Below are 72,089 nucleotides of genomic sequence, written 5' to 3'. Positions count from 1 at the left end.
ATGAGCCTTGTTGGGAGGTGGGTGCGGTAACAGAGATAGAGTGAATTTGAGGTATCAGAGAGATGATGATGACACCTACACTGGTGAAATGAAGAAGATCATTGACCTTCCTCCTGTAGTCCTGGGCATTCCTCTAGATTCTGAGGCCGCAGTGATCTGGGTGGCAACATTGGCCCAGGCTGGCAGGGTCAGGTGTCATGGCCTCCTCTGGCTCTCCTGTATGAGGACGATGTCCCTCTTCTGCTCCAGTCCATCCACCAGGACCTCCAGTCCCTGTTTGCAAAGCAGGGAGCCAGTTACCCCTTGTCTGCCACACCTGTGGCAAATGTCATGAACAGGGGAGTGCAGCTACAGACTGACCATGCTTGACCGGGTGTGCAACAGGCTTTTAAATATTCCAGGATGTTCCGGGGGGGTCCTTCCAGTGACCGTGAATGGGACAATCCTGCTCACATTGGATGAAAGGGGAGCCATAGGGTGTGACAGGGAGTTAATGAGGCAAATCAGGTTCATAGTGTGAGAAAATTTTCTAGGCCTTGCAGAGAAAACATGAAACAGAAAAACAGAAAACAGAAAGAGAAAACATGAAACTCAACACAAAAGTCATTTTGCTAAAATATGGTTAAATTCAGCCCTAAAAATGTTTATTTGTAGACTATAACAAGCTGAAGCACACCCGGCAGTCTGTGAAACACACAGACTAAAGTTTAAAACAGGAAGGTTGAATCACCTCTGACAGCTGCTTCTTTAAGTGCAGCAATCATGAAGACAGTAACAGTATTTACTTTACAGTCATCACCTTCTCACTCTTAATTCTTTCCTCTATAAACTCCATTCACCAAGGTTCCTCCGACAGCACCTTTCAAACCCATGCTCTCTGCCATCTCAAAGGACAAGGGCAGCAGGAATACCACCAACACCAAGTTCCTCTCCAAGCCACTCACATCCTGACTTGGAATTATATATCACCGCTCCTTCAGGGTTGCTGGGCTAACATCCTGGAATTCCCTCTGTAATATAACTTTAGATGTAGCCATACTTCATGAACTGTAGCTGTTGCCAGGTATGGATGGTTTGATCCAGAAAGAAAAGCAGGATTGGCTGGGACTTTTTTCACTGGAGCATAGGAGGTTGCAAGGCAACGTTACGGAAATTTATAAAGTAATGAGGTTATAGACCCCTAATAGTTAATGGTAGTTGTCCTTTACCTAGGATAGGGGATTTCAAGACTGGAGCACATTTTTAAGATCAGAGAAGAGAGATTTTAAAGAAGACATACGAGGTACATTTTTTTTTACACAGAGGGTGGTTCGCGTGTGGAAAAAACTTCCTGAGGAAGTGGTGGATGTGGACACAATTACAATGTTTAAAAGACATTTGTATAAGCATACGAATAGGAACGTCTGGAGGGATATGGGTCAGGAGCAGGCAGGTGGGACTAGTTTAGTTTGGGATTATGGACAGCATGGGTTGGTTGGACTGAAGGGTCTGTTTCCATGCTGTATGATTTTATGACTCCACAACTGCTCATCACCATCTTCTCAACAACAATAAGGGACTGAATGCTGGTCTAGCCAGTAATGCCCACATCTTGTGAACAGATGTAAAGAAAGTTCCCTGCCTTTTGTTGTGTTCTGGTTTGGTCAGTCATTACTGATGCTACCTTTAGTTAAGAACATAGAACAGTACAGCACAGTACAGGCCCTTTGGCCCACGATGTTGTGCCAACCTATTATCCTCCTCTAAGATCAAACTGCCCTCCGTACCTTACATTTTACTATCATCCATGTGCCTATCCAAGAGTCGCTTAAATGGCCCTAATGTATCTGATTCCACTACCACCACCAGCAGCACATTCCACACACCCACCACTCTCTGTGTAAAGAACCTACCTCTGACATCTCCCTTATACCTTCCTCCATTCACCTTAAAATTATGCCCCCTCGTAATAGTCATTTCCGCCCTGCAAAAAAGTCTCTGGTTATTTAGTTGTCATGGGTTAGGTAGTCATGAAGCTTAGGACTTGGGTTTTTGACATGGACTGGTGAAAGAACGCTCCTTTAGACTGTACTGTATTCTGTTAAGGAAACAAAACAGAAATTGCTGGAAAAGCTCATCAGGTCTGGCAGCATCTGTGAAGGAATAAACAGAGTTAATGTTTCGGGTCCAGTGACCCTTCCTCAGAACTTTACACCTTGTGGGCCTTAATGCCTGAAAGGAAAAGGAAAAGTTTCTTGTTAGCACGACGAATGAGCCGGAGGATGAAGTGGAACTGCGGAGTGGTGCAACCTTGAGCCAGTGTGTTGCGATGCTGTTGGAGACAAAGGTCAAGAGTGTGCATGTGGCACCTCGTGGCACTGAGTGTGGATCTCAGGATGCGGCGAGAGCAGCTGTCTGTTGAGCATTGAACATCACGGAGATACCTGTGATCCTGGGAGGATTCAAAACATGAATGATGAAACTTCAGTTGGAATCACGTGGGGTGAGTCTGAGCTGGAGGCAGTCACTGAGGAATGTGATATGGCTGTGGAAACGAGTTTTAGTAAATACTTGGTCAAACACCAGAAGTGACAGTGAAATTAATGTCAGTGGGCAAGAAGAAAGATTGGAACAGAAATCCCGTTGGAGAAAGGAGCAGAACTTCTTCAAGGTGGGCATGCCTAGAAGAGATGTGGCAGTGAATTAAATACTAAGTAAAAAAATGAAAGAACTGCGGATGCTGTAAATCAGGAAACAAAACAGAAATTGCTGGAAAAGCTTGGCAGGTCTGGCAGCATCTGTGAAGGAAAAAACAGAGTTAACGTTTCGGGTCCGGTAACCCTTCCTCAGAACTCTGTTTTTCCCTTCACAGATGCTGCCCGACCTGCTGAGCTTTTCCAGCAATTACTGTATCCTTTTAATGCTGTACAAGGCTTTTCCTAAGACTGACAATTGTCCGACTCTCACAATTTCCAATAAACTTTTTTACTTAAATAAAATCCGAAAGAACTGTGGATGCGGTAAATTTTGAGCAAAAACAAAGTTGCTGGAAAAGCTCAGCAGGTCTGATAGCAACTGTGATGAAAAAATCAGAGTTAACGTTTCCGGTCCAGTGACCCTTCCTCTGAGTTCTGACCTTTTCCAGGAACTTTGTTTTTGCTCCGAACTTTTTTACTTATGTGAGAGAGAGACATCCTTAATGTCCCAGTCCTAATCATGACAGAAGGCCTTGAAATTATTGGAAAGAGTTGGAATGAAATAGAGGGGTAGAGGGAACAGTGGGGATAAAGAAAACACAAATCACTAAATTAGCTGCATAGTTGATCCAACTTGATATGAGGTGCTTTAACAGAGAGCAGACAAACTGATCATCGACTCAGACATTCACAGTCAGTTCTTCAGATAAAATCAGGCAACAGGAAACTGAATGGAGCCAGGTGAAAAGTGTCCTTTTAACTACAAATAGAAAATATTTCAGTGTTACACTTGAAATTCCTTTCAAATGAGTTAAGGGTTTCATCCTCAACCATCAACTGGACAACAACGTCCAAACACCGACCTCCCTCCGGTTGAAGAAGCTTTTCCTCGCGGACCCTCTTTCCTTCTACTGATCACCTTAAATCTGTGTTCCTTCATAACTGACCTCTCCACAAGGGAAAACAAGTCTTCATTGTCCACCCTATCCAAGCTCCCATCATTTCGCACAATCTGCCTAAAGTGACACTTCAATCTCCTCTGTTTGAAGGAAAACACTCCTAACCTATCCAGTCTTTCATCACACCTGCAATATTTCAAAAACCTGGCAACGTTCTTGTAAATCTCCTCTGACCACTCTCTTGACGGCAATTATATCATTCCAATAATGTGGTGAGCAGAACTGAACAAAAACTCCAGCTCTGGGTTAGCCAGTGTTTATATAGTTCCAGCATTATATCCCTGCTTGTGTGTTCAATACCTTCCCAATGAGACAAAGCATTCCGTATACCTTCTTTACCATCTTATTTACCTGTTCTACCACCTTCAGGGACGTGCATACATTCACTCCAAGGTCTCTGATCTCCTCTATCCTGCTCAATATCCACATTTTTATTGTGTGTGATACTATGATTGGTATGTTGATCAATTAGGTTTTTGAATGCTTAGCCAAAGGGATTTTGCATTGTTACTGAGAGTTTCTCAGCACCAAAGTCTTTTAATGTGCTTTATTTTTTCTTCCCATTACAGCCAGAGCCTTTTGCCCTCACTGTAATTATATTTTTTTGGATCCCTATATTGCTCATGTATCTTGCTGTTTTTGGAATTTTTGCGTTTTCGAAGGATCTAAAGAGGAATGCAGCCATGCCTGCATCTCTTCCTGGTGGAGCTACTCTTTCTAGTCGGAATCAACCGAACCAAAAACCGGGTAAGGGAACCCTGCACAGCCAGGTGAAGTCCTTGTCATCCGTGTCTGATCTGTTCTGGATGTGATTCCAATCCAACAACAAAATGGTGGATGCTGAACTGGTATGCACGGTCAATAAATACCAGCAACTCCAACATCTCAACAAGGAATAAGGGAAATACAATGGGACTCATGATTGAAATATTGACGGGCCATGCCTAAATAGTAGGGTATTTTCTTAGATGAGGATGTGGCAGAACAGCAGAGCTTAATCCACACCTGAGCATGGGGCATTGAAATATGAGGATGCCATTTAGTCCCTCAAACCTTAAATCAACACTAGTATAGATTGATTTGTATTTTAATTCCATTGACCCATCTGGGCTCTGCAACTCTTAATTTGCCATCCATACACAAATCTATCAATCTCAGAACCGCAAGGTTGAATTGAACTTATCACAACAGCTCTTGGGGAAGATTCCATCACGCTTTTGTCTGAAGAAGTGCTTCTGAACATCAACCATGAATGCCCAGACTCAATGTTATAGTCTCCAAGGTTTTAGAGTAGATTTGTAGCTCAGGTTGTGGATGTTGTGGTTGGTTGGCTCGCTGAGCTGATTTGTTGTTCCTTAGACCTTTTGTTACCCTGCTGGGTAACATCATCAGTACAGCCTCCAATGAAGCGCTGTTGTGTTTTCCCGCCTGTCATTTAAGCTCTGGTGTCTGTTGAGCTGGATTACATCACTTCCGGTTTTCCTTCGCAATGGAGCGTATACGGGGTCTAGCTCTATGTGTCTATTGATGGCTTTCTTAGCAGAGTATCAGGCTTCTAGGAATTCCCGTGCTTGTCTCTGCTTTGCCTGTCCCAGGATCCTGGTGTTGTCCCAATCGAATCGGCGGTTTTCCTTATCCATGTGGATGGAGATGAGTGAGTATTGGTCGTGTCTTTTTGTTGCCAGTTGACTTTCATGCACCCTTGTGGTTAATTTCCTCCCTGTTTGTTCAATGTAATGTTTGTCGCAGTCTTTGCAGGGAATCTTTGTATGACATTGGTCCTGTCCATAGTGGGTAGTGGGTCTTTGGTCCGGGTGAAGGGTTGATGTGGGTTTGTGTGCTACTCTGATGCCCAGTGGTCATAGGAGTCTTGTGGTCAGTTCAGCTATGTTCCTGATGTAAGGTAGCGTGATGAGTGTGTCGGGCATGTAGTATCTTCCTGGTGTCGTTCATGTGATAGGCATCTTCTGACCCAGTTTTCCGGGTATCCATTGTCTTTGAATATTTGGAAGAGGTATTCTTCTTCTTTTTCACGTCGTTCTGTGCTGCTGCAGTGTGTTGTTGCCCGTTTAAACAATGTTCTCACGCAACTTCATTTGTATGTATTAGGGTGGTTGCTGTTGAAATTCAGTACTTGGTCAGTGTGTGTGGTTTTCCTGTGTACCTTTGTTAGGAATTCCCCATTGGTCCTGCGTTCCATCATGATGTCCAGGAATTGGAGCTGTTTGTTCTTCTCCTCTTCTCTGGTGAATCTGATCCTGGTGAGGGTGTTGTTTATTAGTTCGTGTGTCTCCTCTAGTTTGGTCCATTTAATAATGACGGGGGAGGTGTTGTCCACATAGTGTATCCATAGTTTTGGTTGGATTAGCGGAAGGGCCATACTTTCAAGTCTCTGCATCACCACTTCAGCTATTAGTCTGGAGATAAGTGATCCAAGGGGTTTCCCATTGATCTGTTCATATATTTGGCAGTTAAAGGTGAAGTGGGCGGTGAGGCATAGGTCTAGTAGCTTCAGCATGTTGTCTGTGGAGATGGTGTCACTAGGGTCTTGTTCTTGTTTTAGTAGTGTTGTCAGCGTTTCTCTTGCTAGTGGTATGTCTATCGATGTGAATAGGGCAGTAACATCAAATGATACCATGGTCTTGTCGTCATCCATTCTTATGTCCGTGATGGAATTGAGGAACTTTTGGGCTGAGTGGATTGAGTGGGGTGACTTGCTGACGAGGTGCTTTAGTCTCCTTTGTAGATCCTTGGCTAATCTATGTGATGGGGTGCCTGGCAGGGAGACTATGGATCTGGGGGGGTGGGTATGTTATAGTTTGTGGGGTAAAAGTTTAATGTGAGTATGTCAATGAGGTAGTCTACGTCATCATTTGGAAGTGACATAAGATCATATGTCTGGGAGACGTGAAGTCTTGCCCCGTACATATTTAATATTTATCCTGTTTGAAGAATAGATAATGTTTGGCAACAATCAAGACTCTTGCAATTTTTATCAGCCCCTTACACAAGGAGATCAGAAAGGTCATGCTCCCATGCTCTGGAATGTCACATCAGAGGCCATAGCTTCTTTTTCCCCATTCTGTAACAAATTATTTAACCATCTTTAACACCTCAATTAAATCATGCTTAAGGAAACAAATCTAGTTGATGAAAATGTGTTTCTGTTGCAAGTGTATGTATTGCAGTCTCTGGTGATCCATAGAACGGACCAAATGAGAACCCTGGTCTTTAATGCTAAGATCCTCGTTGGTTAATCTCAGTGAGCCATGAGTTTTTACTAAATAATCCTAAAAGGACTGGAAGCATTTTAAATTCAGGATCATAAGGATCTGCATCTTGACAAACATATCTGATGATATCCCAAGGATTATGAGCTTACTTAATATTTCAAAACTAGATACTGGGTGTTATTTCAAGATCAGTCATATGATTCCTTGTGTGATGCTCACAGCTGACTCAAGAAAGTATATTCCACATAACACCTCTTGTTGAACTTACTGGTACTTTCAGTTGATATCATTCTGTTTCCCTGATCTGATAAATTCAGACCGGCAACAATGGCAGCATTTCCCATAGTTTTCAGGAATCTGGAGTGTGTAAAGAGCTGTTGTTCCTTTTCCACAAGGAATAATTTCTTAAAATATCACTTGAGTTTGAAATGATTTCCTGTGGAGGAAAAAAAACCTTTCATTCCCATCCAAGTGAACACAAGTAATTTCTCAAGACCCATTTATTTGAAGGTTGTCATTGCTCCTTTTAATGGCTCTGCTCATTGACCCAATGGTGATCAGCTGTGGCTCAGAGGGTAACCTTCCTGTCTCTAGGTCAGGAGGTTGTTGCTTCAAGTCCTGCTCCAGCAGACATCAGTAGACTAGACAGGTTTTAACAGTTGTTTGAAGGTTGACCTGACATAAGAAATGGTCAATAGTGATAGATGGTTTCCATTTATTGGGTTTGTTACTTCCTGGACGTTTGCCTCATGCCACAAAGGCAGTCATAACTCCTTGTGTACTCATCCATACCATACCCCTATAAGGGCATCATTAAAATAAAACCCACCCAAATGCCACATGGCAATGGGAATTCCATTGTCTTCATCCACAGGCAAGGTGCTGATTTGTCCACAGGAGGTCAGGAGTGAATTACTGGGCACCAGACAAGAAAACTCTACTGGGTACAAACACGGGACTTACAGTGGCTGCAAGATCATAGTAATTAACAAAAGAAGCAAAAGTGAATTGAGGAATAGGTCTTTTGCACAGTGAATGGCTAAGGTCTGGAAATTGCTGCCTGGGATGTAGTGGTGGCAGGTTTGATTGAGGCATTCCAAATGGAATTGGATGCTTATTTGTAAAGGAATAATATGTAGGTTAACATGGAGAAAGCAGAATGGCAGTGAGTGAGATGCTCATTAGAGAGGGGCTGAGGGGATGCAGAGTTGATGGACAGAATAGCTCCTTTTGCACTGTACAATTTTGTGATGGCGGGAGGACAGGAAACTTCTGTCAGCTTCAGCTAGATGAAGATTGTAGGTCTGTGGAAGATGAGTTCAACAATTAATGTTGAAGCAGCATCCATTAACAGCGTGAACACAGATGTGTGAAGAGGAGGGGAATTTAAAACATCAAGGGTGGGAATAGTTGGAGGAAATTGATCTCAGACAACGTTCCTCTTGTGGAGTTAAACAGCAGTGTCAGAGTTTGCTTTATCTTTTTATCAGGCCTTTATAGAACCAAAGTAGGTTGCGTAAGGGCCTGATAAAAATTGCAGGAGCCCTGGCTGTTGCCAAACATTACCTATTCTGAAAACATAGCAAATATTCAACATGTACAGGGCAAGACTTCACCTCTCCCCATCATATGCTCTTACATCACTTCCCAATGACGACGTAGACTACTTTATTGACATATTCACATGAACCGTTTAACACACAAATTATAACATTGAGTCTATTCCTGGGTCTCCTTTATCTTTTTATTTTATACACAGAAGTGTTGTCACACAAAACTGAGCAACTTTGCCACCACCATGCCTTTTCTTCCTCTGTTTTTTTTAATTTAAACCATCACCAATAAAACGCCAATTGAATATTTACATGTCAATGCTCATTATGACCAATGCAAACCATCAAAAGGGAGAGGGAGGCAGGGAGAGAGGGTAGGGACTAAATCAAATGGACTTGGAGGGGGAAATAAAGTACTGTATCCCCCGCGTTGCCCATCTCTGTCTCTAAAGGCATTGAGAGTATTGGTAGACATTGCATGCTCCCTCTCCAAGGACAACTGGGCATGAACGTAACCGCGGGAGAGGGGCAAACAGTCGGCTGAGAAGACCCCCCCCCTCCCATCTACAGCCCACTGCCCAGACTGGTTTATAGCCAGCCTGGCCAGGCCCAGGAGCTGTCCTACAAGTAGGTCCTTCGATCTTCCGAGACCCCTCCACACCAGGTGCCCAAAGATCTGGGCCCTGGAGTTGAACACGACAAAAAGACTTTTCAAATAACTGAAAAGTATATGAAATCACCCGCAACCAATATATACATTGTCCACAATTCCACAACGCCATAGGGGTCTGCTTTATAAAGGATTTAGGTCATAACTTCTAGTTGGGCAGGCCATTGCCTGTTACCAAGGGAAAACATACTCATGATACTCATGAGCTCCTTGAGGACATTAATTCGTGATTCTCCAAGGGCTTTCAAGGGGTTATCAGAAGAAGGATAAATTGAATGGGCTAAATGGTCTGTTTCTGTGCTAGAACATCATGGTGCAATTCCTCATTGAGGTCTCTAGGTGCTTCTTCACTTTTACCTGACCATTATGTCTGTGTTGAAGATTGACATTCCCTATCAATCATTTTAGAAGCTGTGGATTTCAGAGCTCTTAATTATTGTACCTACTTACCACGGCCAATAACTGAAGCCGAATTTTTCACTTAAAGGAGAAATGAAAAGTCGAGAGAAATGGATCACATTCAGGTTGGTAAACTGTAACTGTGGGAATATCTGAGGAATTAGTGTTGTTTGTCTGTAGTCTGTATGCATGACTTGATATAAAAGATAGAATGTATTGTAGCCAAATTTGCAAAGTAAAGTTATTGTTCATATATTTCAAAGTAATCTTCAATTTTGAGAATTGAATCTTTAAGTGTAAGACAAATTAGAAAAACCTGAGCTTGGGAAAATCAGAAATACCGCCAAGATAATTATATTTCAGAAAATCAGAAGAGTTTAGAGTTAGAGGCCTATTAGCTTTGTAATGGAGTTCATTTGTCAAATAACACTACAGTTGCCCCTATTAGAGCAAAGGTTTGTTATCCAGTGGTTAAGATGAATTTTTCATTACAGTTGCAACAGAAACTGCCAACCTCATTGATGCATTTTGCACTTGGACCACATGGGTCTGTCTCACACACGTGAATATCTGAAATACCAAATAACCACGAAACTCCCTGAACGCCTTCATGTACTGATCATCTGCTGTAAGCTTCTGTCTAAACGTTTGTTTGACCTCTAACGCCCCTGTGTCCTGTAAATTTCCTTTAAAGTGACTGTTTTACCTGATGTGGCAATCTTGCTATCTCCCACAGCAGAAAAGCTGGGCATGGATGCTGTGGTACTGAAGAATCCAACATTTATTTATTACAACTAATGATCATGCGCAAACATTACATTGCTCAGTCACAGAAGTGTCTGGGCCAAAGTTATGCCATTTCATTACAACAGAGGAGAATGGTTCCGGAGGAGTGTCATGCTTCAAATGATCTGAGCTAAGTATGAGATGTTTATACTGTCAAATCACATGCTATGAAGCATTAATGATATCAAAAGCATTTCTCTGAATTTTACTGACTGGTAAAACATAACACAAGAGTCATTCAATTTTGTGAGAAGAAAATCTCCGAAGTTGAACACCAGTCTGCACCATGTGCAACAAGTATTGTGCTAGGATGAGAAACTAATGTTCCACAGCAGTGACTCTGTAACATTATAGCAGCTCAATAAACTCATCCAATGCCAAGACTAGGATTAATCATATCCAAATAGAATGCTTGGCTTCCCACCACCAAAGACATTTATCCCTCCCCATCCTTATCTGCTTTCAGGAGGGACCACTCTCTCCATGACTCCCTTGTCCGCTCCACACTCCCCTCCAGCTCCACCACACCCGGCACTTTTCCCTGCAACCGCAGGAAGTGCTACACCTGCCCCCATACCTCCTCCCTCACCGCCATCCCAGGCCCCAAGAAGACTTTCCACATCAAGCAGTTGTTCACCTGCACATCTGCTAATGTGGTATACTGCATCCGCTGTTCCCGCTGGGGCCTCCTCTACATCGGGAAAACCAAGCAGAGGCTTGGGGACCGCTTTGCAGAACACCTACGCTCGGTTCGCACTAAACAACTGCACCTCCCAGTCGCGAAATATTTCAACTCCCCCTCCCATTCCTCAGACGATATGTCCATCCTGGGCCTCCTGCAGTGCCACAACGATGCTACCCGAAGGTTGCAGGAACAGCAACTCATATTCCGCTTGGGAACCCTGCAGCCCAATGGTATCAATGTGGACCTCACAAGCTTCATAATCTCCCCTCCCCGTACCGCATCCCAAAACCAGCCCAGCTCCTCCCCGCCTCGCTAGCCTGTCCTTCCTCCCACCTATCCCCTCCTCCCCCCTCAAGCCCCACCCCCACCCCCTATCTACTAACCTCATCCCGCCCCCTTGACATGTCCGTCCTCCCTGGACTGACCTATCTCCTCTCTACCTCCCCACCTACACTCACCTTTACTGGCTCCATCCCCGCCTCTTTGACCTGTCTGTCTCCTCTCCCCCTATCTTCTCCTCTATCCATCTTCTATCTGCCTCCCCCCTCTCCCTATTTATTTCAGAACCCCCTTCCCCTCCCCCATTTCTGAAGAAGGGTCTAGGCCCGAAACGTCAGCCTTCCTGCTCCTCTGATGCTGCTTGGCCTGCTGTGTTCATCCAGCTCTACGCCTTGTTATCTCAGATTCTCCAGCATCTGCAGTTCCTACTATCTCTTACTACAAATGTGGTTGCTATGAACCACAATGGGGTCCACCAACACAAACATCGTACATTAACAACACATCACCTGGCCCAGCATCTCTATTTTAATTACTTTGTACTTAGTGGTTAATTTGATGTTTAAAAGTTTCGTACTGCTCTTTTAGTTTGTAACCTGTAAGTTTTTCCCCTATTTACCTTCCATCTGAAAGTAACCTTTAATAGTTGGAAGGTCCCAGATACTGGGCTTCAATTTATCCTGTTCAAACAAATCCCTACAAACTATGAGTCAAAAAAGATAAACAAAAAGCGCCTCTTTACCTCTGTACCAAATTCCCACGCTGCCTCCAATCTTCCCAAACTATATTCTCACTCAGGTTCCTATATTGGCATTCCAAGACCAAATTGCAAAACCAGAGAATAAGAAAGAGAGTGAACTGACACCAATGAGTAAGGCAATGATTTCACTGCAGGTTGGGTCTAACATCAGTCTATAGAAACAAGTCACTATGTGTGACAGCAAACAGAATCTATTTTACGCGAACATTGGCGATCATCTCCATTGTAGCCAGGTCTCATGTTGTCTCTATATGTAGCATAAAGTGAAACTCATTTGGTCACAAATATTACTCAATACACCTAAAAGAGTAAAAACAGTAAAAAAAAGTTTATTCTATTAAAATGCAATTGGTGAAGAATTGCAATTAACCATTAAACAGTCCAGAAAATTTCAAGAACATGTTCTTTTGCAAACATAGTTTCACAATAATTTTAAATCCTGTTAATTGACATGTCCATTTCAAACATCAATCTTAGAAAAACATGCTTGATGTTAAACAAATCCAGAAAGCAGGTTGTGAGACCAATGTCTACAATACAACTTGTCATCGTTCAGCTTGCAAAGGGACAATGGGGCTAAAGCAAGCAAGTTAGAAAACCAAATGTAGTTGCCATTTGCACCGAATCAACCAGGGTAGGGGGGAAACGTGAGGATTATTCTCAATACTTTCAATGTGTACGTATGGGTGTCCTGTGTGTATCTGTTATATCTATGTCTCTGATGGCTGCGTATGTGGTTTTTTTTTACATATGTGACTGTGTGTGTGTGTGTGTGTGTGTGTGTGTGTGTGTGTGTCGGTATCATCTATGTATATACATATTGAGGTTGGTTGCCTTGCCGAGCTGGTTTGTTGTTTTGCAAACGTTTCGTTACCATGCTGGGTAACATCCTCAGTGCAGCCTCCGATGAAGCGTCAGTGTGTTTTCCCGCCCAGTGTATATGGGGTCGAGTTCAATGTGTTTATTAATAATATACACTCCACTACGAAGGAAAACTGGAAGTGAGGCAATCCAGCTCAACGGACTCCAGAGTTTAAAAACCAGGCGGGAAAACATACCGACGCTTCATCGGAGGCTGCACTGAGGACGTTACCCAGCATGGTAACGAAACGTCTGTGAAACAACAAACCAGCTCGGCGAGCCAACCAACCTCAACACCCACAACCCGAGCTATAAATCTACTCCAAAACCTTAGAATGTATATACGTATGCCTGTATGACTACATGTGTGCATGCATCTGTGTGTGTCTGTCTGTGGGACCTTACCAGTGAAGCCTACGTCCCATGACAGAATAAAGAAAAAGCACCAGCTTGTGTGATGAAACAAACAGGCTTGTCTGGCAAAGCTTGAAAAGCCAACAAAACAGAAATCTTATTTTTTAAACAATGCACATGCTGTATTCACAGACAAAGACAGACAGACTGACAAACCGTGGACACTCTTGTCACAGTCACCTCTTGAGTCTCAGGAGAGCTATGTTGTCTTAGTCTAGTTGAGAAAATAAATGAGGATCTCTCATTACTTGCCCCTGTCCGATTCGGAGACACAATTATCCTGAAACCCCTCGGGTGGCAATGATGACTGATGCACAGGCACATGGTGCCCAATAACGCCTGCTGGGGTTTGTAGGGTCAATGGAAGACCATAAGATGTTGGAGCACAGGTTGGCCAATCAGCCCCTTGAGACATCTCAGCAGTAGAGGTAGGGTGGGCACTGACAGTTTTTGGCAGGGGAGCACCAAAGCACATGTGCCTAGGCCTGTTGGAAAAGTTGGCACCCAGTTGGTATGTGAAGATGAAGGGCCCAAGACCTCTGTACCAAACCATGCTTCTCTCTAACTCCTGAGCAAGAGGTTTATCTTGCATTAACATGTAGCCCATTCCATCACTGAAAAGGAGAGGAAGGAGGTGTGGTAAGGCATAAATACCCTTGTGGAGGAAGATAACACTCCCATTTACTTAGGGAACAGTCACCGTGTCAAATGTGGGACCTCCCAAGCTGGTCTAGGAGCAGGAGATAAGAAGAGTGGAGTCTACACTGCAGCAGAGGGAGAGGGGCTGAGTGTAAGAAAATCAAGGAAAAAATTGAGAATGAGAGGGAGCTAGATAAATACAATCTTCAGGAATCACCCACAACCCTCTCCACCTCTGCCCTCCGCACCGCATGACAACCCCTCCCCACTTCCTCCAGGTCCCATCCTTCTCTTGCCCATTTAGGAAACAGTGGAGTCCCAAGAGCAGTGTTTGGTTTTGAGATGGGATTGTACAGGAATTCGGTGGCGTTCCCACACAAATTTGTTCCTAACTCGACAGGATCAGGCAAAGGGTTAGCAGCATTCTTTCGTACTTTGTTGCACTTCATTGTCTCTCCATCTTGACTTCACTCCTGTCCCAACTTGTTTGGAGGCGATACTAGTGTCATGGGAATGCCATTAGACCCAAATTTTCCAGGGACAAGGGTTTCAATCCCACCATGCCATCTCTGAGAATGGGGCATGAGGAACCAGGATATGCTGCTGTGGGCACTGGGACGCAAAGTGAAAGCATGCCATTCTGAATGTGAGCATGGACATCACTTGATCATTCCACAAGAGAAGGTGGACAACCTTCACCTCACAGTAATCGATCTGCACATATCCCCATGAATACAGACACATCCTGAGCTCAGACAGAAGGCTGGGAACTCGGATTAAACAGTCCGAGGTATTTGAGGTTTCTGCAAAGGTGCCATCCTGAAAAGACCACAGGTCAGTGCTTCCCACTAGCATCCTGTGGTGGGTGAGTGGGGTGTGGAGATGGGATGGTGGGCTGGTCCAAATTGCAATTCACTAACACACATTATCATAGGCAAGATCAAATGAGGGATCAAACCCAAACCTATCCCCAACACTCCCGCAACATTGCATAACCAGATGAGCTCCCACACACATGATGTCATTGTCACTTCGGGAATGATGTCCCTTTAAGAGTTCACCATGCAAAATGAGCCAAACAGTGGGATGTTAATACATGATCATAGATCCCCGGCTTTCTGTACAGCAGCATTCAAGGCACAGGCTATGTCTTGGGATTACCCTCTGTTTTATATTTTAGTCTAGAAATTAGACTCATTAGAGATTTTCAAGTAAACGGGATCCACTTAGCTCATTTGTGTCACATTTACATAACACAGTAATATTACTCCAGCCATAAGCAATGTTATTTTATGAGCTCAATACATGTTACTGTTGATATTGTTTGATGAATACAGATGCAAGATGAATGTTAGTTTCTCAGAGTTTAAGGCTGCCTTATGAGGAAGGATTGAGCACATTGGACCTGCACAATTGGAGTTGAAAAGGACAATGTTTGTACTCTCATTAAAACATAAGGTTCTGAGGGACTGTTGACAGGGTAAACACAGTGAAGATGTTTCCCCTCGTGGGATAATCTAAAATGAGACAGCAGAGATTCAGAAAAAAAGTCTTCCATTCAAGACAGAGATGAGAAGCAGTTTTTTCTCTCAGATGGTCATTGCTGCTTGAAATTCCCTCCCCACAGGGGGCAGAGGAGGCTGGGCCATGGAATGCTTTCAAAGCTGGATTCGACTGATTTTTGATGGACAAAGGAGCAAGGATTATGGGGGACAGGAGAGAAAGTGGAATTCAGACCAGGATCAGAAGATGGAGAAGCCTATTTCTGCAGACTCTTATACTCATGTTAAAGACTGTGATGATTTTATAACACAGATTAAAATGTTTTAAATAAACACTTTATCTTCTGGTATTAATGTTTATCATAAGAATAATGTCTGCTCTTATGTTTCTGGCTGAAGTCAATTTACATATGATATTTAATTAAATATTGATTGCACATGTATTCACTCCATTCAGTGGGGAAAAGCAGGAAACTTTACACATTCTCCATTTTCCCTTTAATTCTGATTTTTTTTGAGAGAGATAAGTCGGTGGAATAGGATTGGTGGGTGGGGAGGGGCGGGTATAGTATTGGTGGGATAAGGTGCCTAGGGTCCATGGCATCTTTCTGCCCTGCCTAAAGTATTCCATAGTTGGAAGGTTTGTCAACTGCTGATGAGCCAACATCATTGCATGTCACTTGCCTTTTGGTGCCTCACTTCTTACCTCAAGAGAACTCATCTGAACATTTGAGGTGTTGCTGGTTGAGTGTGTGCTTGTCTTGATGAACCATTTCCGAACTTCATCCCTCACCTTCAACAAAATGAGGATAATTAAGTCAATCACAAAAAGTTGCGCTAAGTCTGTGGAAAACCCTGGTTGCACCCAGCTCACACGGCTGTGAATATTTTTGGTCTCCATGGTGTCAAAAGAACACACAAACCATGGTGAAGGGGCAAAGATGAAGATTGACTAGGATGGTATTAGAACTGTGGGGCTAAGCAGGAAATATTGATGAGTTTGAGTCTGGTTTCCCCAGAATAGAGCAGGTTGAAGGGTGACTGTTGAGTCAAGGGAATTGTACTTTTATTTGTGAATTACCTACAGAGCACGTGCCCAAGGAGCTATGTCATTGTCATGTTAGGTCACATGGGATTGGAACCTGACTGTGTAAAGTTCTGCAAGATTCTTCTCTTCTGTTGTATACAGCTATCTTTAATGAGGCCTTTTAAAGTTGACTTGCAAGATTGCAGACATGATCTTACTACAATGACTGGAAATCTGTTTCCAGTGAGGATCCACAGGGCTCTTGTTTTGGTTCAGTATTGATTTGGACTTAAATGCAGGAGGCATGACCAAAAAATTGTGGAGATGACGTGGAAATTGGTGTCGTGGTAAGTAATGAGGGGGCTAACTGTAAACTGCAGGAGGCTATCAATGGACTGGACAGCTGGGCAGAGCAGTGGCAAAAGGAACTTAACCCAGAAACGTGAGAGGTAGAACACTGGGGGAGGGCTAACAAGGTAAGGGATTATAAATAGTAGGATCCTGGAAAGTGCTGAAAATCAAAGGGAACAAACACAGAAAATGTTGGAGAAACTCAACAGCTCCAGCAATATCTGTGGAGACAGAATCAGAGTTAATGTTTCAATGCCCAGCCTGACTCTTCTTCAGAACATCAGAAGATGAGAGAGACCTTGTTGTGGGTCAGCGCCGGTCTCAGAATATAGCAGGGCAGGTAAATAAGGTGTTTAAGAAGGCATGTGGGATACATGCTTTTATTAGCCAAGACAGAATACAAGATCAAGGAGGTTCAGTTGGAACTGTATAAAACACTGGTTAGATCAGAAAGAGAGTATTGCATGTCATTCTGGTTTTCACATTGTAGGAAGGATGTGATTGCACTAAAGAGGGACGGGAGGAGACGCACAACGATGTTGCCTCACCTGAGCTTTGAGGAAAGACTGGAGATACTGGGCTTCTTTTCCTTGGAGCAGCAAAGGTTGAGAGGGAACCTGATAGAGGTGCATCAGATTATGTGGGGCGTGGATAAGGTGGATAGGAAAGTGCTTCTTCCCATTAGTAGAGAGGTCAATTACCAGGGCGTGTAGATTTAAGGTTAAGAAGTAGCAGGCTAACAGGAGAGTTGAGGAGAAATGTTTTTTGCCCAGAGGGTGGTGGGAGTCCGGAACTTACTGCCTGAATGAGTGGTTGAGTCAGAAACTCTTGTAACATTGAAGCAGTATTTAATATTCACTTGCATTGCTGTAGCCACCATGGCATTGGGCCAACAAGAGCTGGAAAATGGGATTAATGTAGTCAGAATGTTTGTGACTGGGAGGACACGATGGGGTGGATGGCTCCTTCTGTGCTATAAGTCTCTATGAGACTATGATCTATGATGAACAGGGTTGATGGAAAATAAATAGCAGTACAGACTAGCTGGGTTAAATGATCTTTATGTGCACTGAACTTTGTATTTAATTCTACATGACATGTTGGACCTTTGTGTCTTTTACTGAAATTAAATAGATCCAGGTTGCTAACTACTGTTAACTCTTCATCAGACTGTTGGCAGTGAGAGTTACTGGACAATCACTTTGCCACAAAGTTAATATCTGACCCACATCCAGTTCCACTGATAAACCTATCCTTTCCTGTTCGACAACAGCAGGGTTTGGAGAGTCTCCAGTTGCTCCACCTGTAAATGAGTCAGTCTTACCTGGCGATTGGAAATACAGTAGACCATGAAAATGAAGAGGCCCTGGAGAGTGTTGATGATAGTGAATAGGTAGGAGAGGAAATTGGTGCTCTCGTTGAAATGAAATATTCCAAAGATCCAAGTGATTCCCAGGACAAACAACCGTGCAGCTGCCTTAAGGGTCAGGGTCCTGACAAAAGGCACAAAATAAAAGAACATTCATGTTAATCCACATCATCATAATTAAGAAAAAGGCACCCATTTGTACACTGCCTTTCACTACCTCAGGAGGTCCTAAATGCCATAGCAGCCAGTGAAAAACATTTGTAATGTTGGCAATGTTGTGATATAGGAAACGTTGCAGCCAATTTGCATGCAGGAAGCTCCTACCATTCGCATTGTGATAATTTATATTTGCTGCTAGCACCAGAGAGATAATTATTGACTAGGATGTGAGGGAAATGATTTGTTGTAATTGTGCGCTGGGATGTTTCAGTTTGATGCTTCCTCTGAAAGAGGGTACCTCTGATAGTGAAGCGCTCCCTCTGTGTGCACTGGCGTCTAACCCCAGCCCTGCACCATCGAACTCTCAAGAGAAAGGTAGAATGGACCATTGCAGGGTGATCTCATTTCAGCCACTGCTACTGGGTGGGAGTGAATCACTCTGTGACCTGAAGGCAGTGGGCCATGAATTTTCTGCTGGATACTTACGTGGTGTCTTTAATCTTTGACACATTCACGTCACGTGTGGACAAATGACGTCTCAGTAAGCAGAGTGTCCAGACGTACAACATCACATTCACCTGGACAGGAAGAGAGACAAAGTTTGGGAAGCAAAGGCTGAACGATGTCTTCGAAAGTCTCAGTGCACAGAATGCTCTCTGTCTAACCATCCCAGTTCTTTGTCGTCCAATCTTTCTCCTTCTACTTATTGGTTGTTAGTTTTTGGGATGTGGGCACATCTGGCCTGGCCAGCACTTGTTGCTGATCCCGAATTTCCCCTAAGAAGGCAGTGGTGAGCTATCTTCTTGGTCCGCTGCAGTCCATGTGGTGTGTTGAACACGAGAGTTCAATGTTTGCTTAGACAGAGTCCAGCCAAAAACCTTTCTGATTTAATTTGGCTGATACATTCAAACCACATTGCTATATTCATCCCTGTAACACAGCCAGCCAGAAGGGGAGGTGGTGGCATACTGGCATTGTCGCTCAGTCGGTAATCCAGAGCCGGAGAAAATGGCTTGGGGCCTTGGGTCAAATACCACCAAAGTAGACAGTGAATTTGGTTGAATGTCATCACAGGTGTGTCATAATTTGCCTAGACAGGTTGATTAAAATACCTACACCCAGTCAAGCTCTCGTCCAATTATCCTTTAATTAACATAGGTAACCTGTTTCATTTGGTTTAATGTGTCCCTACCAACAATGATAACATTGTATTGCTGCCCTGAAAGAGCTTTTTTTCTGTTTGACACAACTAAATGTGTGCTGGGGTGACTTAGCTCAGTTGGGGACAGCTGGATTGAGGTACAGAGTAACACCAATAGTGTGAATTGAATTTCCACACCAGCTGAGGTTACTGTGAAGGTCCTGCCTTATCAACCTTTTCTCCTCTCCCCTGAGATGTGGTCATCCTCAGATTAAACCTGCACCAGTCATCTCTCCTGATATGTGAGAGCAGCTCTCTGGTTACCTTTATAACTAAGTATGTTGCCTCGGTGGTTAAGAGTTAATATCATCAGCAGTACCTAGAGTCAAGTGTAGGCCTGACCAGGTAAGGTTGGCAGCTTTGCACATTGATGGACATTCGTGAACAGGACAATACAACAGTTTTGTGATTGTTATGACTGAAACAATGATTTTATTCCAGATTTACTAATTGGTTTAGTTTAGGTTCCCCCAACAGCCTTGGTAAGATTTGAACTTTAGTTTCTCTCACACCTTCCTTGCTCTGTGGCTTTGCCTATGACTCCTTTTCTATCTTCTTTTGTCTAAAACTCCTCTTGTCTCTGCATCCTGTGCCTGTAAATTTTACTTGATAGCCTGATCTCTCTCTCTGTCTTTCTCTCTCTCTTCTGAACCAAGGTTACGGGGTAAGGAAACATCAGAAAGACACGTACCACAATCAGAAGGCAGACTGGCCCTTGGAAACTCCATCGAAAGCCCCGCTTTAGGCTCAGCCAGCAGCTGTGAGAACCAAAGAATTCATTACTGTATGTCATCTAGCCATTGAAGTACCTTTGCAATGTTGTCACTGTTGTCATGTAGAAAACACAGAGACTAGTTTGTGCACAGCAAGCTCCCACGAGATAGTAGCATGTGAGGGGTTTACTGTATGATATAAAATGAAACACAGTATACATCATCTCAGGAAGTGATAGAATTTCACATGATATGACCACGGCCTTGCCCTTGACTACAGCTTGGTGGCAGGATACAGTCCCCATTATTTATTGTTACTTTCGGTTATGTTCTTAAAATATTAATCTCTTTCACCCGGCCTCAGCAGACATTGTAGATATTTGTTAAGGCAACAAGATCAAAAATATTATAAAGTAGGAACAGCCGACAATGTTACAACAATGACCAAGTATTAATGATTCAAATGTTTTAATGAGATTGGTTCAGAGGATATCCCAGTCCTCGGACTTCAGGGAGACCTACCCCACACCTTCTCCAGTCTCTCATTTGGAGTCAGTGAAAATAAAATCAAAGAGATGTGTCGGGGCTGCCGACTTTTTTTATATTTATGACAGAAAGTTAGGGCCCACCTATCAACGGGGTCACTAGACAGTGAGGGGTAATGAGATTTTTGATACTGAAAATGCAGCCCCCAAAAATCTGGCTAACAGTAAATTCCAAAAATTTCGAGTCAAACCTATGACATAACTACAGCTGGAGCACTCCTGTGCAGTTTTGATCTCCTTATCTAAGGAAGGATGTATATTTCCAATATGTATAATCAACCTGTTCAGAGATGTTATTACACATGTCTGGAACAGATGGGTCTTGAGTTCCTTAACACAGAGGTCTATGGAAGATTATAGGATGCAGCACAGCAACTGATGATGTGTAAGCGAAGCCTTGTAATGTGAGGAAAAATAATTTCACAAAGCATCTCATGCACACAACATGCTTATACAGTGACACTCTGCACTATAGGGAAGGCTGCAATCCTGGGGACAGGGTCAACTGAGGCAAACAACAGGGCATTGGATGATTTGTTGATGGTCAATAATGGTGTGAACAGCTATAGGGTAAAGGCAGGAGACTGGCTGTATGTAAAAGAGCCGGACTAGATAACCAAACCGGACTTGATAATGGAGCCGGACTAGCTAACAGAACCAGATAGAATAGTGGAACTGGATCAGATAACAGTGCCAGGCTAAATAACAGAGCCAGATTAGAGAGTCAGAACAGATAAAACAGTCAGATGAGATAAGAGAGCTGGACTGGATAGCACAGCTGGACTGGATAACACAGACGGACTGGATAATAGAACTGGATCAGATTATAGAAATGGACAAAGTAACAGAGCTGGACTAGATAACACAGATGGACTGGATAATAGAACTGGATCAGATCACAGAAATGGATAAGGTAACAGGGCCGGACTAGATAACGCAGACGGACTGGATAATAGAACTGGATCAGATAACAGAAATGGATAAGGTAACAGAGCTGGACTAGATAACACAGACGGACTGGATAATAGAACTGGATCAGACAACAGAAATGAATAAGGTAACAGAGCCGGACTAGATAAACGAGCCAGAGCAGGCAGTACGTGCTGAATGGCCTCCTTCTGCACTGCAATCACTCTGTGATTCTGTGAATTGGTTTCTGAGATGAGAGGGTTATCCTATGATGAGGCTGAGTATGTTTTTTAAAAAAAGTATTCAAAGAAAATGCTAGTCCAGTAGTGACCTGCTGTCAATTGTCGTAAAAACTCACCTGATTCATTAATGCTCCTTTAGGGAAGAAAATCTGTCATCCTCACACGGTCTAATCTACACATGACTCCAGATCCACAGGAACATGGTTGACTCTTAACTGCCCTCTAGGCAATTAGGGATGGACAATAAATGCTGGCATTGCCAGCAATGCCTACACCCCATGAAAAATAAAAATTAAGAATGAAAGATTGGAACATGCAAGATTCTGAAGGAGCCCTTCAGAGTATAGACAGTACCTTGATACAGCAAATTACCTTGTTCTGTGCTGTTGATTCTGTGATGTCAAATAAACATAAAATTACTCACTTTTTTTCTGATCCATAGCCATAGGGATAGATTGCTGCTGATATAATTACAATCAGCGCAGAGACAGCGTAGCCAGAAGGATACAGGTACCTCCGTCTGATGATATATGTGTGAGTAAACTTTGTGACTGTGAGGTGTCTGCACACAATGAAGATCTGCAAAGCATCCAGGAACATCCAGGCAAAGACAGTTAGAAAGAAGTAATGGAGGCACCCCGCAACCAGGGCACAAACCACCTGGAGGGAAGATCAGAATAAGTGGTTAGGCTTCAGCTGTGAGTAAAAACACACAGTGACAAAGGCAGATAGAGAGAAACACAGCAGACACACAAACACGGTAAACACAAAGGCAAACACTGTGAAGGCAGACGTAACACACAGATACAGAGACACACAGAGAAAGAAACATGTCTGGAAAGACACACAGAGATCACATAGACAGATATACAGGCAAACTCACTAAGCGATAAACACACAGCCACAGGAGACACACAGGTAGAGACACACAGAGGCACACATAGATAATACCAACAGAGATAAACATACAGATAGTACAACCAGAGAGACACAGCGATAAAGAGACAGACATGGGTAGAGATATAAATACAGACAATTGTAGATACTGGCAGAGACAGACACAAGCAGAGACAGACAGAAAACTATATAATACAGTCACAGCTGCAAGCAGGCACACAAAGATGAGCAGAGACACAGAGAGAAACTTTTTTTCTGATCCATAGCCAGGGTAATAAATAGGGGGTTTTGTGAAATCTCTAACTCCATGGTTTGATGTGTAATTTCGATTATAATGATGGGGCAGAGTCTGTGGACTTTAAAGATCATAGGACTTTCAGCAGGGTCACGACCTACTATTAAATTGCCAGTAGACAGAGGAGGATGGAGTAATGGAAAGTTATATTGGTGAGCAGTAGGTGCTCTCCTGTAGAATAGTAAACAGTGAGGAGAAGAGCCGTAAATTAAAGAAGGATATAGATGGGCTGATCAGATGGATGGATCAGTGGCAAATGGAATTCAATCTGCATAAATGTGAGATGATGCACTTGGGCAGGCGAAATAGAGCAAGGGAATACATTTTAATTTTTTTTAATTTAATTTACTGTTGTCACATGTCCTGAGATACAGTGAAAAGTTTTGTTTTGCATGCAGTACAGGCAGATCATGATATACATAGACACAAAGATCATAGGGTGATTGAACAGAGCGAGGACGACAAAGTTACGTCAGTAAAGAAGGTGTACAAAAAGCAAAATCAACATTAGACTTGAAATTTGAGAGGTCCATTCAGAAGTCTAATATCAGTGGGGAAGAAACTGTTCATAAGGTCGTTGGTCCATGCATTTAAGCTTTTGATGAACTGTAGGACCCCAGGAAGCACCAAGGATCAGAGAGACCTTGGTAAGCAAATTCACTAGTCCCTTAAGGTAGCGGGAAAGGTAAATAAGAGCAATTAAGAAAGCATAAGGGATACTGCCTTTAGTTGTTGAGGCACAGAGTTTACGAGCAGCGAGATTATGCTGGAACTGTACAAACTTAGTTAGGCCACAGCTAAAGTATTGTGTACAGTTCCGGAAACCACATTATAGAAGGGATATGATAACACTGGAGAGGGTGCAGGGGAGATTTGCCAGGATGTTGCCTGAAGTGGAGAGTTGCAGTTATGAAAAAAGATTAGACAGACTGGGCTTGTTTTCCTTGAAGTAGCGGAGACTGAGAGGGGACATGATTGTGATGTTTAAATTTATGAAGGCATAGCTAGCACAGACAGGAAAGAAATTTTCACCTTGAGGGATGGATCAATGACCATGAGGCATAGATTTAAAGTAAGGACCAGGAGATTTAGAGGAGATGTGAGGAAAAACGTATTCACCCACAGAGTGATGGGAATCTGAAACCCACTGCCTATAATGATGGTAGAGGCAAAAACCCTCACAACATTCAACAAGTACTTAAATGTGCACTTGTAATGCCAAGGCATACAAGGTTATGGGTAAAGGGGTGGAAAATGGGATTAGAATAGTTAGGTGGTTGTTTTTCACTGGCGCAGATACAACGGGCCAAAAGGCTTCTTTCTTGCAGTGTAGATCTCTATGATGCTGAATGTGTCATTCCATATCTTATTGCATGTCTCAATGATGACAATCCCATCCAGACTTCTGTAGGATACAGACTGAGATCTGGATACAGCCATTGTTAAGGACTTAGGGCTGGAGTCCACTTCCAGAACCTCATCAGAATCAATTCTGAAGTCACTGTGGAATGGATATAGAGACGATGGATGAGCTGGCGTTGAGTTCCCATTGACTCCTCTGTGGTCCCCATTCATTGTGGCATACAGGATCAGTGCCAAAACTGATGAGGCAACTGATCAGTCAATCCTCAGGGTACTTCTCTGTTCCTTCAAATGGGTCCCACTTCCACCTGATAAGGAAGGACTGGCGGAAATCTGCGACTGGTCAGTGGATGAGCACTCTCATCACCAAAGAGAAATACACTGTGACTGTAACCATCTAGAAGGATAAGCACATCTGATATAAGGGAACACCACCACCTGCAAGGTCCCCTCCGAGCCCCATTCCATCCTGACTTGGAAAATGCTCAGTCTAAATCCTCCCTAACAGTTGTGTGTGTGTGTGTGTGTGTGTGTGTTCCTACACCACACGAATTGCAGCAGCTCCAGAAGCTAGCTCACCAGCACCTTCTCCAGTGCAACTAGGGGTGGTGATATCCTATGATCGAATGACAGGAGAGTGGTTCATCTGAGAAATAATTGACATATAAAAACCTGGGTTAGACACTCAGGCAAAATAAAGTTAATTTTTTCGTTCAATCTGGGCAAGATTATAAAGGAGCAGCCTGCATATAGTGATGGAAGATCTGGAGTGTTTTGAACTGATGAAGCTGAAGATTAGAGACTGAATTGAAAGAGACCAAACCTAAGATGGTGGCCTGATATCTACAAAGGCTTGATTGAGTGGACAGCTCGGGGAGAAAGCAGAGGGCGAGGGTCCTGTGGCGTGGATGAGGAGCCTGGGGTTGGTTGCCTGTCTGAGAGAGGTGGTACACGGGCCGGCTTTCTCACCTTGTTTGTCACATGGATTCCTGTCAGGAAGATGAGCTGTGCCAGGAAGAGGTTGATGCTCAGGTGCTTGTACACAATGATACTGGCCTTTTGGATGGAGCGGCACTTTGTGAACACAACGATGGAGGCGGCGAGGCACAGCAGCGATATTGTGAGCCCGAGTGTGCTGATCAGCAGCAAGGACCAGCCTTCCTGCAGCATTGACAAAGAGGGAATTATATGCTGGGGCTCAGCTGTTTGGATGCTCTCACAGAATTACATTGGGTGTACAGCACAGAAACAGGTCATTCAGACCATCGGGCCCATACTGATGATTATAATCCATACAAGCCTATCCCCTATCTCTTGACATCTCATGCTACCAACATGAGAACCTTCTGTTCCCTTCTCCTTCATCTATTTATCTAGCTTTCTTGCAAATACATCAAACTATTCACCTCAGTCATTTTGTATGGCAGTGAGTTCCATCTTTTAATCATTCTCCGCGTAAAGAGGTTTGTCCTGAATTCCCTGCTTTCTCAGCTTTGCTCAGGGATGTGGGCATCACTAACATGCCCACCCTATGTTGCTCACCCAATGTTGCCCACCCATAATTGCCCTTGAGAGGCAGTGAAGAGTCAATCAAATTGACTCTGAGTCTGGAGTCACAGACTGGGTAAGATGGCAGACTTCCTTCCCCAAAGGACATTGGTGAACTAGATGAGTTTCTTTTTCCAACAATCGATGATGGTTTTATGGTCACCTTCACCAAGACTAGTTTTGAATTCCGGATTTAATTAATTCTATTCAAAATTCCACAAGATGCCTCAGTGGGATTTAAAACCACAAAAGCAGAACATTAGCCTGGGCCTCTGGATAATGAATCCACTCCCATGGCCACAAACATGAAGTACTTAAGTCGTCATAGTCCACCCAGAGCATAGGTTTGCTCTCTCATTAGAGGGACAGAGAGACGAGTGGTAGTGGCTTGGAAACATGCAATGGAAACAGACCCTTTGGTCCAACATGTCCTTGCTGACCGGATATCCTAAATTAATCTGGTCCCATTTGCCACCATTTGGCCCATATCCCTCTAAACCCTTCCTGTTCAAGTACCCATCCACATGCCATTTAAATGTTGTAATTGTACCAGCCTCCACCACTTCCTCTGGCAGTTCATACTGTACATGCACCACTCTCTGCTTGAAAACGATGCCTCTTAAGTACCTTTTAAATGCTTCCTCTCTCACCTCATACCTATGCCCTCTCGTTTTGGACTTCCCCAACCTAAGGAAAAGACCTGGGTTATTCACCCTATCCATGCCCCTCATGATCTTATAAACCTCTACAGGGTCACCCCTCAGCCTCTGACATTCCCAGGAAAATAACCCCAGTATATTCAGCCTCTCTTTACAACTTGAACTCCCCAATCCCAGCAACATCTTTGCAAACATTTTTTGAATCCTTTCAAGTTTCACAACATTGTTCCTGTAGCAGGGAGACCAGAATTGCACACAGTATTCCAAAAATGGCCTAACCAATGTCCTGTACAGCCACAACATGACCCTCCCAGCTCCTGTACTCAATGCACTGACCCATAAAGGCAAGAGAACCAAATGTCTTCTTCACTATCCTATCTACCTACGACTCTACTTTCAAGGAACTATGAACCTGCATGCCAAGATCTCTTTGTTCAGCAACACTCCCCAGGACCTTACCATGAAATGTATAAGTCCTGCCCTGATTTGACTTTCCAAAATGCAGCACCTCACATTTATACAATTAATCTCCATCTACCACAGCTCAGCCCTTTAACCCACCTGATCAAGGTGTCGTTGTATTCTGAGGTAACATTCTTTGCTGTCCACTATAACTTAAATTTGGTTGCCATCTGCAAAACTACTAACCATACCTTTTATGTTCAGATCCAAATCATTTATATAAATGACAAAAAGCATTGGACGCAGCACCGATCCTTGTAGCAAATCACTGGTCACAGGCCTTCAGTCTGAAATCAACCCTCCACCACCACCCTCTGTCTGGATGCTGAAGATCTAAAACAAACAAACACAGAAACGGCTGGAGAAACTCAACAGGTCTGGCAGCATCTGCGGAGTGAAAAACAAAATCAATGTTTCGAGTCCAGTGAATGTCACCGAGTAAACCTTCTCTGAACTGATTCATACACATTTACTTCCTTCATTAAATAAGGAGACCCATACTGTCCACAATACTCTAGATGTAGTCTCAACGGTGCATCGTATTACTGAAACATAACTTCCTACGGTTGTATTCAATTCCCCTCATAATGAATGATAACATTCTATTAGTTTTCCTAAATACTAGCTGTAGCTACATAATAGCCTTTTGTGATTCATGTACTATGGATATACAAGTCCCTTTACATCTTGGAGCTACACAATCTCTCACCATTTGAATAATATACTTCTTTATAATTCTTCCTGACAGAACAGGCAATTTCACAGCTTCCTACATTAAACTCCATTTGCAAGATCCTTGTCAATTCACTCAATCTATTTATATGTGTTCGTAGCTCCTACACCTTCGCCACATCGTCTTGTGCCATTAACAAATTTAGTACCCCATATCTTCAACCTTTTCATCCAAATCATTTATATAAATTGTTAAAAATTGAGGTGCTAACACTGATCCTTGTAGTACACCACACATGACATCTTGTTAACCCATTTTATGTTAACTCCTGTTAATCTTCTATCCAGACCAATATATTAACCCCTACACCTTGAAAGTTCATTTGCCGCAATAATCTTTGATGTAGCACCTTATGAAATGCCTTCCGGAAATCTAAGTTCACTACATCTGCCACTTTAACCACAGTATGTGTTACTTCTTCAAAGAATTCCAATAAATTGGTTAAGCATGATTTCCTTTTCACAAAACCATGTTGACTCTGCACGATTACCTTGAATATTTCTGAGTTTTGCTCTAGCATCTTTTATAATAGTTTCTAATAACGTCTCTCTGACGTATGTTAAATTAACTGGCTTTTGGTTTCTTGCTTTCTGCGTTCCTCCTGTTTTGAATAATGGTGTTATATTTACCGTTCTAAGGAGGAGTCATACTAGATTCAAAACTTTAACTGTTTCTCTCTCCAAAAATACTGCCAGACCTGCTGAGTTTCTCCAGCATTCTCTGTGTTTGTTTCAGATCTCCATCATCGCAGTCTTTTGGTTTTACTTGAGTTACATCCAGTATCTACTCATTGAATGCACCCTTCCCCAGATGCACAACACTTTGAATATTAGAACCAATTGATCAAATATCTCATTAACCACTGCCAATACAGCTGAGATCACCATGAAAACCCTGCCTCCTTAAGCTCAATCCTTGCCTGGGGCATGGCATCCTCAGGTTAAAGTCACTGCCAGCCATTTCTTTTAAATGAGTCTATGGTCGTCTGGCAACTTTCACTCATGTAAAACAGTGATGGTCTGTTCTGAAAGAGGAGTTATAGCGGACTTAAAATGTTAACTATGTTTCTCTCGTAATCGCTGTTTCGACTTCAGATCTCTAGCATCCACAGTATTTTAATCAACCTGTTCAGAGGTGTTATCACACAGCTCTGAGTGGGCGAGATTTGAACCTAAGTCTCCTGGCTCAGGGATAGGGCTACTACCACTGTGCCACAACCTGTTTCAACTTTGCTTATCTTTTAATTATCCTTGATTCTAATAATGACCAGGGATGTTGCTTCTGGGATAGATATTGTGTGGGACAACTCCATTGCTTTCCTTAAAAATAACTCCATGTGATCTTTACCATCCTCCCAACACAGCAGATAGGTCCTTGGTTTAATTTCACAACTGAACGATGGCACTCCAGACAATGTCACACTCCTTCAGAAATGCGTTTGGAGTGTCAGGTCTGATTTATGTGCTTAGGCAACTTTTTCATGTAGAAAGAAGTTCATACGTGGAATGAACTGCCACAGCAAGTGGTAGATGCAGGTACAGTTACAACATTTAAAAAACATTTGGACAGGTACAAGAATAGGAAATGTTTAGAAAGATATGGGCTAAACGCAGGCAGATGGGACAAGCTTAATTTGGGAAACCTGGTCAGCATGAACGGATTGGACCAAAGAGTCTGTTTCTGTACTGTTTGACTCTATCCCCATAAAAATTATAACTTCTGTATTTATTTCAGAAAGAGGAAACACAATTCAGCCCAGTTCCATGGAACGACCCATCTATCTGCGTGCGGTTGGTAATGTCAATGTTCTGTGTACTTCATCTATTGTGTCCCTGAAAATGTCACACTATTTTACTAAATGGAGACCCCAATTTCACTTGATACCATATGGTGTACAATTATATCTTGCTGAGAGTCACACAGCAGAGATCCCAGATCCAGGTGTAGCACTGAATATTTCCTGAAAATGTCAGAGAGGCTGCACTGTGATCACTGATGGGTTAATACTTGTGTGTTAATTTATTTACTATCAGTAACGCTGTGTTAATGATGGGACAATATTCTCATAGCCCTCCATCGCCTGTTTCCTGTCTGCTTCTTGCTGTATTCTGACTGGCTTCATTGTTCTGTTTGCAGTCGAGAAGTCATTTCCTTGGGTCACTCTCTGGGTTCATTCCCTGATATAGCTCCTGCGTTTTCAACATATCCATTCACTGGGGCAATTGTCTGCGTTAATCTGTGGCCACTCCTAGGGTGACTTTCTCGAGTCTCCGAGATCACTACAGTGTCAGTCTTTGGGGTCACTCTGAAGTCATAGAGTGGTCACTCTCTAAGTTCACAGTCTGGGTCACTCTGGGTTTCAGTGGTCACTCTCTGAAAGTATAGTCTGGCTGACCCCTCTGTGCTCCTCCAACTGACTCCGCTCCCTGAAAACAATGCTGCGAATCTCCGAGATAACCTTCTTCGAAATCTATGCTTCTCATTTTCTTCAGGTCAGAGCGGTGGCCTTGGGTACGTTCAAGGGCCCCAATTAAGCCTGTCTCTTTGAGGGGTACGTGGAACATTCCTTGTTCCAATCCTAACCAGGATCCCACCCACAACTCTTTCTCTGATATATCGATGATATCATCGGCACTGCTTCCCTCTCTCATCTGGAATAGGAGAAATTCATTGATTTCGCTTACAATTCACACCTTGCCCTCACTTTCATCTGGTCTAGCTCTGACTCCTCCCTTCCCTTCCTCAACATCTTCGTTTCCATTTCTGGGGACAAACTGGCCACAAGTATCCACTGTAAAGCCACTGACTCCCAAAGTTACCTGGATTATACATCCTCGCACCCTGCTTCCTATAAAGACCCCATTCCATTCTCTCAGTTCCTCCGTCTCCGTCGCACATGTCCTGATGAGGCCAACTTCGACAAGGGAGTCTGTGAAATATCCACATTCTTCCTTAACCAAGGATTCCCCAGCACCACTGTCGACAGGGTCTTCAACTGGGTCCAACCCATCTCCTGCACCTCCGTCCTCACCCCTCTCTTCTCTCCCGCAACAGTGATAGGGTTCCCTTGTCTTTACCTTCCATCCCACCGACATCCACATCCAGAAGGTCATCAGCTGCCATTTCTGCCATATCCTACAAGATGCCACTACCAGACAAATACTCCCGTCCCTTGTCCACCTTCAGCAGGAACTGTTCCCTCTGGGAAACTCTGGTCCACTCCTCCTCCACTCCCCTTTCAATCTCAACACACCCCACAGCTGCACGGCACCTTCCACTGCAATCGCCGAAAGTGTAACACTTTCCCATTTACCTCCTCCCTCCTCAGTATCCAAGGGCCCAAACTACCTTTCAAGTGAAGCAGCACTTTACCTGCACTTCTCACAATCTAGTCTATTGCATTCGCTGCTCACAATGTGGTCTCCTCTACATTGGGGAACTAAAGCGTAGACTGGGTGACTGCTTCAGAGAACATCTACATTCTGCATGCAAAAAAAGAGCCTCTTTAACACACCATCCTGTTCCCTGGCCAACATCTCTGACTCAGGCTTGCTGTAGTGTTCCAGCGAAGCTCAGTGCAAGCTGGAAACAAGACACCTCATTTTCGGCTTGGGGACCCTGCAGCCCTCTCGACTCAATACTGAATTCAATAATTTTAGGCTGAACTCTCCCATCTCCTAGCCCCCTACCCCACACACCACGCCTTGTTATCACATAGTCTGCCATTAAACACTATGTGTTGTTAGCCATTATCAGTCCCATTAACAGCTATTCCTAGCCAGATTGTTATCAACTCCTTTAGCTGTTCAACTGTTCTTCTCACTTTGGGCTCTATCCCCACATGTCGTTTATTCCTTACCCACTCGCACACCCTATCTTCTGCATATAAACCAACATTTTCCTGACATCAGCTCTGAGGAAGGATCACCGGACCAGAAACGTTAACTTTGATTTCTCTTCACAGATGCTGCCAGACCTGCTCAGCTTTTCCAGCACCTTCTATTTTTGTTCCCAAAGATAACCTTCTTCACTGTCTACTACACCACCAATTTTGGTGCCATTTGCTGACACTTCTCACTGTATTTTACATTTGAATATATGTGACAATAAAGGATATTCTATTTGGTGTTTCAGGGGCCTGTGGGCTCACTCTCTAAATCACTCATAATCATTAATGGAGTCACTTTCCTGCTCTCTGACACCCTTGGGTGTTATTCTGACTCTCCAGCTTCATCTAATCTCATTCTTGTGTGTCTGATTCCTAACTGTTTCATTCTATCAGTCTCTGCTTTCTGACTGGTACACTTTTCTGTTTCCTCTTTGGATTTACTTCCCACTTTGACCAGAGTTTGAAAGCTGTTTTACCTCAATGTCAATCGGAGACATTAAAATAGCAAAGCTCGTCAGATGGTTACATTGGCACGTTATGTAGCTTCCACTGGAACCAATCAGGAAGCAGCCCTCAGGGGACCAAAAACTTCCCCCATCTATTACCTTCCAATAAACGCATTTGGCCTTCTCATGATCTTTGGTATCCTGCATGAAGGAACAAACCTTGTTAAACAGCCTGCACCTACCACAAATTTAAATATTCCCACCTCTCTGAACCACACCAGTACAGAACAATCAGACAATCAGCACATAGGAACTTAAGATGCAAGAGCATATTTCATACAATTATAAAAGCAACATTTGCAAAATCTTCCTCTACACAGTCCCCATCAAAGGGTCTGAGGACAGATATAATACAGGGTTAGATACAGAGTAAAACTCTCTTTACCCTATCCCCATCAAACTCTCCCAGGACAGGGACACAGCGGAGTTAGATACAGAGCAAATCTCCCTCCACTCTATTAAACTGAAAGTAAAGCGCCCTATGCACTGTCCCCATCAAACACTCCTGGAAAGGTACTGTGTGAGGTAAAGATCCCTCTACTCTTTGGAATGGAAAATAAGGCACCCTGTAGTCTTTAAAATTAAAAGTAAACAGAAAGTAAAGCCCCTCTACGCTGTCTCCAGCAAACACTTCCAGGATAGGGACAGCATGGGCTTCGGCACAGAGTAAAGCCTCCTCTGGCCCATCAAACACTTCCAGGGCAGCACGGGGTTAGATACAGAGTAAAAAAAAACTCTCTACGCTGTCCAATCCTTCACCTTGGACCACAACAATTCCTGTTGCGTCAAAAGCCTCAGTCTCCCTTACAAACCTGGTTGAGTTTCAGTGTAAAATTGACCATTTCTGTCAGTTTACGACTGGCTGCTTTGTTACTGATTCTGGCTGTTACCACTTTGGAGTTTAACCAGCCTGTTCCTTCAGTTGCTTCCAGTTGCTTGACCCCATCTTTACGGATTTCGCTGCTCAAAATGGATTCCATGTCGCTGAATACAAAGAAGCAGACTGCAGCAAAGTCTGGTGGAGCAAAAGGGTTTGGATTTTGGTCAGTGTCAAGTCATCTGAAACAGTCTGGCAATAGTAGTTGATCTAGGTATAAGTCCAATTCTACAGCTCATTGAATCTATTTCAATGACACATTGTAGAATGGTTCCAAATATGAAAGCAAGGCAATTTTTAAACATCATAAAAAAATGTGAGTCGTTTAACAGCACAGAAACTGAAAAAAGAGAAATGTTCAAAGCTTTCTGGCTTGCAATCATCAGGACAGAACTGCAAGAATACCAAACCTCAGACGAAACACCAATTTGTACTGCATGAGAAAAGGTGGGAAAATTTGTACTGGTATTGACTTGTTGCTACAAGAACTCACAGGCATATTTGTGAACTTGCATTTATGTAGTGCATTTCATGATCACAGGATTTTTCGAAAACACCCTATAGTCAATTCTTTTGAAGAGTAGTCGCTAGAATGATAGCAGCCAAAGTTTGTGTGGAACTTTCAACAAATAGGAATGAGATAATGGGCCATGTATTTAACTGCTGTAGCCTTCTATTCTCATACTCAATGGATAGTTCTGTGGCGTTGGGAATAATCCATTCAAGAGAATCGCAGCTGACCTGACTGTGATCTTAATGCCACTTTCCTTCCTGTCTCCACCCCCACACCCACCATGACCCGTATAATTAAAACTCTGTCCTTGCTCATTGGGGCAGGGAACTCTAAGATCTAATGAGCCTCTGAGAGAAAAGAGACTCCTTCTCAGCTCCCTCTTCAGTGGGAGAACTGCGGACCCTAGGTCTAGATTATCAGGGTTAGTTCGCTTAGTTTTTTTTAATTCAATCATGGGATCAGGGTGTCGCTGACTAGGTCAGCATTTATTACCCACTCCTAATTGCTCTGAGGGCAGTTAAGGGTCAACCACACATTGCTGTAGATCTGGATTCACATGTAGACCAGAGAGCAGCTTCCTTCCTTATAGGACATTAATGAAGCATGTAAGTTCTTCCCAACAATCAACAATGGATTCACAGTCACCGTCAGATTCTTAATTCCAGAAATCTATTGGAGTCAAATTCCACCATCTGTCATGGTGGGATTTCAACCCTGGTCCCCAGGACAATACCCGCGTCTCTGGATTAACAGTCCAGTATTAATTCACTAGGCCATTGCATCTCTTAGTTGGTTGGATGCAGAGTGATATCAACAGCATGGGTTCAATTCCTGCACCAGCTGAAGTAACAGCATAGAATAGAATCACCTTTATTGTCTCATATACTCAATGAGTAAATTGAAAAGTTTATTGATTGCCAATTACAGCATGAACTTAGATACAAAAGAACCTAGGCAAAGCTTCTTTTGTTACAAGATTTGTTACAAAGTAAAATGCCCAGTATTAGAGAAAAGAGTTCTGTACAGCAGACCACGCTGGCACTTAGCATCCATCAGGCCCCACGCTGGTGACAGGCCAGGAGGCTGCTGCAGGAAACTGGATGGTCGCCACATCACACCAGGAGGATGCTGCGGTGCCACGCCGGGAGATCACCACGTCATGCTGGGAGGTAGCTGCACAAGGCTGGGAGGTCAGGTCGGGAGGTCGACACACCAGTGCCAGGAAGCCGCTCCGGATACCCAGAGGACTCCACGCCAGAAGGCGGTTGCGCCAAGCCAAGAAGCCACAATGAGATGCTGCTGCGCTAGGCTGGGAGTCATCATTGGAGGCCGGGAATAGTTGCTCGCTAAATGCAGGGAATCATCACTGGAGGCCAGGGATCATTCCTTGCCAGAGGTCAGGAATTGTCATCGGAGACCAGGATCATCGCTCACTGCAGGCCAGGGTTCGTTGCTCCTTGCCAGAGGCCGGGAGTCAAAGGGAAGAAAAGATGAAGGAGAAGAAGAAGAGAAAACAAACAATAAGAGGAAGAAAAAGAGTAGAAAAATAAGAAAAGAAGAACAGCCCCAGAGCAGACAAGCTCCGGCTGGATCAGCCATCTTGCAATGAATCATGAAGGTCCTTCATTCTCAATCTCTCCCCTCACCTCAGGTGTGATGGCTGTCAATTTAAAACTCCACCAGTCACCTCTCTCTAATGGGTGAATAGCCCTGTGGTCTGGTAGGACTGTTACGATTTTACCTTTAAGTTCTAGATTGCCTCCGCAATGGGAAACATCTTTTCAGCATCTGTCTAGTATCAGCATCTCTCAGAATCCTGTACGTTTCAGAAAGATCATCGCTCATTCTTCTGGAGTACAGACCTATTTTCTCGGGTTTTTTTAATAAGACAGACACCTTCATTGCAATAATATCAACACAGAAAGGGAGGAATGAGTGAGGGAGGGGGAAAGAGAGGGGGAGAGAGAGAGAGGGAGAGGGAGGAAGGAAAGGAGGAGGAGAGGAGAAGCAATTCTTAACACAGAATATTGGAAAATACAAATTTGGATGCAAAATAAACTAAACATTTACCAGAGTTCTTTGCTCCCATGACCGTTCTCCAGTTTATCTCCATGGTGTTATTCCAGATCTCGATTTTTAGCAAGTCGTCTGGCAAACTTTGATTATCAGACACCTGGATCTGGGCAGCTAAAAGTAAAGATAAGACCTTGTGAAGAATGCAGTGCCTATTGAAATTGCCTTGCCTCTTTCTCTCTCACAGGTTGACTTGTCTCTGATGTTACTCGATAGTTCATTCTGAGCCTACCTAGATACTCAGAGCATCCCTGGCTTGCCTTTCTGCACTTGTCTGAGACATCAATCTCATTGCTTCTGAAGAAGACTCATCTCAGATTCGAAGCATAAACTCATTACCACTTCACAGAATGCTGCCAAATCTATTGAGTTTCTCCAGCACAGTCTGTATTTGTTGTCAAACATACTTTCTTGTTTCTGGGGAATGAGTCCCTGTGCATTAATGTATGTTGCTACTCATGACAGTAAATAAGCCAGCTCGACTGACTACATTTTACAATGGTTAGTTGGTACAGCTATAAGCACACTCAGGACATTCCACCCAGCAGACAACTGAAAATGTTACGTATGAATTTCAGTGTCAGTGCATGTTGACTATACATTTCAGCAAGTATCTGACTGAATCAAACAGCATGTTCCTTCAGTTGATGAAAACAGGCCAAATATAGACCCCACCCAACCAGGCTGCAATTGCAAAATCCAAAACAAAACATCTACTGTTCAATGTGATTCTGCAATTGGGCAGCAGTCACTTAACAATCCCGAGGAAGCTCAACTTCATGTCCAATGTGAAAGACAGTCCCTCTGGCAGTGTACGCTCCCTCAGAACTGTTGTGAGATTGTCTGCCTCGATCCTGAGCACGAAGCCTCTGGAATCAGACATGAGCCCACAGTCTTCTGACTGAGCGGCATTAAAATAACCCACTGAGGCCCAGAGGAGACGGCGCAAACACTGAGTCACAGCACAGTACAGCAGACAGAAACAATCACTTCTGAACAACTGATACTTTTGGATTTGGAAGGATGAGGGAGGATCTCATTGAAACTTACAGAATACTGAGAGGCCTGGATAGAGTGGATGTGGGGAAGATAATCAACCAGGAGGAGGCCCAACTGCACAGCCTCGGAGTGAAGGGATGAACTTTCAGAACTGAGATGAGGATTGAATAGTAAGGGGTTTGACGGTTAAGAGATAAGACATAAGTTCTCTGAAATCTAATGGCCTCATGTACAGAAGCAGTAACACAGACAGGTATCAATTTCATTAGTGGTGTTTCTCTGGAAATGTGATAATCGAATACGATCTAGGAACTTCCTCTGCTCTATGACACATCATCATTGACAATAATGTTTCTACATGTTCGTTAAAACAATTCTAGGAAATATTGTTTGACATTATTAATCAGATGTCACCATTTTAATTGATATCTGTGTTTAATCATAAAGTGCCAATTGGCTCAGAAAGGGCAGGCCATAAAACCATAAATAAACAACCTTCTCTTTGATTAAATGTCCACTCCACATCTAGAGGATTAGCATTTCTACTGAGTAATATTTTACCAAAAGAGTCTTCTGAGATTGACTTTGTTCCTCCACTGGGCAAAGTCAAAGCAATAGCCATTGCCGTATTCTCCAAAAGATCCAAGATGGTCGTTGTTACGTTTAACCGCTGGCTGATCGTCATGTTCTTTAGCCGTGAATTCCTATTGAAGAGACTATTTGTAAAGTTTGCGATGGCCTAAGGATAGAAAAAGAAAAGACTTCTTGAACTAATGGGTCTGTTTTCTTTCCCTTCTTATTCATTTTCTCTCATTCCTTTTCTCTCTGAACCACCTTGTCCTCTTTTCCTCCTTAATTTTTTTGTTTCCTCACCTCCTTTTCCCACACCACTGTCACTGTGATTGGTTTGGCATCTTCCTTTCCCGTCCCTTTTTCTCCCTTCCCTGTTGCTGCTTTCTCCCACCTTCACCTGTGATTGCCAATTATCTGCCTCAATAAATAAGGCTAACGCCCCTGACTCTTACTATTTGTTGTAACATACCACAACAGCAGTAAACTGCAATTCACAAAAAGAAACTTTGAAATTAAAGAGAAACAGCCAAAATAAGTGTTTTCACAGAATCACAGAATTGTAACGGTGCTAAAGGAGGACATTCAGCCCATTGTGCCTGCACCAGTTCTGTGCCCAGGTGCCAATCTTCTGCCTTGTCCTTATTGCAAATTACCAGTATTTGTTGCCTTTGAACTGAATGGCTTCCCAAGTTTGTTCCAGAATGGAGCTCAGCCTCAATCCCATTGCTGTGGGTCTGCAATCACGTGTAACCCGTACTGTTTTACCGCTGGCACACATCACTCAGATCCTGCCCAATTTACAGTCTGTAATTTGAACGCTCCTACCTTTACAATGGTCATCTTTATACCAGCTTCATACAGTGCTTAGTCCACTATTGCAGGGAGGTCTTATGGGCCCCTACAAGCTACACAATGTTGGGATGCTACACATCCATCAGATAAGAACATCCTTTGGATATCAAACCCATATTCAGATTGGAAGATCCAGTTTCCCTTCAGAAGGGGGAGTTCATGAAGGGGCCATCAGCCTCACATTAAACATAGTCTACTTGTTTTGGGGAAAGAAGCCTATCACAACAGAAGGATTAAAAAATTACAATATCAGGTCATATTAGTCACATGATGACAAAAGGCTTGGTCAAAGAGATAGACTTTAAAGTGTGTTTCAAAGAGGGAAACCACATGAAATGATTACCTAATGTTGTAAAGATTGAGCATGTTCATTGATGCCTTTTAGGGAAGGAGCCCTGCCATCTTCACCTGGTCTGACGTACATGTAACTCCAGGCCCACAGCCATGTGCTTGACTCTTAACTGCCCCTTGAATCAAACAGTACGGAAGAGGCCTTTCAGACCATTGAGTCTGTACCACCTATGAAATGGCCTCAGTTCAAAGGCAATTGAATAAAAGCAACAAGTACTGGGCTTGCCAACAGTGCCCACCCTCAATGAAATAATAAAAGAAATGGGAAAGCAAGTTGAAGAGGATGCAAAGAGTCTGCAAAGGGATACAGATAGGTCAAGGCAACTAGCAAAAAAAATTGTACATGGACAGTAATGTGGTAGAATATGAAGTTCGCCATTTTGGCAGAAAGAATAAAAATTCAGAACATCATTTAGGTAGAGAAACATCAAAGGGTGCTGCTGCACACAGCGATCTCAGTCCCCTTGTACATGAATTACAAGAAGTTACTGAAATGGAACCTCCAGCAGCAGGTGGTGATGCTGAGGGAGGGTGCTGAGCAGGCAAGCTCAAGCACTTGCACCAGGGCCTCCAGCTGCAGGCGACAATGAGAGCAGGCATCTAGAATGGTGAAACAGATACTCTCTGGAAAAAGGGAGTCTTTCTGGGGGGAGGACTAAATGGGAGGGAGCGGGCAGACAAAGGATTTCTCAACTCATCATAAAGCATAGGCTTCCTTCCATGTAAATACATCCTCATTTAACCTTAATTTCCAATCACTTTTGTCATAATTTGCTGCCAATGAAATAAAGAATTAATGTTTCATGATTTTTGGACCTTCTGTGTGTTCAACTCTCATGTTATATATGCAAGAAGGTTCAGCAAGTAATTAACAAGGTAAATAGAGTGTTAGCCTTAACATCAGTGGGGATGAAGGATAAAAACAGAAAAGTCTTGCAACAGTACTATGGCCATTTGTGCGACTGCATCTCATAGAACTCATAGATCTCTACAGTGTGGAAACAGGCCCTTCAGCCCAACAAGTCCACACAGACTCTCAAAGTATCCCACCCAGACACATCTCCCTATAACCCACCCAATCCCTGAACACTATGGGCAATTTACCATGGTCAATCCACTTAGCCTGCATATCTTTGGACTGTAGGAGGAAACCAGAGCACCCGGAAAAACCCATGCAGACACGAGGAGAACGTGCAAACTGCACACAGATAGTCGCCCAAGGGTGGAATTGAACCCAGGTCCCTGGCGCTGTGAGGTAGCAGTGCTAACCACTGAGCCACTGAGCCACCATGCCACCCCTCAGCACACCTTAAATTAAAATTTTATGAAAGGGATATTACTTGCATCAGAAGTAGTTCAAAGAATGTTCACTCACCTGATTCCTGGGAGAAAGTGGTTTCCTTATGAGGAAAGGTTAAGCACATTTGGACTTAGACTCATTGCAGTTTAGGAGAACGAGAGGGGATCTTATTGTAACATTATGTTCGGAAGAGGCTTTACAGGGTGGATGCTCAGAGAATACTTTTCCTCACAGGGGAATCTAGAACTAAGGAGCACAGTTCCACAACAAGGGTTTCCATTTCAGACAACGACAAGGGGGACCCTTTCTGTCAGAGAGTTATTAATCTTCAGAATTCTGTTTCACAGAGCGCAGTAGAGGTTGGGCCATTGAACACCCTGACGGCTGAATTCGATTTTTGAGCAACAGGGAAGCCAAAGCTTTGGGAGACAGGCAGGAAAGTGATCAAAACCAAATTGTCCCTGCTCTTATTGAATGGTGGAAGAGGTCCAATGGGCTGAATGGCCCTCTTCTGTTTCTATATTTTTATGATCTAATGGACATGATGTAGGTAGAAAAGCTAATGAATACATGGTATTCCAGAGAAGAAGGTGGTGATGGAGCCATTGAACTCGGAAATGCATAAGAGGCTAGAACCTGAACAACACAAATACCTCGGAGAATTGGGGCAATGGAAGTTGCAGAGATAGTGGTGACTCTCATTTCCTCTTACTCCTGCTTTAGTTTTTACTCTCATAAAAGACTATACCTATATATGGGAATGTCCACTGTCTACCATCAAATAATTATAGTTAGTAAGGAAGTTTGCAAAATCCCAAATGAACATAAGCACCTTTGTCTGGCAGGTCAAGCAAATAACTCACCCCTGCTTGCTACAGGCTGAAATTAAAGTCAGGCACAATCCTAGTACAAAGGTTTTAACTCATGTTATCCATATTTTAGTACACATGTAAATCTGGTGTATCAGATTAACTCAACAAAATCTAGTCCTTTAAGTTAATTGTTAACAACTGTGTTTAATTATGTGCTAATGGAAGGCATTAACTGGGGTCACAATTGAGTCCAAATAAAAAGATATTCAAGGGCCATCATGCAGAGCAGTGATAGTGTCCTGACCACTGGACTGAGGGAACCTGTCTCAAGACCCACTTGCTCCAGAGGTGTACAATAACACCTTTGAACAGGTTGATTAGAAAAATAGGTTAATTAAAAAAAAACTTTAAAAAATTCACGAGACATTCAATGAAGCTATAGATGGTTGAGATGGAGGTACATGCTTGTATTGTTTCACTCTGTAAATAAATGTAGGTCTATTCTTCACTGACTGGCTTTGTAGAGTAGAACACTCTGCACCAGAACCATGTCACTGTTGGAGTAAATAAAAACACTGGGCCTATAATTCCCTACCTGGAGATCATCTGTGACGCTGAAATTCTGACAGACTTTGTTAAGTAATTGGCGAGCTGATTCCATTGCGGAGCAAGACCCATTACCCTCCGAGTTTGGCTAGACAGTGGAACAAGACAATAGTTAAAAAGCACCCCTTCTCATTGATAACTAATACTGGACAAGTCAAACTAGAAAATCCACAAAAGCAATAGTCCCAAGAGCAAAAGCCTGGAGAATCAACCTTGTAGCATCTGGAAATAAGGAACATGACATTGCTTGTGTCGCTAGTGGTGAAACTGGGATTGTACCAGATAGTTATGTCTGGTTCTATTCCATGGGAGTTCATGTCATCAGTATTGGGAAACCTTGTTGGCATGGGATGTGTGGGCAAGCATCTCCTGAATAAAGAAACAAAGACTGAAAATTATATCACACCCTTCATTCCCTTCGTGCATTAAAAATGTTTTATAACTAATTTTTAAAAAATGTATCAGTTCATGGGATATGGGTGTGACTGGTTAGGCCAGTATTTATTAGTCATTGCCCATACCTAATTGCTCTCTAGAAGGTGATAGTGAACTTCCTTCTTGAATTCTTGCTGTCCATCTTGTGTAGGGGAAACCTGGAGTGCTCTTCATGGGGGAGGGGTGTGGGGAGTTCCAGGATTTGGAATCAGTTACAGCAAGGGAACGGTGATATAATTCCAAGTCAGGATGGTGTATGGCCTGGAGATTGCTGATGTTCTCAGGCATCAGCTGCCCTTGTCCTAGAGGTGACAATTTTTCCCAGGTGCTGCCATGGGAGCCTTGGTGAGTTGCTGCAGTGCATCTTGTTAATAGGATCCTGTACTCTCACTGTGCGTCACTGGTGGAGGGAGAGAATGTTGAAGGTGGTGGATGGGGGCCAATCATGTAGGCTGCTTTATCCTGAATGGTATCGAGCTTCTTGAGTGCTGTTGGAGCGACACTCATCTAGGCAAGTGAAGTGTATTCCACCACATACCTGACTTGTGTTTTGTAGACAGTCTTTAGGATTTGGAGAGTCATAAGATGAACTACTCACTGCCGGATTGATCTGCTTTGGTAGCCCCTGTACTTATACAGCTGGTCCAATTCAATTTCTGGTCAATGGTAATCCCCAGGACATTGATATTGGGGGATACAGCAATGGTCATGCCATTGAATGTCATGTTCAGACTTTCTCTTGTTGGAGGCAGTCATTGCCTGTCACTTGTAAAGTGTGAATACAACTTGCCACTTATAAACACAAGAGACAGTAGGATGAAGGGTCTCGGACCGAAACGTCAGCCTTCCTGCTCCTATGATGCTGCTTGGCCTGCTGTGTTCATCCAGCTCTACACCTTGTTATCTCATTTATAAACACAATCCTGAATGATAGACACAGATTGGTTCAGTAACTGAGGAGTCATGAATGCCGCTGAATATTATATGAGCTCCTTGATGCCAAACTTGATCAACTATGGGCTTTATGTCAAGGCCAGTCACTCTTATCTTAACTCTGGTGTGCAACTGTTTTGTCCATGACATTGATTTTGTCACAGTTGTAATGTAGGAAGAGTGTCTCTCAACTTTCACTAAGGCAGTTCCCACAAACAGTAATGCCAAGTAATTAAATAATTATGAGATAAACCATTTAACATTTCGTATTGAGGATGAAATCTTGACTTGGGCATTACTGGAAGCTCCCTTGTGCTTTCTCCACAGGAGTGCCACTGTGATCTTGGTTCTACCCATGAAAGCACATGGGATCTGGGTTTAACATCTCATTTGAAAGCTGAGCTTATGGTCAAGAAACTTTAAACCTACTAACAATCATTACCTGTGACCATTACAACCATTGGCAGCTATTTCAAATCCGAGCTCATGTTCAATCAAAACTCATGCGTACAAAGAAATGGACCCCATTAAACATCAGGACCGTTTCAGTGAGTCAGCTTGAAAATGGAACAATACGGGTCACATACCTGTTCGAGGGTTTGTGAATGCTTCCCACCACACTGTGTGAGGGTGGAATTGTTTGGCTTTTCTGGGTTGGGACAGTTGAGGGGTGGCACTGTAAAAATCAGAGTAGTTAAGAGATCTTTTAACATTAGTGCCCAGTTCAAAACTCTGCCATCTTCTTACTATGGATTTCTGATGCCCACCTGACTGGGGAGATGCAGCCGAGTTTAGAAATCTCATCGAAAGGATGTTCCTCCAACAATGCAGCATTCCCTCAGCACAGGACTGGGGTTTGATGGAGTTGTGGTGGGGAGAAACAGCTGAGCTTACGCTCTCAAATCTTGGCATGGTGTTTCATACCAACGCCCTTCTGACTCAGAATGGTAATAATTGAGCTAAACTGACATACACAATACTAACAAGCCTGCTGAGAGGTTAGCTCAAATTATAGGTGAATGGAGGTCAGGTTTTAGGCATCCTTTAGGCCCTGTAATTTTGTCAAAGAGGGGCTTAGCACATGTGGGAAGATCCCATGACTAAAATTTCCTCCACAGAACCTGAAATAAATGCACAGAGGCCTGCGTCATGTCACCAAGTCACCCATTATTTACATGTGCACAGTACACTGGCTGTGACCAGCCAGTTCACAGTCAGTCCCTCAAGTGAAGAGATTCTGAATTGCCTATTTCTTTTGGTCATCCAAAGCTCCCTAATTGGCCCAGATTAACAAACTCATTTCAGGATCTCATCGTCAATGAGTTCCACTTGAGTCCAATCACTGCAGGGTCGATCTTGTGATTCTTGGCAATTAGCAACTAAAGATGAATTCAATTTCATTTCAGCTCCACAAGCTTTCTGATATCCTAAAATTTCTACCATTGCCTTTTCTGGCCCTGTGTTTCCTGGAACTGACCTCACAGTCATTGCCTGTTCCCAAAATTCCTCAGGAGATGCCAGAAGGTAACCTCAGGCCCAATTCCCTAGGTGTTAGGTATCCAAGGTCCATCAGGGAGCTACCTGTGCATCAGGAGTCTTGGCCGAGTAATGGGCCCAGCCTAATTTCAACCCCCATATATGTAGCCTGACAACCACACTCCTACCCCTCCCCAAGAAGCCTATCCAAACCTCCAGTGCCAATAATCATTTCCATGTAGCTCTGCGCATTAATCATTGCCTTTACCTGTGCAGGTCTTTCCTGTCTGTTCTGGAACTGGCTGAAATCCTGCCCGACAGATACAGTAGTAACTCCCAAAGGAGTTATGACAGGTTGCATTCCTGCCACACACATCTTCATCCTCACACTCATCCACATCTGCAGTGAAGAGGGAAAAAGATCACAGCAACTGCTCCAGAGCTCGATTGAACAAACTTGGACAACACAAACTCCCACTTGAATAAAGCCTGGTAACTTGGTGTTAATAATCTACATTACACAGAATTTGCAGCATGGAAAATGGCCATTTGGTCCATTAGATGGATGGTAAACTTGATGCTCCACCGAACAGCCTCCTCCAACACTGTCTCACTGCATCAACATATCTGTCTATTCCTTTCTCCCTCATGTACTCATCTACCTCATACATCAATGTTCAACTTCTCCATGTTGTAGCGAGTTCCACATTGTTATAACTGTTTTGCTAACTTGGTTTCTCCTCAATTCTTCATAAGGTTTCTGAATAACTATTACATATATGCATCCTCTAGGTTTGAACTAACCCCCAACCTAAGCTGGATTCTGACCCAGCAACACTGAAGGAACAGTGATATATTTCCAAATCAGGATGGTGTACAGCTCACAGGGCAAATTGCATGTGGTACACTTTAGTTTCATTGTATCCCCTTGTATGCAAGTTGTGGTTATTATCTGGGATTCACTTGTGCCACTTCATGAAAGAACAGAGTAGAAGAGTGGAGTGGTTGCTACATTAGGAGGTGCATGCTTGTAAAGTGTATCTGTATAAGTAAATGTCTTTAAAAGTGTGCAAATATTGGCTTCAGTTCTACATTCAATCACAACTTTCTGGAAAATTGCAGTAGTAATTTCAACAGTCTGATGTTCTTGTTCATCTGGGTATTGGAGATGTGTCGACAAAACTTTGTTGAGCTGCTGCAGTGCATCTCGTAGCTCGTGTTCATAGCACTGATCATGTGCTGACAGTGGAAGCATTGAATACCTAAGATATTATCTGTAGCACTGATAACTCAAGTGTTAGATACTGCACTAATGCTATGGTGCTCTAATGGAACAATTGGACCGCCCGTAGGCGAGTGTGTTCTGGCTTGATCACTTATTTTCACCTCTCTTCATACACAGGTTCTCCCCTTTGGGGAATGATTGGGGAGGTTTCAAAGGATTAGTAAGCTAATTATTAATTTCTATTAGCTTCCAAACTTCAATGTATAGTCCCAAATTACTGAGCTTCTCATCATGGATCAACTCCTCCTCTCAGGAGGCACCCAGTGAAATTCCAGTGTGTTGTGTTCAAGGCAAGTACATCCTTCATCACAAAGGGCACCAAAACCATTTGCCAGGGCTATGAAAGGTCATGAAACAGAGGGAGCTAGTTGGGAGTTCAGATACAGACCAACCATGATCTCATTGAAAGAGGGTGATTTTCTGGGGCTGAATGGTCTTCTCCTTTGCCCATAGTCAGCCTACTCTTTAGAAGTCACAGAGCTCAGCATTTTGGCCCTGTATCCAGACTTAAATTCCAGCAGAGGCAACAACAGTTTGTCTGATTTTAGTGAACAACGCTTATAATGAGGGCTGTGGTCAGGAGTGCACCAAGTTTAGAAATGGTCTCTGAGCCTTCCAGCTGCGACTTGGTATATTTGGATCCTGGAACCATTCTCCAGTCCCTCACTGGCACTACATGCACAGGTTTAGGCCCTGTGGAAACTACTGAACCTAGGAAATCCTATAATAATGATCTCACCCAACCTCTGTTTCAAAATATTCATCCTTGCACAACAACACTTTGTTTCCTTGCATCCTTAATGTCTTTAGAATTTATCAAGAAAAATACAAGGCAGAATTAGAATGAACAGTCAGAATTTTTCTCCCAGGGTACAATTACCAGGAGAGATAGTAGGAACTACCGATGCTGGAGAATCTGAGATAACAAGGTGTAGAGCTGGATGAACACAGCAGGCCAAGCAGCATCAGAGGAGCAAGGAAGCTGACGTTTCAGATCAGGACCCTTTTTCAGAAGGATCCTGACCCAAACTGTTAGCTTTCCTGCTCCTCTAATGTTGCTCGGCCTGCTGTGTTCGTCCAGCTCGACACCTAATTACCAGAAGACATGGGTTTAAGGTAAAAGGGGGAAAGTTTAAAGGAGGTGTGAGACAAGGTTTTTTAAACAGAGGGTGGTAACAGCCAGGAATGCACTGCCAGAAGAGGATGTGAGGTGGACACAATATCAAAGAGGGATTCAGAGTATGTAGGGGCAAAAGGTTTCCATTTAAGAAAGACATCATGTGTTGCGCAGTCTTGGTAGGCCAAAGGTCCTGTCCCTGTGCTGTATTATTCTTTGTTCCTTGTTTTTTTTTAATTATCCTTACAATTTTTCTCCCAGATTTGACTTGGACATCAATAGCTAGTTCCTTTGGAGTCCATGACTATCCTGGTGAACTGATAACATTGTCACAAACAAGAGATTAATGCCCCCGTTTAACTGCTTGTAATATTATCCTCCTTACCTTTACAAGTTGTTGCAATTCCGGAGCTGCCAGGAATGGGGGTAAATCCTTTACCACAGTAACACTCATAGCTCACATTCAAGTTGCGACATATTGAGGATGGGTCACACGGTGACGATTTACACTCATCGATATCTGTGTAAAACAGTAATGTTTGTTGATGGCTGGATCACCATTTTGCTCTAATTGGAACCTAAGATGCTATATAGGAGCATGAGAAGGCTACTCAGCCCCTCAAGGCTATGACACCATTCAATAGCTGACCTGTATATGGCCTTCACTCCACTTTTCTGATCAAAAATCCATTGCATGCACCTTGAATATTGAAAACATAGAGAGCAGGAGTAGGCCATACAGCCCTTTAAGTATGCTCTGTCATTCAATATGATCATGAATGATCATCCTCCTGTGTTCTACGCATGGACCTTGGACAGCCAAGCAGCCATTAAGAAAATTAGGGGGCATGCCGTGCAGGTACTTCTGAATGTGCTGCTAAAGGAGGTGGTGGAGGCGGGTACAAATTGCAGCGTTTAAGAGATATCTTGACAGATACATGAATGGGCAAGAGAATAGAGGGATACGGACCATGTATATGCAAAAGATTTTTAGTTTAGAAAGACATCATGAGTGGACGCAGTCTTGGTGAAACAAAGGGCTGTTCCTGAGCTGTACTATTGTTTGTTCCTTGTTTTCTTCATTGTTCCTACCATTTGTCACTCGGATTTGACTTGGAGGTTAGACTCTAATTCCATTGCAGTCCAAGATCATCCTGGAGAAGAGACAACCTTATCATAAACAAGACATTAGTGCCCCTGTTTAATCACCTGTAAGATTACGCTCTTTACGCTCTTGACAAGTTGTTGCAATTCCGAAGCTCCCAGGAATGGTGGTAAGCCCTTTACCACAGTAACACTCATAGCTTCCCCGTAAGTTGCGACATATTGCGGACGGATCACACGGTGATGATTTACACTCATCGATATCTGTGTAAACAGTGATGTTTGTCAACAGCTGGATCACTATTTTGCTGAAATTAGAACCAAAGATATAGGAGCATGAGTAAGTTACTCCCCCACTCATGTCTACTCTACCATTCAATAGCTGACCTGTATATGGCCTTCACTCCACTTTCCTGTCAGTTCCTCATAACCCTCAACTCTTTTCCATAGAATAGAATCCCTACAGTGTGGAACCAGGTCCTTTGGCCCAACAAATCCACACCGACCCTCAGAGCATCCCATCCAGACCCATTTCTCAGAGCCACCTAATCTACACATCCCTGAACACTATGGGCAATTTAGCATGGCCAATCCACCTAGCCCACACATCTTTGGACTGTGGGAGGAAACCGAAGCACCTGGAGGTAACCTACGCAGACATGGGGAGAATGTGCAAACTCCACATAGACAGTTGCCCGAGGGGGAATTGAACCCAGGCCCCTGGCGCTGTGAGGCAGCAGTGCTAACAACTGAGCCACCATGCTGCCCTTATTGATCAAAAATCCATCTCATGCACTTTGAATATAGAATCACAGAGAACAGGAGCAGGAATAGGCCATCAGCACTTCAAGTATGCTCTGTCATTCAATATGGTCAAGAACAATCATCCTACTGACTTCTGCACACAGGCCTTTGACAGCCATGCAGCCATGAAGAAAGTTCAGGGGCACATCATGCAGGAACTTCTGAACAAAGTCTGTCGCCTTGATTTTGTGTGCAGTTTTGGTCTCCTTATCTGAAGAGGGATGGTCTGAATATGGAGGCAGTACAGTGATCTGATTCCTGTGATGGTTGGACTGATATATGAGGAGAGATTAAATCAGTTACGATCATAATCGCTAGAGTTTAGATGAATGAAGGGGGCATCTCATAGAAACTTACAAAATTCCAACTGGACTAAACAGGGTAGATATAGGAAGATGTTCCCAATGGCGGGAGAGTCCAGAATCAGAAATCACTGTTTAAAGATATGGGGTAAACCATTTAGGACTGAGATGAGGAGAAATCTCTTCACCCATAGAGTGGTGAGCTTGTGCCCTTTAATTTTCTTCATGGCTGCATGGCTATCAAAGGCGTGCGCGCAGAAGTCAGTAGGAAGATTGTTCTTGACCATATTGAATGACACAGCATACTTGAATTCGCCACCACAGAAAGCATTCAAGGCCTAAACATTGTAGGATTTCAAAAAGTAGCTGGATTTCACAGTTGGGACTAAAAAGATCAAAAGATATGGAGGAAAAGCACGATAAGGCAACTGAGTTAGATGATCAGTCATGATCTTAATAAATAGTGAAACAGGCTTGATGGGCCGAATGGCCTACTCCTTTTCCTATTCTCTGTGTTTCTATGACTTGACTGTGACCTGCTGACAACCATGACATGGTTCATTCCTTTGAGTCTGTGCTATATAGCAAGGCCAGGCAGAAGTAATATGAGCAAAATACTGCAAATGCTGGAAATTTGAAAAAAAAATCAGAAAGTGCCAGAGAAACTCTGGCAACATCTGTGGAGAGAGAAACCAAATTAATATTTCAAGTCTGATATAACTGTTTTTCAGAAGTAATACTTATATGTGGGGCTGAGTGGGTAAACCACAAAAAGCCAAGGTAATGTAAGGCAGGGATGCTGTGAGCATCTCGGTAAGTCTTGTAGTGGAGTGTGCACTATGGCAGTGAGCAAACAACCTGGACTTACTGCCTGGTCCAATCCATGAGCTGGGTGTGTGTCCCTAAGCACTCTTGAGTGCCCTTGCTCCTGCATTACAATGCTCTGTGCTGGCACAGTGTTCAAATGCAGAAGTGGATTGGAGATGTTCAAAGGGTCCATCGAAGTTGGCACATGTTGGATATCAATGTACATGGTTTTGAGGTACATTTGGTCAGAGAGATATTGGTGCCTGTTGCCCGATAGAGGGGCTCTTCAGGGTAAGTGGTGAGCTGTAGTCACCAGGTCCCCGTTCTGATTTCTATATTGAGCATCCTGTCATCAAGGTCGTTTGGTGCAGTTGGTCAGATAGGAAGCTGAATATTGATGAGGTGAGTAATGCTGTTAACAAGGTGTTTAATAAACTATAATCTCCCCTTATTAGAAACGCATTCTGCCCAAGTGGAAAACTCACCTCACAGCTTGGCAAAAACATAACAGATGCTCCCGACGTCAAGATGTGTCTCACCAGACTCCTGGCCCGATTCTGCTATATGGCTCACCACAGCCAGTCTCGCCGAGACCTTTAATGAGCTCCTCCCCTCCTTTTATTTTTCCAATGGGTATAGGCCCACCCAATCCTCATGAGATATTGCCTTCATCCCAGAAATCAGTCTCATGCATGTTCTTCCAAATCCAAATATGTTGCTCCTTAAACAACCTGTACACAGAACACAATATATGCGCTCCCAAAGACCTGTCTGTCTGTCACATGCCTTACTTATCTGTTCCATTCCACTTGTGAAAAAGGCAATTTTTTTTTCAATTTAAAACATAAAAATTTGGCTTTGGCAGACAGACCACCATTGTTCACAGTGATGGTGGTCATGGGTGTGGGGCATTGGTGTAGGTATGGGTGTGGGGAATGGATATGAGGCATGGGTATGAGAACAGGTGTGAGGCATGGGTCAACAGCATGGGTTCGGGGCATGGAGGTGAAGCATTTGTGTTGGTATGGGTACGGGACATGGGTGTGTTTACAGCATGGATGTTAGATATCCATCTAAGTTGCAGGACACAGACACTGCAACCTCCTCTTAGCATGGCCAAGAGGGTCAGAAACTGATGGGGAAAGACCTGAGCATTGTCTGCAATCATGTAGCGATTTCCTGACCTTGCTTAACACTTACCCATGCAGCCAAGACGTTTACGATTGTAATAACCAGGCGGACAAGACTTAGCCTGGCAGAGCCTCCAAATGAAGCAGACTTCTGGGAGAAAAAGACATGAAGCATTTTAAAATTTTGTTCCTCATTTACCTCTCTTCCTGACCTGAAAAGGTTTACTCATTCTCCAATCCTTCACCCATTCCCCATGCACAGGTCCAGCAACTTTTCAATCAGCAGGGACTGGGGATGGATCTGGGTTTGGTTGGAAAGACGACTGAGGTCCCACCACAATGTCCGAGTTTGATACATGTGCATCAGCCCAGACTGGGCACTGTTGGCCTGTCCCTTTCCCTGAGAGCCGTTGTGAAACCAGTTGGCTTTGTACAACAATCTGGAAACTTCCAGGTGGACATCCTACCCGAAGCTAAATGTCAAATTAAGAGGCATAATGAGGTCAGTTTCACAACTTACAAGATTTGATTCTGCCAAGTGACCTGGCTGATAAAACCCAATAGGCCTCGATTTTAATCCAGCCCTCCATTGGGCAGGGAAGAGTCAGATGAGTGGTTAATACCTTAAATATCAACCTCTCACCCATTGTGTTGCCAGGCGATGTAATATTAATAGTGGCAATTCAGGCTGTGGACAAGGCTCCCACTAAAAGCGAGCAGGGACCTGCTAAGACACAACCGCAATGTAATGACATCACTGGTGCCGTGATGCAGCGTTGAAGTAAAAGTAGCTGGAGACCATGTGATCTGCTGCCGTCAGGGGGTCGAGTTTTAAAAGACGTTAAATGACGGACAGGAGGTGGACTTGCAAAATTCCAGACACCTAACCCATTCCCTGCCTCTTTCCTGTGCCGGGGACTAAACTCTTCTGTTTAATCACATTAAGTGTGTATATCTTTTATTTTAAACAATGTGGCAAGAGTTTCTGTCCCTGCTGCAGCCAGTGAGCTCCAAAACTCCATCACCCTGTGGTTGCAAAGATTTAACTGTCAACTTCACTCCAATTGGATTGCCTTATTATAAAATACAGTGAAAAGCTTTCATTTGTTGCCATAATCTGGCACCACTTTGATAATCCAAGTGTAAGAGAAAATGAAATGATACAGCTCAAAGGTTAAACAGGTTGGGATTCTACTCGTTGGAGTTTAGAAGAATGACAGGTGATCTCACTGAAACATAAAGGGTTTGACAGGGTAAATGCTGAGAGGATGTCTCCTGTCTTGGGGTTCTAGGACTACAGGGCAGAATCTCACAACTAATTTAACACTGAGATGAGGAGGAATTTCTTCTTTCAGAGCATTATTAGCCTTTGGAACTCCTTGCAGACTCCTTACAAAGGTAAAGTTGCCACAGCCTTACCAGAGCATAGGGCTGCTCTCTCATTAGAGACTGGTGGTAGTGGTTAAACCTAACGGTCAACACACCTCAGGTGAGGGGAAAGGAAAAGTCCTTCATGGTAACTTCAGCCGGTATGGAAGTTGAACCCATGCTGCTGGCATCACTCTGCAGCACATATCAGCTGTCTATCCAACTGAGCTAACCGACTCCCCAAAGCTGTACATGATACTCAAGCTGTTGCTCAATTAATGTTTTACCCCTTTGACACAATGGATAATGTCTCTTGAAGGTTAACTTTAGTGAACTTACTAAGACTTTGCTGACGCCTGTAAGATATGGTCTGTTTATCCCTGTTTTCATTGACCATGCAGAATCAACAACGTTTCTCAAAATAGGGAAGAGAAGTTAGTTCTGTGAATTCTCACATTTCCTGCTTTGCTGATTAAAATCTTAAAGCTGCATTTTCAAAGCATAAACGAGGAATTGACTGCACTAATGACAAAAAAAATCGATCCAGACTTTTGCCCCTGAGGCAAACACAGGTACCCATGGATTACAGACGGTTCAAGAAGGGGAGGGTTCTGAGAAAAGCAATAAAAGCCAGTGGTGATATTGGTGAGAATATAGTCATCAGTCTATATTCAACATAGAAAGGAGAACAGGATGGGACAGAGATGCAGGGAAGGGGCTAGAAGAGATGGGAGTTAGCGCAAAGGAGGAAAGTGGTTGTGATGGAAGGGTGGAGTGGGGACGGGAGAGCACGGGTGAAGAGAGGGGAGATGATGAGCCATAAGACTTTATTCGGAATGAGAACAGGAAAGAAACAGGGAGAACGCAGAGGAAAGATAGTGAGGACAGAGAAGTTACGGTCAGGAAGAGATGTTCTAGGGGAAGTGCGAAGATGGGCTCACAAAAGGTAAGCAGGAGGGAATGAAAGGAGAGGAAAGAGGAGATGGGCATGAGGAAAGAAAGAATGGAAGATGATAGAGGGTAATAGGGCAATCAAAAAGAAATTAATAAATATATTTACCCAGAAACAGCAAGCAAAAACTGATTTTCATGTCAACAGTACTGTTTTACTCAGGTGTTGTAATTGCTGCAGTATGTTGGCACTCAATATGAGCAGATATATTCTTTGCATTATCTTTTATTTGTGATGATCCAATCAGCAGGGACAGGAAATGATCAAATGATTTCCTGTTGGTCATGATCAAGGCCAGAAAAACAAAACTCATCTTTACTGAAATAATGTGGATGTAGTCATTTCAACAAAGGCCGTATCTGGACTGACAGGACTTTGGCGCAAGGTTTGGGGCTTCAGGAGCGAAAACCCTGCCCTGGGATTAGGAGCTACATTAGCAGCTACAACTTTCGAGAGACCACATTAACTGCAGCACTGCCTTAATCATAATGACGATTCCCTTGGGATCAGCGCCTACAACTAAGACACTATAGATCAAGGGTTAAATTTCATCCAAACCGAGAGTCACTAATTTCATGAACACTGATGGACTCCAGTTTGATCTTAATGCACATTCAGCAGGAGATTCTGAAAACTTGTTGTGAAAATTTAAAAAAATTTTTTTATTGCTAATCCTTGATATTGTAATACTGATATTCTTTCATGGAAGGTATCAAGGTAATTGTGGTGGGAGCTCCTTGTATTGTGGCATAACCCTCATCAGGGAAAAAGTGAGGCCACTGAACTCATCACGGAACTATTACATGCTTATCCAGCTTCCTCTTAAATGCAGCTGTATTTAACTATTCCTTGGGGTAGCAAGTTTCTGTTTCTCAACAAGTAGTTTCTCCTGAAATCTCAACTGTATTTAGTTAATGGTTATTTATATTTATGTCCCTTTAGTTGATTTTTGCAGAGTCTACCTGATATAAACGCCTTTGTAATTTTAAAGTGTAATGGAACCTCCAGCAGCAGATGGAGACGGTGAGGGACAGCAGCTGGAGCAGTTGAACAGACCCTCTCTGGAAAGAAAAAGGTATCTACAGGGGGAAGGCAGCCTCATGGGAAGATTACATAGACAGACAATGGATTCCTCTGCCCAAAGTGAACCAATCACTCCATTCTATGTAAATGTTCAGAGTACTTCTTTGTTAAACCCTAATTAGAATTGAATTGAATGATTTTATTGTCACATGTATTTTACAGAGAAATACAAAAAATAGTGAAAAGCTTTCATTTGTTGCCAATAATCTGACACCACTTTGATAAGCCAAGTGTAAGAGAAAATGAAATGATACAGCTCAAAGTGAAGTCCATCCATGCTGCAGCGCCAGAATCACCAGCACCTTGCCAGACCCAGCTAATGTCGATGTCGCCGATCCTGAGGTGCCATCTTTCACCATTGGGTCAATTCACCTTTACCACACCTGTTCCGGGCACAACATCATTGCAGTCTATCGTTGTGGCCGATGTTGCCATGGTGCCCTCCTGTCACCACTTCACTGCTGCCAGCGCTGGTCCTAACCAACAATAAAGTCACTGATCGTCAGGTGTCATCTTTTGCCACTGGGCCTACATCACTGACATTGTCTCAGGGCTCACATTCCTCTGCACTGGGCTCACTCTCTCCTCTGCACTGGGCTCGCTCTCCTTTGTGCTGGGCTTGCTTTCTCCCCCTGCTCTGGGCTCGCTTCTCCTTCATGCTGGCTTCACCTTCTCCTCCACATTGGGCTTCCACTCCCTCTGCGCTGGGCTTCTACTCCCCCACACTGGGCTCACTCGCCCTCTGTGCTGTACTCACGCTCTCTTCCACGCTTGGTTTGCTGTCCTCTACACTGTGCTTCATCTCTCCCTTGGAACGAGGATGATGCTGAGTGACTTCACAGGGACATTGACAAATTGGCCAAATGGGCAGACTGAGGTGTCTGACCATTTCCCTTCATGTTTCACTGACATGAAGTCAGTGGAATAATGAATCCATGTTTCATGATCTTTGAGTTGTCCATGTGTTCAAAACTCATTTTACATTTCTGGTGTAATCATCAAAAGTTCACAACACAGGCATCAAGTTATGGTGGATGAAGTTGAAAGGTGCCTTGCTGAGATGGGATGGATGAGGGGGGACATTGAAACTGTCTATGTCCATGAGGAGGGAGATTGAAGTTGCTCTAGAATCAATGGAGACTCAGCTATTGACAGAGAGAATCAGATCTTTACCTCAAACTGAGACAGAGGATCCCCACGTGCATTCCTTTGACACAAAGGAGTAAGGAAACAGTACTTCTGGTCAGTACTTCTACCTGCAGATATGTAGGAAACCAAACAGACTCAGGAGAAGATTGGAAAAACCTGATGCTCACTTGGAAACGTGCATGTGCACTGTTCCACATCCTCTATGTTACTGCATCTTGCACAAAGACTGCACTACATGTGTGCAAAGTAGGTACAACATTGAAATGGGAATCTGAGGGGGTGCTGGTGGAGGATAACAGAAAATGGATAGTGGAGGAGAGAGAACAGACAGAAGCAGGAGAGAGAACCGATGGGGCTGAGGTGGGGTGAAATGGAGGGAGTGATCTTCCATTCTCCCACTGGATACCCCATGCACCACCTGCCCAGCACACCCAGTCCCCTTCTCTCCAATACCCCACCTCCCCTGTTGCTCAGCTCCACGAACAGCAATAGGGACTGAGAGGCATTGAGTCACACAGCACGGAAACAGACCCTTCGCTCCAACTTGTCCAGGCCAACCAGACATCCCAATCTGACCTAGTCCCATTTGCCAGCATCTGGACTATATCCTTCTAAACCCTTTTGATTCTTTTATCCATCTAGATGCCTTTTAAATGTTGTAATTGTACCATTACTTCTTCTGGTTGAACAAAATTGAACACAGTATTCTAAAATTGGCTTCACCAATGTTCTGTATAGCTGCAACATGACTTCCCAACTACTATACTCAATGTTCTGACCAATGAAAGCAAGCGTGTCAAATGCCTTCTTCACTACCCTGCCTACCTTTGACTTTGCTTTTAAGGAACTATGCAGCTGCCCCCAAGTCTCTTTGTTCAGCAACACACCCCAGGGCTTTACCATTAAGTGTATAAGTTATGCCCTGGTTTGCCTTACCAAAATGCAACACCTCACATTTATCTAACTAAACTCCAACTGCCACTCCTTAGCCCATTGGCCCATCTGATCATGATACCACTGTACTCTGAGATAATATTCTTCACTGTCCTACCTTCAAGCTAATTTTGTATCCAATTGGCAAGCTCTCCATGGATCCCATGTGGTCAAATCTTATTAACCAGTCTACCATGTGCAACCTTGTTGAACACTTTGCTGAAGCTTCAAACAAGTTATTCCTCATACACTGTGGGGCTGCCTTCTACTCTCCTTTTGCCAAATATTGTCCCATTCTTTATGTGGCTCTATAGTGAATGCGAACTTTGGCAAAGTAGAAGTATCGTGCCTAAATGACACAGGAGCGGAGGGGTCAACCATTATCTATCAGTTTTTCTTTGTTTAAGGATGTAAGATCATCAATGTTGATTCCCTCATCCCGGTCTCTGCTTCTCAGGGATGGGACATCCCATACCTTGGCTACATCGAATTCTCCCTAAATGTCCTCAATCACACTCTTCATAGCCTCAGGTTTCTGTTAAGTCATGACACAACCGATACTCCTGGGGAAACACGAAAGTTGAGAATAGCCACGGTGCTGGGTTCAAATGTATTCAGAGATATCCAGACGTCCTTGGAGATCATCTATGGTGAAGGCAGCACACTACAAGGTCAACAGTCAGGGCACATGGGTCTTTAACCTTAGTCCACGCATTCATGATGTATCAGCCTGTATGGAACCCTAGAACTGTCCAAATCACAGGGGACCAGGCTGTTCTTTACCTGCCTGTTCTTGAACTCTAACTGTTTGACATCAGGCCTTTGCTAGAGTGTCATGTGTCACATGGTGTACTTGCTGTAATGCTGGGATTCACTGTCGACACTGTGGATTAAAAGGGGAAGAAACTCAGTCAGATTGTGAACTTCGATGACTTTGAGCTGGGTGGGAGGAAAAACTGTGAGGAGGTTGCAGAGATGCTTCCATGTGATTTAGACAAGTACAGTGAGTGGGCAAATGCATGACAGATGCAGTATGATGTGGATAAATGTGAGGCTATCCACTTTAGTCGCAAAAAACAGAAAGCGGATTATCATCTGAATGATAATAGATTGGGACATGAGGAGGTGCAACAAGACATTGTACACCAGTCACTGAAAGTAAGCTTGCAGGTGCAGCAGGCGGTGACAAAGGCAAATGGTATAGGACTAGATCCCAATGTAGTGATCTGCCACAAAGCCTGGATCCCTTGGAAGGTATCAGTCCTGATAAGAAGCTGAGAAGGTTTTCTTGAGTAAATGCTGGACATTATCTAATTCCTGTCATCAAGGTCATTGCTGTGGAGATTACTGGTAATATTGACGCTGGTCAGTCTTGCAGATTGACTGAGATTCTGCAGGTCCGATGGCTTTCGAATGTGATTGATTTCCAGCATTCAGAGTGAGGGAGAATCCTTTCGTCATCCTGTTTCTCTTTTAATTGGTTTGCATCACCCGGAGTCAGAGACAATCAATTGCTACAAACTAGAGGATAGGTATTCGGCTAACACAGTGTTCTAATGCTCAAATTAGAGGCTGGTACACTGGACATTGTTCAGTCTGACTGCCCCACTTCAGCAGAGTTGAAAGTGGCTTTTTAACCCCTGCCCTGTTGTTTCCTTGGAGAGTTAAACAGACATGTCTACATGAGGTGGCTTCCTACCAAGAAGGTAGACATAGTCAACCCCCTCATTATCTTTTCGTGTTAAGGCTCTGCATGATTAAAGTTAACCTGGGAATCTACATGCATGCCAGTCCATCCGTTAACACAGGACTCTGTCAGACTTTCAGAGAATTTAAATCTGCATTTTTTCGGTAGCTGTCCTCCTCCTACAAACATATATTTTGGGATTAAAAGTACGCAATGTTTATAAACATTTAAGGTTCGGATCCATCGTCATAACCCCATGTGAGGAGCCACTTAACTGATCTGCTGTTTTTGCCAGAGACAGACCAACCTCTGTCATGTAGCATCTGATTGTAAGTCAGTCTGAAGAACAACCACAGGCTAGGTATAGAGTAAATCTCCCTCGACACTATCACAATATTTATCTCATTCTGTTTGATGTTTAACATATGAATTGGTCTCATTACAAAGAAAATAATGTTCTAATTTTGGTGAGACTGATTTTAATTCATGTTCTTGTTTTTCTCATTGTTCTCGATGTACAGCTTACAGACCAGAGGCACAAGTGCTGGGTGAAGGAATTATAGTCTTAATGATTTGCCAACTAGAATTAATTTTCTAGTAGAAAGTTGAGCCCTAATGTTTTTTAATTACATTAACATTGTTCCTTTCATTCTGAAAATATCTGGAATGACAGGAAATTAGGCAGGGTTATTGGCCACTGACTGTCTCTGCATTTAGTTGCATTATGATCCACAAATCCAGAAACATGATGTTTCAAAATGTTCTCAATTATATTGATGCATCTTAACATTGCTGGAGGATTAAACACAGACTGGGAGATGACACTGAATACCAATTCTCAGATTATTACATTGGGATCCAACTCCTGGCCTCTGGATCAATAGTCCAAGTCTCCAGACTGAAAGACTGAAGAGGTTAGAGCTCTTCCCTCCAGAGTGGAGGAAGCAGAGCCTGATAATAGCTTGTTGTAACATGAAATTTGCATACATGGACAGCTCAAAGATCATGAAGTAAGGATCCTTTATTCCACTGGCATCAAATCATTATAATCATGAAGGGAACTTACTCAAAGAATATTTTAAATTTATTGTATCATCTGTTCTTTTTAATTTTTATCTTTTATCTCCCCTCTTACTTCTAACTTTTGTATGTATGTTGTAGTCGTAATGCTTCTCACCGGAAATAATTAATAAACACATTCTTTTTGTTCTTTTATTCTTTTATCAATTTGGAACTACGTGCTGAAAATGACTGGTGAACTTTGTTACAAGGTAAGGAACAGACAAAATGAGCTTTGTTTATTTATGGGGCCAGACCTGGTGGCTAATTGCATGCTTTGCCTTGATTAAAAAGGCTCCAACAAACACAGAGAGCCCCATGAAGAGCATTGCATTTTAACAGATAGCAGAATTTGGCTACTAACAACATCAGTATCTGGGAATTGGTTCTTGCAAGTCTGGAAGAGATGCTCTGCTCAAACAAATGGCAGTTGTTGAATGGTAATTGAGGTGTCAAGAAGAGTCGGTCAGTCTATCAAGATGGAACCAAAATTAAGAATTTTTTTTGAATTATGTTTTCTGAGAGATGGATCTGGGCTGTTGCTGAAACAGCACGAAGATTTGAAAGCTCCCTGCCTAATCTGGTACACCAGCTTCTGGAAGCCCAAAGACAGGCAAGCTGCAGTAGAAGTATTGCTTCCTCTGCCTGAGTGAATTTAGAAGATAACACAGGTCAACATTTCAGGAAAGCAGCCAATGAGCTCACATTTATAATCTATGAAACAACATCTCATGGAGGACATTTAAGTAATCTGGCCAGGTTATTATCTTCTTTTATTGATCCTTTAGCTGCGTTTGTTTTGTCTGCCTATCTTTTGTGTGAATGGGGGCTGAAAGCAAATGTTTTGAGTTTAAAGCACAGATAATAATCAGCTCACTGCATTGTTTAATTTTCTCTTTGCTGAAGTTATCACGTAATTAATAAGTTGTTAAGTATTTTGTTTAAAATCCAAAACTGGAAATTAATTACTCACAAGGTCTGGGATTGGTTATTCAACAGTCTGGTAATGAACCATAGGAGTGGCTACCTGGGGATCTTGGACGGTTTAGTTTTACTGCATTGCAAATACAGAGGTAAAAAGGATGCCTTGGTTCGGCTGTCTGGCTCCGCATTGTAAGACAGGCTACAGGCCAGGATTTATTGCCCATCCCCAATTACCCTTGAGTTACATCTTGAATGATTTGAATAATGGTATTGATTGATGGGCTGAATGGTCTACTCTTGTTGTGATGTTCTTAATCATCAGTGATGGTGACTGTGTGTCAGTTATTGATATAACAATCCAACTGGCTTGTTAATGTCCTTTAGGGGAAGGGAAACTGACCACTGTAACCTGGTCTGGCCTACATGTGATCCTAGACCCTAAAACAGTAATGATTGACTCTGAACTGGCCTCTGATATAGTCTTAGGCAATCAGATGAAAAAGTACTGACCTTGTGATGATGCCCACTAAATAACCCTATGAAGGCTGGTATCTCATCACCAAGTACCCTTTATTTACATGTGTTCAGTACATGACAAAGAACAAAGAACAAAGAAAATTACAGCACAGGAATAGGCCCTTCGGCCCTCCAAGCCTGCGCCGATCCAGATCCTCTATCTAAACCTGTCGCCAATTTTCCGAGGATCTGTATCCCTCTGCTCCCTGCCCATTCATGTATCTGTCTAGATACATCTTAAATGACGCTATCGTGCCCGCCTCTACCACCTCCACTGGCAATGCGTTCCAGGCATCCACTGTCCTCTGCGTAAAGAACTTTCCACGCATATCTCCCTTAAACTTTTCCCCTGTCACCTTGAAATCGTGACCCCTAGTAATTCAGTCCCCCACTCTGGGAAAAAGCTTCTTGCTATCCACCCTGTCTAAGCCTCGCATGATTTTGTAGACCTCAATCAGGTCCCCCCTCAACCTCCGTCTTTCTAATGTAAATAATCCTAATCTACTCAACGTCTCTTCATAGCTAGTGCCCTCCATACCAGGCAACATCCTGGTGAACATCCTCTGCACCCTCTCCAAAGCATCCACATCCTTTTGGTAATGTGGCGACCAGAACTGTACGCAGTATTCCAAACGTGGTCGAACCAAAGTCCTATACAACTGTAACATGACCTGCCAACTCTTGTACTCAATACCCCGTCCGATGAATGAAAGCATGCTGTATGCCTTCTTGACCACTCTATCAACCTGCGTTGCCACCTTCAGGGTACAATGGACCTGAACATCCAGATCTCTCTGTGCATCAATTTTCCCCAGGTCTTCTCCATTTACCGTATAGTTCGCTCTTGAATTGGATCTTCCAAAATGCATAACCTCGCATTTGCCTGGATTGAACTCCATCTGCCATTTCTCCAACCAACTCTCCAATCTATCTATATTCTGCTGCATTCTCTGACAGTCCCCTTCACTATCTGCTACTCCACCAATCTTAGTGTCATCTGCAAACTTGCTAATCAGACCATCTATACCTTCCTCCAGATCATTTATGTATATCACAAACAACAGTGGTCCCAACACGGATCCCTGTGGAATACCACTGGTCACAGTTCTCCATTTTGAGAAACTCCCTTCCACTACAACTCTCTGTCTCCTGTTGCCCAGCCAGTTCTCTATCCATCTAGCTAGTAGACCCTGGACCTCATGCGACTTCACTTCCTCCATCAGCCTACCATGGGGAACCTTATCAAACGTCTTACTGAAGTCCATGTATACGACATCCACAGCCCTTCCCTCATCTATCAACTTTGTCACTTCCTCAAAGAATTCTATCAAGTTGGTAAGACATGACCTTCTCTGCACAAAACCATGCTGCCTATCACTAATAAGCCCATTTTCTTCCAAATGTAAATAGATCCTATCCCTCAGTATCTTCTCCAGCAGCTTCCCCACCACTGACGTCAGGCTAACCGGTCTATAATTACCTGGATTATCCTTGCTACCCTTCTTAAACAAGGGGACAACATTAGCAATTCTCTAGTCCTCCGGGACTCACCCGTGCTCAAGGATGCTGCAAAGATATCTGTTAAGGGCCATGCTATTTCCCCTCTTGCTTCCTTCAGTAACCTGGGATAGATCCCATCTGGACCTGGGGACTTGTCCACCCTAATGCCTTTTAGAATACTCAACACTTCCCCCCCTCCTTATGCTGACTTGACCTAGAGTAATCAAACATCTATCCCTAACCTCAACATTCATCATGTCCCTCTCCTCAGTGAATACCGACGCAAAGTACTCATTAAGGATCTCACTCATTTTCTCTGACTCCTCACATAACTTCCCTTCTTTGTCCTTGAGTGGGCCAACCCTTTCTCTAGTTACCCTCTTGCTCCTTATGTACGAATAAAAGGCTTTGGGATTTTCCTTAATCTTAACCCTGTTTGCTAAAATGACATTGATGTAGCTAGCTCAGTGCTGGCTCCTAGAGTGAACAGCACCACTGAAATTCCTGTTTACATCTGTCAGCCAGGACTCCCTGATTGGACCAGGTTAATGGCTCCAAACAGGGAAGTCATATTCTACGATGTCCCTGGCTGACCTCGTTCCAATCACTGCACTCCCTTACACCCCACCCTTTATATCCTGGTACACAGACTCGTTCTTTTTCCCGTAGCATCTCCTGAGACATTTTTGCACCAGGCCCGGTTCCTCCGACTCTGCCTCAGATACTGGTAGCGTGTACCAGACCGTAGCCTGCTGCTTGCATCTGGAGCATCTTGGCCGAAATTCATCATTTTCATCAGGCAGTAACAACATTTAGGCTGCCACATCTGCCGTGACCATCTCACCCTCTTCGATGCTGGGTGGAGGGGGAGAAACCCTGGATCTGACAGCCTTGCTGGATGTTTTGAGGGGCCAGGTATGTTTTGTTCCCGCCCTGTTTATGAGGTTGCAGCTTTCACGTGATCTACATGCTTGTTCAGGACAGCCTCTCCTACGCGAACTTTGTACATCACAGGACCTGATCTCAAGTCGACCGTACCTCTTACCCATGCAGGGCCATTCCCATGCTTTCAACAACAAACTGTCCCGTGAAATAAACTGTCTCTTTCGCTTAGAAGAGACTTTTGTGCAGTATTGGCATTCCTGATGCTGTTTCCCCCTCCCCGAGGTCTAGGAAGATCAGGTTTAACCTGGTGTGGAGTCTTCTCCCCATTAGCAACTCTGCTGGAGCTATCCCTGCAGTTGCATGAGGGGTGGTCCGATAATCAAACAGGAACCGGGCCAGTTGGTATCGAGTGAGGTCGTAGGCTGTTTCTTTGAGCCTGACTTTAAAGTTTGGACTGCTCTTTCCACCAGACCATTATACAATGGATGGGATGGAGCTGCCCTTACCTGCCAAATGCCATTCAACTTTAGGAAATACTTAAATTCCTTTCGGTAAAAGATGGCCTGTTGTCTCTGACCAACACCTCCAGGAGTCTGTGTATTGCAAAAGATACTGGTAACTTTTTAATCGTCGCCCCATGTTTGACAAATTAACTTTATGCACATCGAATCACTTTGAATGGGCATTCAGAATGAAAAAGAAAAACACAGCCTATGAAGAACTGGCACAGTCAACATGTAACTCTGCCCAGAGTTTAGCCAGCTATTTTCACAAATGTGGAGGAGCTGCCGGCTGTAATTTTTGTCCTTGTTGGCACTCTAAGCACTGCCCCACAAATGTGGCTATGTTGGCATCCAATCCTTGCTACGTGACATAACTTTGCTCCAATATCTTCATTGTGGAAAGCCCTGGATGACCCTGGTAGAGTTCAGCCAGTATCTGGCAGCTGCCTTTGCACTGGACAATCACTCTTGCTCCCCATCCTCTGTGTTGATCAAGTCTCACTGTGTCAAGAAAATTTTCAGTTCTGGTTGTGATGGCCCTTTTGCTTCCCCCATCACCACTAGCTGTTTTAGCTTTGTCAGGACAGGATCTTTTCTACGGTACGTTATTGTCAGCATTGACCAGAAGGGTACCCACAAAGCTTAAAACCAGAACAGACTCTTCTCGAGGTGGCACCACTGGTGGTGTATTTGCAACTGGGAGGCAGCTTAAGGCATCCACATTTGCCAGCTGGCCTCTCAGATGGCGTACCAACTGGTAATTGTCCTCACTCAAAATAAGAGTTCAGCACTGAATTCAACCCAAAACTATGGGCAGTACAGCCATGTCCTCTTTAAAGTAGCCCGAGCAGGGATTTGTGGTCTGTTACAATGACAAATTTATGTCTGCATAGGTATTGGTGGAACATTCTTATACCAAAGATGATGGCCATTTCTTTCCTTAACTTTTCCTCTCTATCTGGGCATATGATAGTTTGGTATCAGCCAAAGTCCAGGAAGCATACACTATCAGGCATTCCTTTCTGCTGAGCCACTGGTGAGCCAACACCACCTCAATACCATATGGAGGGCATCACATGTCAGCACCACTTCTTGCTTGGGATCATAGTGTGCCATAGTTCGCTGCAGGCTATATTTTGGCCATGAGACCATTTCCAATGCTGACTCTTTTTCAACAGCAGATGTAGGGGTGCCAGGTTGGAGGCCAGGTCACATATGAATCTTCTGTGATAACTGACCAGCCCAAGAAATGACCCAAGCTCCAGTTCAGATGTGGGAGCCGGGGCACCTTTGACTGTCCTCATTTTATCTTCCAACGGGTGCAACCTGGTCTTGTTGGCTCTGTTGCTCTAGTAGGTCATTTGGCATGCCTGAAACACATCTTTCTCTCCTAAGGTATACATCTGCCTTGGAGAAAGGTTTATGCACAATGAGCAAGCTCTCTAAAGGCTCTTTATTGGTCCTCCCGGTTATTAGCACGTCATCCAGAAAAATAGTAACCTGGGGTAGATCTTGTAAAATGTCTCCATCACCCACTGAGAAATGACACAGGCTACTTATACCCCAAAAGGTGGTCTCGTATATTGGTCGAAATTCTTGTGGGAATTAATTGTAGCATACTTCTGGGAATCCTCATCTAATTGCAATTGCAGGTATGCATCACTCATGTCCAGCTTTGTGAACGAAGCATGCCCAGCCTGTTTTGCATATAAATCATCTATGTGAGCGACTGGGTATTTATTCTGCTGTGAAAAGTGGCTTACTGTTTGAAAGCCCCACAAAGGCAAACTGACTGGTTGGGCTTCACAATCGGTCCGAGCGGTGCTGCCCATTCCACAAACTGTACTAGTTTAATGATTCCTTTGCATTCTAGCCTCCTGATTTCTGCCTCTACTTTTGCATATAAGGCAAATGACACTGGGTCGGCCTTGCAGAATCGTGGAATTGCTTCTTGGCCGATGTGTAAGGTGGCCTTGGCCCTTTTGATAGCCCGTACAACTTCCTAAAAATCTTCCGGGTATTTACTTAGGACTTCATTCAGGCAGTCATTTTCTGATCAAAAATGTTGACCCAATCTAGTTGAATCTTTACAGAATCCCCATAGTGTGGAAACAGGCCCTTTGGCCCAACAAGTCCACACTGACCCATCCCCCTATAACCCATCTAATCTCTACATCCCTGAACACAATGGGCAATTTTCAACATGGCCAATCCACCTAGCCTGCACATCTTTGGATTGTGGGAGAAAACCAGAGCACCCAGAGGAAACCCATGCAGACACAGGGAGAATGTGCAAACTCCACACAGACAGTTGCCCGGGGGTGGAATTGAACCTGAGTCCCTGGCGCTGTAAGGCAGCAGTGCTAACCACTGAGCCACCGTGCCACTTCCTCAACAAATTTCGCTCCATCAAGCTTGTGCCCAATCCCTTTACTACAATCTGTGGTAACTGAACAACTGCTTCTCATTAGAGACCGGAACTGAAGTTGTACCCTTAATCGTAAGGGTTTCTCAGTATAAGTTCTCAACCTGGCCAAGATCTTACGCAAACCTAAGAGTTGGAGTCCAGAGTGAATTGTGGTAAAGACTTTTTTTTTCTGAAGAAGGGTCCAGACTCGAAACATCAGCTTTCCTGCTCCTCTGATGCTGCCTGGCCTGCTGTGTTCATCCAGCTCTACACCTTGTTATCTCAGACTCCAGCATCAGCAGTTCGTACAATCTCTGTGGTAAAGACTAGTTGTGCAATCACTGATACAACCAAGCGGTATCAACCTCCATTAGAACCGGGTGACCACTTTACCAAACATTTATTTTGATTGGTTCTGAATTGGATGTTGCTAAGCAATTTAACTGTTCCAAACCAGTTGTGGGTGGACTTTCCAGGGTGTGCACTCTCCTGGATACCAGCCTGAGTTCTCTTACTCAATCACTTGCCAGCCCAGACCCTCAAGAAAATTTTAGCGGTTTGGCTGAGGCTTGACTTTGTTTTGGTGTTTTGCTTGGGCAGACCTAGAGTCCCTCTGTTCAGGATATGTCCTGAGTGAGGTTATGCAATTGCAGTCATTCATGTAGTGTTGCACAAGCTCATTTGGACTGGTGAGGGTGTTCACTTCTTTTGGAAAACACTGTAACTCATATGCTCCATTTGGTGCATTTTCTAATGACAAAGCCAGTTAGTCGGTGCATATGCATGGTCACATCATTAATTCTGCATGCCAAACAGTCTCTCAGCATCTCACATGGGGTTAAATCAAAATCACATGTCTCTACCAGTCATCTTAACCTCGTCCAAAATCCCAATACGGATTTCCCTGGTACTCGAACTGCTCAGTAAAACCGACAGCGTCTCAGAATTACAGGAGGCTCAGGGTCGTGATATTCCTTAGTTAAATCAGTCAACTGTTGAAAGGTGTCAGTATCTGATGCCTCAGGGAAAGTTAGGCTTCTGATAACTGAAAAAATTGTGAGTCCATAAACTGTCAGGAGAATTACTCATTGCTTTTCGTCTGCCCAATGTCATTTGCCTGGAAAAAATAATACATTCCTTCCACATATAGGGCACAGTCTTCAAAAGCAGGATTGACAAGTAAAGCTTCCCAAATAACAGCATAATTCCAGAAAGGCTTACCCCAACTCAAAGATGAATGTTGCGAGTGAATCTCTTCAGGGTGCATTTTTCTCTCATCGCCACTAAAATAACTTTACAAAGGCTAGTTTCCTGTCACCAAATCACCCTTTATTTACACATGCATAGTAACGACACTGACCGAGCGAACTCAGAGCCAGCTCCGTGAGTGAACAAAACCCCTAAGACTCCTGTTTGTATCTGTCAGCCAGGACTCCCTGATTGGACCAGGTTAACAGCGCCAATCAGGGAACTCATATTCTATGACATCCACCTGGCTGACCTCATTCCAATCACACCACCCACATTCCATAGAAAGAACAAAGAAGACTCCAGAAAGTCAGAGACAGGCTGATGAAGTGGAATGTGCAATTTCACATTCAGAAGTGGAAAATGATTCATTACAAATGACGGGAGACAATTTGAATGAAATGGTTACATTTCAGGGGGATGCAGGAACAGAGTCATCTGGTGGTGTGTATGAAAGACATGCTGTCGAAGTCCGGACTTAAAAAGAGGCTTCGCATTTTGAACACAGGCTTTACAGAGAGAAGCCAGGAAAGTTCTACCTTAACACTGTTTAGTCCAATGTGTCACTCTGGGCACTGCTCTTTGAGAAAGATGCCTTTGAAAGGGTGCCAAAATTTTCTGAGAATGGCAGAAAGGATAAGGGACTTCAGGTTATGTGGATTGAAGCCACTGGGGACTGTCCTGCCCACAAGCGAAGAGATTAATATGTGATTCACTGGAGTTGGTCAAAGCAATGACTTTTTTGATAAAAGTCATTAATACACAGGCTTTCACAAGCAAAGCAGAGGATGTAAATATGAATCAAAGAAGATTTGGCATATTCTGGTCAGATTCTAACTCCAGAGCTGCATTTTTTTTTGTTATTTCATGGGAAGAGGGCATCATTAGTTACACCAGCATTTATTATACGTCCCTAATTATCCTTGAACTAAGTGGCTTGTTAAGCCTATTTCAGAGGGCAGTTAAGTGTCAACAGGTTGGCGCTGCTGCCTCACGGCACCAGGGACCCGGATTCAATTCCAGTCCTGGGTGACTGTGTCTGCGTGGAGTATGCACAACAAGGAAAGCAACCTTAGCCGTTCTGATCTTGCCTTCATAGTTGCAATTTTCAAATCCTGATAACAACCTTGTAAATCTCCTCTGTATTCCCTAGAGCAACTATGTCCTCCCTGTAATGTAGTGGCCAGAATTACACACAAACCCCAGCTCTGCCTAACCAGCGTCTTACAGCTGAAACGTAACCTGCATCAGTATTATATCTCTACTCTTGTGTCAATACCTTGCCATATGAAGGAAAGCCTCCCCATACCTTCTTGACCACTTCATCTACCCATCCTGCCACCTTCAGGGACCTGGGGACATGCACTCGAGGTCGCTCACTTCTTTTGTCTCTCTCAGTGTCATCCCGGTTATTATCTATTCCCTTGCTTTGTTGCCTTCCCCAAATGCATAATCTCCCACTTCTCTGGATCGAATTCCATTTGCCATGATTCTGTTAATTCAACCAAACCACTGATACAATCCTGCAGGTGACAGCAGTTCTCTTCACTATCAAATGCCCTGCCAATTTCTGTGCCATCTGCAAATTTCCCAATCATGTTTCCCACATTTAAGTCTAAATGATTAACATATACCACAAGCAGAATGAGACCCAACACTGAACACCTCTGAAATCCATTCACAAAAAACATCTATTCACCATTACGTCTTGTTTCCTATCACTGAGCCAATTTTGGTTCCAATTCACCACAATCCCTTGCTGAATTTTTCTATTAATTGCTGTTTTAATTTGAGACATCCTGAACCCTGGCACCAGGTAGGCAGCATAGCCTTCAGGATTCTCAATTCTGGCCACAGAGAACAGGGTCTATTCCCCTGAATGCATAATCCTCAATTAGAACCACATTTCTCTTTCTCCTCCACCCCTTGAATGTCTCCCTGTGCCACAGTGCTGTGGTCAGTTTGCTTATTCTCACTATAGCCCCCGCTCTCATCTACAGAAAGCAAGAATCTCAAACCTATTAGACAAGCTCAGGGGCTGAGGTTTCTTCAGCACCACCTCCTGGATTCCCCTACCTGTCTCGCTCACAGTCACAGCGTCCAGTCCCTGGCCATGGAATGAATTGAGTTAGTTAATCTGAAGGGTGTGATTGCCTCCTGAAACACAGTGTGCAGATAACTCTCCCGCTCTCAGATGTGTCATAGTGTTCAGCTCTGAGCCGGACGTCCTCAAGTAACCAACACTTGCTACTGATGTGGTGGCAATGAGCCTCAATGGGGTCTGCCAACTCCAACATTATGCAGTTACAACATGTTGCCTTGCCCAGCATCTCCATCTTTATTACTTATGTGACAATACTATGGCTTTAATGGGTGTATTTTGTCCTGGGTTTTTTTTTGAAGAGAGGCGATGAGCTGTCTATTGAAACCTCATAGAGTGAACAGCTTGTGAGATCTTAAAGTTTTTCTTAAAGTTGCAACAATCGAAGCATCCTGAATGGGTGGGCCCAGCTCCCACAGAGCCAGAATTTTGTTTTTTGTCTTTTCAGTTGTAGCAGTTGCTGAGTTCTTGAAGCTGGGTTTAGAAGCCTTTTTTTACCGCTCTCGGTTACAGCTAAAAGCTGGATATTCTCTTTTTGCTGCTGAAGTTGCATGTGAGACAATCTGTTTTCTTCTGAATTTGCCTCTGTCAAGGGTATGTTTATGGGATGTTACTATAATGGAACAGTTACTCTTTCATAGGTAAATAATCTGTTATTCTGTGAAGGTGCCCAACGGAGGTAAGTTATTCCAATTTCTTCTTTTTTGTTGTATTTCAACAACAGCGTATGAATAAAGTGTGTTTTGTTTAACATAGAGTAGTCTCACCAATCGAATTGCAACTGGAATGCAACACCTTCCATTTACCTCTAAAATAAGAAAAATATTAAAGTCTAGACTACCTTCTGAATATATTTTCAAAGATTTGGTCTGATCCATAATAAACTGGGGGGGTCTTGACAGGATCGAAATTCCTAATTCCAGGTTGGGTTTAGGATTGGACTTAAAAGCAGTGGTGGGGGGATATGTTAGTAGTTTTTTTTCAGGTGTTGAATTCGGTTGGTTTAAACAGGGTGTACCTTGAGTAGTAATGGCTCTTTCAGACACTAAGAGTCTCCTGAGGGTGGAAGAAGTCACTTCAGGAATTTTACAGAAAGTGAGCAAGGCAAAGCTTTCAGGATTGGCAAACAAGCTGGAGTCGGTGTTGCCAGTATCTGTGAGGAAATGGGAGATAATTGTGGCAATTGAGCAGCATTTAAAATTGCCAGGAATGCCATCAGAATCTTTGGAAATGGCTAAAATTCAATTGAAAATGAAGCAGTTCAAACATAAAAAGGAAATGAAACAGTTTGAAATACAATTAGAAGTAGCGGGGTAAAGAAAAGGAATGGAAGGCCCTAGCAGGAGAAAGAGAGAGGTTTTGAACTTCAGAGGTTGGAAACGAAAGCTCAAAGTTGACTTAAAATGGCAGAAGTAGAGGTGAAAAGTAGGAATAGTGATGAGGACAATGATGGAGAGTAATCCCATCGTGGCCATAGGTCTGGTGGGGATCTGTTTAAATATGTCCAAGTATTGCCTAAGTTTGACGAGAAGGATGTAGAAATCTTTCTCATTTCATTAGAGAAAGTGGCTAAATGAATGAAATGGCCGTTGACCGTGTGCACGAAGTTGATCCAAATGAAGTTGGTAGTTAGAGTTAGTGACAGATTTGCATCACCATCAAGGGAGGTAACTGGGGAGTATGACAGGGTGTAAAAACCCATCCTAAGTGCATATGAGCTAGTACCAGAAGCCTACAGATAACGTTTCAAGAATCTGAGGAGGGAATCTAGTCACACATATATTGAAGTTTTTGAGAAGATTTGTAGCTCGGGTCATGGTACCTCTGAAAGACAGAGCTGGAAGTAATACCAATTACCCCAGCAAACCGAGGCATATAAATGAGATTGTTGACTTGCTCGCTGAGCTGGCTTGTTTTCATTCAGACGTTTCGTCACCATGCTAGGTGACACCATTAAGGGAGCCTCTGATGAAGCAATGTTATTCTACTCCGCTTGGAATTTATACTGTCCAGTCTATTATGGTGAGTAGTGTCATTTCCGATTTTGTTCTGTATGGGTTTGTATATGGGGTCCAATTCTATTTGTTTGTTGATTGCATTATGGGTGGAGAACCATGCCTGTAGGAATTCCCGTGCGTGTCTATGTTTGACTTGGGCTACTATGTTTACCTTGTCCCAATTAAACTGATGGCCTTCATTGTCTGAGTGTACTGATATCAAGGAGAGTTTGTCGTGCCGTTTTGCTACTAGCTGATGTTCATGTATTTAAATGGCTAGTTTCCTTCCTGTCTGTCCAAAGTAATCTTTGTGGCAGTCGTTGCATGGTATTTTGTAAACGAGGTTGGTTCTGCATGTTGTGGGAATGGGATCTTTAATCCTTGTGAGTATTTGTCGTAGTGTGGCTGTGGTCTTGTGGGCCACCATGATTCCTAGTGGTCTTAGGAGTCTTGCTGTCAGTTCCAATATGTTCTTGATGTAGGGCAGTGTGGTCAGTGTGTTAGGGCATACTGTGTCCTCCTGTTGTTGTTTGTTTAGTAGACGTCTGCGGATGAAGTTGCGGGGATATCCATTCATAGTGAGAATTTTGTACAGGTGCTCTTCCTCTTTCCTGCATAGTTCCAGAGTGTTGCAGTGTGTCCTGGCCCTTTTAAACAGTGTCATAATGCAGCTTTGCTTGTGGATGTTGGGGTGGTTGCTTTGGAAATTGAGGATTTGATCAGTGTGGGTTGTTTTTCTGTATACTGAGGTTTGGGACTACCGGTTGGTCATACACTCAACTTTAACATCCAAAACGGAAGTTGATTGTTGTTTTCTTCTTCCCTTGTTAATTTAATCCCTGAGAATACACTGTTGATGAGGTGGTGGGTCTCTTCTAATTTGTTGCGTTTAATAATGACAAATGTGTCATCTACTACTGGATCCACAGTTTACGTTGAATGTGGGGGAGGGTGGTGTGTTCTAGTCTTTGCATGCCTGCTTCTGCAATGAGTCCTGAGATGGGTGACCCCATTGGTGTACTGTTGATCTGGTTGTATACTTGACCATTAAAGACGAAGTGTGTAGTGAGGCACAGGTCTAGTAGTTTAAGTATGTTGTCATTGCCAATGGAGCTGCTGGTCTGCATTGCTGCTTCCTCTAGTAA

The 72,089-nt window shown here is 43.4% G+C and overlaps 1 protein-coding gene across 1 annotated transcript; it reads right to left on the bottom strand.

Moving 5' to 3' along the window:
• Positions 1 to 13,150: 13,150 nt before the first annotated feature.
• On the bottom strand, positions 13,151 to 52,397 carry LOC109917064 (adhesion G protein-coupled receptor E2-like). The gene is made up of 18 exons (XM_048617826.1): positions 52,340 to 52,397; positions 50,703 to 50,783; positions 47,716 to 47,853; positions 46,871 to 47,005; positions 44,352 to 44,483; positions 43,195 to 43,283; positions 41,229 to 41,327; positions 37,307 to 37,484; positions 35,744 to 35,860; positions 33,095 to 33,297; positions 32,253 to 32,423; positions 25,455 to 25,646; positions 22,356 to 22,591; positions 20,214 to 20,280; positions 18,808 to 18,899; positions 18,118 to 18,286; positions 16,122 to 16,208; positions 13,151 to 13,488 (listed from the first exon to the last, which is right to left on the bottom strand). The coding sequence occupies exons 1-18, from the start codon at positions 52,395 to 52,397 to the stop codon at positions 13,474 to 13,476; spliced, it is 2,259 nt and encodes a 752-aa protein (XP_048473783.1). The 3' UTR covers positions 13,151 to 13,473.
• Between the last annotated feature and the right edge of the window lie 19,692 nt (positions 52,398 to 72,089).

Source organism: Rhincodon typus, chromosome 38 (genome assembly GCF_021869965.1).
Source record: "Rhincodon typus isolate 14 chromosome 38, sRhiTyp1.1, whole genome shotgun sequence".
Classification (NCBI taxonomy): domain Eukaryota; kingdom Metazoa; phylum Chordata; class Chondrichthyes; order Orectolobiformes; family Rhincodontidae; genus Rhincodon; species Rhincodon typus.
This window is presented reverse-complemented; position numbering and strand designations above follow the sequence as displayed.

Excerpts from the sequence above, each read along its gene's own strand:
- LOC109917064 (XM_048617826.1), bottom strand. The coding sequence starts at position 52,397 with ATGGTCAATGAAAACAGGGATAAACAGACCATATCTTACAGGCGTCAG. Across the intron at positions 47,006-47,715 it reads TGCAACAACTTGTCAAGAGC|ATATCGATGAGTGTAAATCG; the intron begins GTAAAGAGCGTA and ends TGTTTTACACAG. Across the intron at positions 20,281-22,355 it reads GGCTATGGATCAGAAAAAAA|CTGCTGGCTGAGCCTAAAGC; the intron begins GTGAGTAATTTT and ends TGGTTCTCACAG.